This window comes from Phyllobates terribilis, unplaced genomic scaffold (genome assembly GCF_046119375.1).
Source record: "Phyllobates terribilis strain yellow unplaced genomic scaffold, ASM4611937v1 Scaffold_3__8_contigs__length_932513732, whole genome shotgun sequence".
In the NCBI taxonomy this organism is placed as follows: Eukaryota; Metazoa; Chordata; class Amphibia; order Anura; family Dendrobatidae; genus Phyllobates; species Phyllobates terribilis.
The window spans coordinates 51,571,311-51,643,399 of record NW_027362763.1 but is presented as its reverse complement, the minus strand read 5'-3'; positions in this window follow the sequence as shown (position 1 = coordinate 51,643,399).

Below are 72,089 nucleotides of genomic sequence, written 5' to 3'. Positions count from 1 at the left end.
CACCGGAGGAATGTACATCAGGTTCTGCTAAGGCTCCAGCAGAATCATCTCTACTCAAAACTTGAGAAATGTCTATTCGAGCAGTCTTCCCTTCCATTCCTGGGATATATTATTTCCGAGACTGGTCTTCGGATGAACCCCGAGAAGGTTTCTGTCGTCTTAAAATGGCCCCGACCAGAGGGGTTGAAGGCGATTCAGCGATTCCTGGGCTTCGCAAATTATTACCGCCTCTTCATCCCTCATTTCTCCTTTCGGACCGCTCCCATCTCCGCACTCACCCGTAAGGGAACAAATCCCAAGGAATGGACTTCCGAAGCGGAGGAGGTCTTCGTCTCCCTAAAACAAGCTTTCTCCTCCGCCACTGTGCTGCACCGTCCGGATTGCAACAAGCAGTTCTTCCTGGAGGTTGATGCTTCCTCCTCCGGAGCCGGAGCGGTGCTCACCCAGAAATCCCCATCTGGGAGAATGGTAACCTGTGGCATCTTCTCCAAGCTCTTCTCCTCATCCGAGCGCAACTACTCCATACAGGGTCGGACTGGGGTGCCTAGGGCCCACCAGGGGAACTGACTCTGGGGGCCCACATTACAGCTCACCATAAACGGTTTTATTACTTGTTATGCTTTTCTATAATGCACTATAATTAATTGATTGGCCGCGCTGTGGAGCACCAAGCGGCAGGACTTTGTTCGAACAGTCATTCCGTACTGCCAGAGTCCCTTTAATGGTTACTTGTCACCTTGAAAAACACTATTTATCTGCAGATATAGGGGTAATCTGCAGGTAAATAGGGTTTAAAGCCTGGTTAGATGGCTTATTGGAAAAGCATTGGCTACACGGAGAAAATTACGTTTTATTCTCCCTGCCGCCACTCGCTTCCTGTCATAGGGTCGGTGCAAGGAGGGAGACATTACAGTCACTGCGAACTACAAAGTGAGGGTGCTGCAATAACGTCTGGCACCTTGATTGTGACATCTTCCATGGAGGCCAACCTCAGGCTGATCAAATGCAAGAGAAACATTCTGGCACCACGCTGTTTTTTTCAAAGGATCAATCACCAGGGCATAATTCAGACTGTGTGCTTCAAGACTTAAACGGTGGTGCACATCCAAGAAATATTTCAATCACAAGCAAGAATAGAAGGAAAGGCAGCACTCATCCAGTCTTCTTTTAAACCTTCCTTTATTTTTGTGTGCGAAGCATTTCAGCGTGCAGCATTGGACTGAGACCACGAAGGGTATGCGGGGGAGAGGAAAAAAGGGACAACAGCCGTTTCGCTGCCTTCCGGTGCTTCAACGGGTCCAACCTCAGGCTGAGCTTCATTGAATAACTAACATGGCAGCAGCATCTGGCAACTAGTGCTGAGCGAGCGTGGTCGGATAAGGTGTGATCCCAGCATGCTCGGGTGTTATCTGAGTATCTTGTAGTGCTCTGCTACTATGCTCGAGTCCCCGGGGTAGCATGTTTTGCGGTGGTAGACAGACGCAACACATGCAGGAATTGCCATGTTAGTCATTCAATGAAGCTCAGCCTGAGGTTCGGCTCCATGGAAGTGTCACAATCAAGGTGCCGGACGCTATTGCAGCACGCTCACTTTGTAGTTCGCGGTGACTGTAATGTCTCTTATCCGACCACGCTCACTCAGCACTACTGGCAACCGAACAGCAACCTGCAACTGCGTCACAGGGGCTGAAGGGAGCAGGTGACTGCATGCACCGGCCATTGTGCTATCTAAATGCCGCTGTCAGTGATTGACAAGGGCACTTAAATACTCAAAACAGCAGCAATCAAGGCGAGCTCTGATCACTGCTGTTACAGGCAGACGCCGGCTATGTAACACAGCCGACATCTGCCCGGTATGGAGCAGGCTCAGCTCCTGAACCCGCTCCATACAAACACATCCCAATGGTGACAGTTATGACAAGGTTAGCAAATTTCACTTGTCTGTTCCTAAATGTGGAAAGACAAATGGAATTCCCTAACACATGTGAAAGAGACCTAATAGATTTAGTAAAGGTGCCTCAAGCATATGAATGTTATTACACACCACAATGCACAGTTACATACACGCATCTTACAAAAAGACATATTATTCCAGATACGCAGACGAACACAAACACATCAGTACATGAATACATCATCTGAACCACCACCATTTGTAATGTCAGGTCAGCCCCATATATCTTTGTATCGCATAAACCTACAACTCCCAGTATGTAATTAACAATAGAGATACTGGGAGTTATCAGTCATCATCAGACTGCGGACCATACAGGAACCACAGTACTGATGAGACACAGGCAGGATCACAAATGAACATTTACATCCAGGGATCTTACCTGAGACGTCTTCTCTGATTAGAGTTGTTCTCTTTCTTTTCTTCCTCTTGTCCAGTCTCCATGATGACTTTTCTCATCCACAGCTCGTCTCTGCAGACTTCCATCTTCTCCGGTCTTCTGCAGCACATCCCCACACGATGACCTTAAAGATAGCAGAGTCATTATAATGCTCCTGAATAAAAATATCTACACTGAGCCCCTGAATAAACCTAACTCTTACAATGCTCCCTGCACAAAACATGACATACACTCTACCCCTCTTATGGTACCTGCTCTCCACACTGTCCTCTCCTTACCATACTGGGCCCCCTGTTCACATTGTCCTCTCACACTGTGTCCCCCCTATACTGCCCAGTCTCTATACTGTGCCCCTTCATCACACTCCCCCTCCTCAGCATACTGTTCCCCCCTTTCTGTGCCCTCACACTGTTTCCCCCATACTGCCGCATCTCCATTCCTTCCCCCACACTACCTAGTCTCTGTGCTGTGTCACCTCACACTTTTCTCCCTCCATACTGTCTCCTCACACTATTCCCCCACTCTCCATACTGTTTCCTCACACATCCCCCTTCCCCATTCTGTTCCTGCACTCATTCCCACCCCTCCTCTGGTTCACCATACTGTTTCTTCACACATCTCCCCATTCTGTCTCCTAAAATTTCTCTCCCATCTCTCCCCAAATATAATAAATCTTCGGAAGAGCACAGAGACATGCAGAAGGGTGCTTACACACACGAAAACAATTGCACACAGACACATACTAAGGGCTCTTTCACACTTGAGTACATGCGATGACAGTTTCCACACATACCAGAGACATTGGTACACATAGACCCACTCAAATGAATGTTTTACCTGCTGCACCTCCCGCAAAATGTCCTGCACACTGATGACAGCGCTCTTCCCAAGCACCGGGTGCTGAGCGCTGCCCTCATCATAGATCCCTGCCGGCGCTGCGATCAGCAGCAGCAGGGTCAATGATGAGAGTAGTAGTCTACTCCCGCCGTGTGAAACTGTAAAAATAGGAATAAAATAAAAAAATCCTTATACTCACCTCTCCTAAGTGTCACCCGCTGTAATCCGTGCGAGTGCTCACGCCGAGGTGAATGACTCCTGCAGCGAGTGGGCCCTGGAGCTACACTCAACAAGGGGTGCCCTGTTAATCACTGAGTGCAGCTCCGGGGCCCACTCGCTGCAGGAGTCATTCTCCTCGGCGTGAGCGCTCGCACGGATTACAGCGGGTGACACTTAGCAGAGGTGAGTATAATGATTTTTTTATTTTATTCGTATTTTTATAGTTGTACACAGCGGGAGTAGACTACTACTCTCATCATTGACCCTGCTGCTGCTGATCGCAGTGCCGGCAGGGATCTATGATGAGGGCAGCGCTCAGCACCCGGCTCTTGGGAACAGCGCTAACTGTACACTGATTCCCAAGCGCCGGTACGTGTCACACGGATGACACACAGGTGGACACGGATATCTCCAGCCCCGTAAATATCAGGATATGTGAAAGAGCTCTAATATACACACGCAGATACACATACTCACAGAAATGGGGACACATGCACACGCAGGCAAGCACACACAGAAATGCACACGCAGTCATGCTCAGACACAGTCAGACAATCACACACAAAAATGCAGACACGCAGGGAAGCACGCACACAAGTGTGAAGACACATATACACACGTAGACATGCAGGCACTCAAATACATACACACAAACACATGCAGGCATATACACACACACTGTATACACATGCAGCCATTTACACACACACTGTACACACATGCAGGCATTTACACACAGACACACACACATGCAGGCATTTACACACACACACACAGGCAAGCATATACACACAGGCAGGCATATACACACAGGCAGGCATATATACACAGGCAGGCATATACACACACACACACACACAGGCATATACACACACACAGGCATATACACACACACAGGCATATACACACACACACAGGCATATACACACACACACACAGGCATATACACATACACAGGCATATACACACACACACAGGCATATACACACAGGCAGGCATATACACACAGGCAGGCATATATACACACACACACACAGGCATATACACACACACACACACAGGCATATACACACACAGGCATATACACACACACACAGGCATATACACACACACACAGGCATAGGACGCGCCCCCTGGGCCGCGCGTGTGTGGGGATACACGGAACAGGACCCGTTGTGAATGCTGTGGGTTGTAGTCCTTGCGTGGCGGGGACCCAGTTCCGTGGCTCAGGGTGGTCAACCCAAATGGCGGTCTATTTATAGGGTTTTGTGATTAAATGTCCGACTACGCCACCCGTGGATTGCGGTCAGAGTGAACCGCCGCTGCAGGGCAGACCGCTGAGGCTGGTGTTGGGAGTGCAGCAGAGAATAGTATAACTCCCCACGGGAGGAGTATAGCCTCAGGGCAGCAAGTGTGGAAGTTGGGGGTGATGGTGCGCAGGAGCAGCAGTAACGACACAGAGTCCTGTAATGCAGTCCAGAGTATTTGCTCACAGTTCTTTATCCACGTTACTACAGCTGGTCATAACGTCCTACGCCGCACTGTGCTCACCAGGTGAGGGGCTCGGCCTACTCCCAGATAACTTTGGAGCGTTTCACAGGACCCCCTTTGTGTGTCCTTTCTCTGGCCTGTCATACCCCGCCAGTGACCTCTCTTCTGTCCGGCTGCCTCGGGCCTTCTCTGGTCAACGTTGGTGCTGTTTCCCTGACCCTATGTGGTGCCTTCCTAGCGGGTGTAGAGAGGGGCTGTGCCACATAAAATGTCACTGCCTCCGGCTTCTAGCTGAGGGTAGTTCCCCGCCTCCACTAATTTCAGGGACCGGTCTCCCCCTTTGGCCTGACCCCCCTACACAGGTAGATTCGGGCGTGCGGTGGCGACTCGCCGGTCCACACCCCTGGGGTCCCTTCGTTCCTTGTTCCTGGAGCCTCCTCCAGGAGCGGATGAGCCTTCCTTCCTTCTCCTTCCTCCAGGCCCCGGCCTCTCTCTCAGGCCAGCCTGCGGAGCAGAGCCCATGCCGAGCCTCTGCTCCCACCTCCTGCTCTCTCTTCTTCTCTGTCTGAACTGAACTGAACACTAAACTAAGATGGTGCCCACCTTTTATAACTCCTTCTAAGTGCAACAATCAATAAACTGAATCACACAAAACCATCAAAATGCCCATGTGTCTGCATAAACTGCAAAAACCTATAATATAACACATGGACTGATAATATATAAAATGTAACATTTATTATTGATATATTAAAGACAATAAAAAATACATAAGTATAATAAGAAAAGGGAAGCAACACAAACAAAGGTCGCTGGGATTGACAGCTATAGTACATATAAGAATATTCGCCAGTGAATCAAATTCAATCACATGCTGCAAATGTATAAAAGATCCGCACTGCAAGTAATCATATAAGATTTACATAAAATACAAAGTGTGAGCAGATAAACTCACAGTACAGAACAATCAATGAAGCAGCAGAGTGTATGAGTATAGTAAAACAGAATATAGAGTAAGTAAAGATGACAGAACTGTACTGACCCGTAAGACCTGAATCCAACGCGCGTTTCACCTGGGCTTTAACGAGGATATATCATATGTATTTTTTATTGTTTTTAATATATCAATAATAAATGTTACATTTTATATATTATCAGTCCATGTGTTATATTATAGGTTTTTGCTCCTTCTAAGTGCACCCAGGAACTGCCCTCTCCCTCCTATGCACTACAGGGTCCCCCCTTCCTCGGTGTTCCCTCCCCCCACTCCAGCCAGGGACAGGGACTACTTGGAGCATATCGGTCGCCCTGCCCCCCGGAAATGTGGTGTAATGCATGCAGGTGTCGGGGTCCTGATCCACACTCCATCCTTACCTGGAAGTGAGATATCGCACATCTGGTTGACATGCAATACCTCTGTAGCGGCCGAACCCTCGGGGAGCTACGCATATATACACACACACACAGGCATATACAGTGCCTACAAGTGGTATTCAACCCCCTGCAGATTTAGCTGGTTGACACATGCAGAATTAACTTGGCATTGTGACATTTGTACTGTAGATCAGCCTGGAAGTGGGAAATGCACTGCAGCAAATTTTTTTTTTTTTTTAAAACGTTAAAAATTAATTCAGAGTGTCATTTATTATTCAACCCCTCAAACCACAAGAATTCTGTTTGGTCCCCCTAAAGTATTAAGAAGTAGTTCAGGCACCAAGAATAATGAGCTTCACATGTGTGGATTAAAGATCTCTTTTGCCAGCCTTTTCTGACTATTTAAGACCCTCCCCAAACTTGTGAACAGCACTCAGACATGGTCAACATGGGAAAGACAAAGGAGCATTCCAATGCCATCAGAGACAAGATCGTGGAGGGTCACAAGGCTGGCAAGGGGTACAAAACTCTTTCCAAGGAGTTGGGCCTACCTGTCTCCACTGTTGGGAGCATCATCAGTAAGTGGAAGGCTTATGGAACTACAGTTATCCTTCCACGGCCTGGACAGCCTTTGAAAGTGTCCTCCCGTGCCGAGGCCAGGCTTGTCCGAAGAGTCAAGGCTAACCCAAGGACAACAAGGAAGGAGCTCCGGGAAGATCTCATGGCAGTGGGGACATTGGTTTCAGTCAATACCATAAGTAACGTACTCCACAGCAATGGTCTCCGTTCCAGACGAGCCCGTAATTTACCTTTACTTTCAAAGCGTCATGTCAAGGCTCGTCTACAGTTTGCTCATGATCACTTGGAGGACTCTGAGACAGACTGGTTCAAGGTTCTATGGTCTGATGAGTAGTGTTGAGCCACCCCCGTAGTGTTCGGGTTCGGTTCGGTTCGTCGAACACCGGGATGTTCGAGGAACTGTTCGTCGAACTGTTCGTCGAACACCTTAGAACACCGTCGAACACCGTTAAAACCAATGGCAGGCAAACAAAAACACATAGAAACACATAGAAAACACCTTCAAAGGTGTCCAAAAGCTGACAAACTGCTCAGAAGACGCTTTCTTTAAAAAAGCCGGCCGGCAATTCAGCAGCGGCATACACCGGTACCCGACAATTTAGACAAGAAGGAATAGAGCCTCACACATAGATTAGATAGATAGAAACATGTCAGTCACATATATATGAAGTACAGTGACAGTGTTGCTTACTGTATTTGTCATTTAGTGTAAAGGATTTATTAAAAAATATAATAGTGTTTTCATGCACTGTCTCTTTAAAAAAGCCGGCCGGCAATTCAGCATCTGTACCCGACAATTTATAACAGACAGAAAAGAGCTTCACACATAGATTAGATAGATAGAAACATGTCAGTCACATATATATGAAGTACAGTGACAGTGTTGCTTACTGTACTTGTCATTTAGTGTAAAGGATTTATTAAAAAAAATAATAGTGTTTTCATGCACCGTCTCTTTAAAAAAGCCGGCCGGCAATTCAGCAGCGGTACCCGACAATTTATAACAGACAGAATAGAGCTTCACACATAGATTAGATAGATAGAAACATGTCAGTCACATATATATGAAGTACAGTGATAGTGTTGATTACTGTACTTGTCATTTAGTATTAAAATAAAGGATTTATTATTAAAAAAAATTGGCATGGGGTTCCCCTTAATTTTAGTCTCTAGCGGAAGTTAAGCAGACAGCTGGGGCAGATGTTTGAAGCCTGGGAAGGGGGTAATACCCACGGAGCTTCCCAGGCTACTAATATCAGCCCCCAGCTGAATACATAGCCTTTACTAGCTATTAAAATGGGGGACCCCCCCAAAAAAAATGACGTGGGGTCCCCCCTAATTTAATAGTTAGCAAAGGCTAGGCAGACAGCTGGGGGCTGATATTAATAGCCCAGGAAGGGAGCCATGAATATTGGCCCCCTCCCAGGCTAGAAACACCAGCCGTCAGCCGCCCCAGAAATGGCGCATTCATAGGATGCGCCAATTCTGGCACTTAGCCTCGCTCTTCCACGCTGCCCTGGTGCGGTGGCAGGGGGTAATAGGGCTGGGGTTGATGTCAGCTTATAATGCCAGCTGACATCAAGCCCAGGTTAGTAATGGAGAGGCGTCTATAAGACACCCCCATTACTAACCCCATAGTCAAAGTTAAAAGAAAACACAAACACCCAGAATAAAGTCCTTTAATTGAAATAAAGACACAATCCTTTATTGTTCTAAATTAAACCATACTTACCATCACGCCCATTCCAGCTGAAGCCAACGATCTCCTGCAATAAAAGAAAAATAATAAAGCAACATCATCCTTACCTTTCCATGGTTCCCACGACAGCTTCAGCTCTGCTACATCGAGATGACTGGCTGGACCTGCAGAACGCTGCCATCCAGCCTGTCATCCCGCAGACACTGAGAAGCGCAGGCATGCTTGCGCTCTGCAGTGTCTGGCTGTGACGGCATAAAGATGAGACGAGTTCATGTCCAATGAACTCGGCGCACCTCATGCACGTCACTGACAGCGTGGGAAAATTCTCACGCTGAAGCGCTGAGTGCAGGAGAATTCTCCCACGCTGTCAGTGACGTGCATAAGGTGAGCTCATGTCCAATGAACTCAGCTCACCTCCTGCACGTCACTGACAGCGTGGGAGAATTCTCCTGCACTCAGCGCTTCAGCGTGAGAATTCTCCCACGCTGTAAGTGACGTGCATGAGGTGAGCCGAGTTCATTGGACATGACCTCGGCTCATCTTTATGCCGTCACAGAGAGACAATGTGGAGCGCAAGCAAGCCTGCTCTTCTCAGTGTCTGCGGGATGACAGGCTGGATGGCGGCGTTCTGCTGCGGTCCAGCCTGTCATCTCGATGTAGCAGAGCTGAAGCTGTCGTGGGAACCATGGAAAGGTAAGGATGAGGTTGGTTTATTATTTTTCTTTTATTGCAGGAGATCGTTGGCTTCAGCTGGAATGGGCGTGATGGTAAGTATGGTTTAATTTAGAACAATAAAGAATTGTGTCTTTATTTCAATTAAAGGACTTTATTCTGGGTGTTTGTGTTTTTTTTAACTTTGACTATGGGGTTAGTAATGGGGGTGTCTTATAGACGCCTCTCCATTACTAACCTGGGCTTGATGTCAGCTGGCATTATAAGCTGACATCAACCCCAGCCCTATTACCCCCTGCCACCGCACCAGGGCAGCGTGGAAGAGCGAGGCTAAGTGCCAGAATTGGCGCATCCTATGAATGCGCCATTTCTGGGGCGGCTGATGGCTGGTGTTTCTAGCCTGGGAGGGGGCCAATATTCATGGCTCCCTTCCTGGGCTATTAATATCAGCCCCCAGCTGTCTGCCTAGCCTTTGCTAGCTATTAAATTAGGGGGGACCCCACGTCATTTTTTGGGGGGGGTCCCCCATTTTAATAGCTAGTAAAGGCTATGTATTCAGCTGGGGGCTGATATTAGTAGCCTGGGAAGCTCCGTGGGTATTACCCCCTTCCCAGGCTTCAAACATCTGCCCCAGCTGTCTGCTTAACCTCCGCTAGAGCCTAAAATTAAGGGGAACCCCACGCCAATTTTTTTAATAATAAATCCTTTATTTTAATACTAAATGACAAGTACAGTAACCAACACTATCACTGTACTTCATATATATGTGACTGACATGTTTCGATCTATCTAATCTATGTGTGAAGCTCTATTCTGTCTGTTATAAATTGTCGGGTACAGATGCTGAATTGCTGGCCGGCTTTCTTAAAGAGACGGTGCATGAAAACACTATTATTTTTTTTAATAAATCCTTTACACTAAATGACAAGTACAGTAAGCAACACTGTCACTGTACTTCATATATATGTGACTGACATGTTTCTATCTATCTAATCTATGTGTGATTCTCTATTCCTTCTATTCTAAATTGTCGGGTACAGATGCTGAATTGCCGGCCGGCTTTTTTAAAGAGATGGTGCATGAAAACACTATTATTTTTTTTAATAAATCCTTTACACTAAATGACAAGTACAGTAAGCAGCACTTTCACTGTACTTCGTATATATGTGGCTGACATGTTTCTATCTATCTAATCTATGTGTGAAGCTCTATTCTTTCGGTTCTAAATTGTCGGGTACCGGTGTATGCCGCTGCTGAATTGCCGGCTTTTCATGTTTCACTGTTGGCACTGTTCCCATCGATTTGGGCAATCACTGTAATGCCACAACCACCATGGCTGTGGCATTACAGTGAGTGGCAGACAATCCCTGCATGATTGGTGCTCTAAATAGCACCAGACATGCAGGACACGCTTTTTTTGCACGAACAGTTATCGAACATAACCTCGAACAGCCGAATTTTTTGCAAATCGTTCGGGTTCGTCGAACAACTCGAACACCGCCCAAAACAGCTCGAATTTGAGATTGGCGAACAGTTCTAGTCGAACACCGCTCATCTCTACTGATGAGACCAAGATCGAGATCTTTGGTGCCAACCACACACGTGATGTTTGGAGACTGGATGGCACTGCATACGACCCCAAGAATACCATCCCTACAGTCAAGCATGGTGGTGGCAGCATCATGCTGTGGGGCTGTTTCTCTGCCAAGGGGCCTGGCCATCTGGTCCGCATCCATGGGAAGATGGATAGCACGGCCTACCTGGAGATTTTGGCCAAGAACCTCTGCTCCTCCATCAAGGATCTTAAGATGGGTCGTAATTTCATCTTCCAACAAGACAACGACCCAAAGCACACAGCCAAGAAAACCAAGGCCTGGTTCAAGAGGGAAAAAGTCAAGGTGTTGGAGTGGCCTAGTCAGTCTCCTGACCTTAACCCAATTGAAAACTTGTGGAAGGAGCTCAAGAATAAAGTCCACATGAGACACCCAAAGAACCTAGATAACTTGGAGAAGATCTGCATGGAGGACTGGGCCAAGATAACTCCACAGACCTGTGCCGGCCTGATCAGGTCTTATAAAAGACGATTATTAGCTGTAATTGCAAACAAGGGTTATTCCACAAAATATTAAACATAGGGGTTGTATAATAATTGACCCACACTTTTATGTTTAAAATTTAATAAAATTCAACTGAGCAACATAACTTTTTGGTTTGTAAGATTTATGCTTCTGTTCATAAAACCTACTCTCGTTTGCAGTTTGAAGGCTCTAACTTATTTGCATCTTATCAAACCAGCTAAATCTGCAGAGGGTTGAATACTACTTGTAGGCACTGTACACACACACGCAGGCATATACATGCACACGCAGGCATATAGACGCACGTGCAGGCATATACACGCACACGTAGGCATATATGACGCGCCCCCAGAGCCGTGGGGTACTCGGTGCCGGGCCTCTAGATGCTAGGGGAAGGGATATGTCACAGCGGCGGCGGACCGGTCCGTGGCCCAGGGCGGTCAACAAAAAGGGGAAGGAAAATATTTATATGGGATTTGTAGTTTTTAGGAAGTGTTCGTGACGCCACCTGTGGTTTCTGGTAATAGGTACCAGAGCTGCTTCAGACCTCTGGGGCGGTTGGTAGGGCAGCTAGGTTGGAAGGGCTCCCCACAGGTGGATCAGGCCCCAGGGCAGTGTAGAATAGATGATGGTGATGCGGGGGCTTGTGGTGCAGGAGAGATGGCGCAGCAGAAATAACTGACAGAGGCAGTGGAGTGCAGTCGTCCGAGTTTACTCACAGTTCTGTTCAAGTTCCTCAGGTACACTGTACGGGTGTCAGCCTCCTGCGTCGTGCGGCGTCTACCAGATGAGGGGTCCAGCACTTTCTCAAGTATATCAGGAGCGCTTGACGGAACCCCGCTTTCCTTATGTTCCTTACTAGACCGACTTCCTGCACTGGGTCTTCTCCCTCCTGCCCTGCGATTCCCCACACACAGTTCCGATCGGGTGCTCTGAAGTCCCTCTGGGCAACCTGGAGTTCCCGGACCTACTTGATGCCCTTCACGGTGACTAGGGTGAGGCTGTGGCAACTGCACCAAGGAAGTGCAGAAGCCTCCGGTTTTCCAGCCGAGACCTGGAATAACACGGCTGGTCCAGGGCACGGTTCCCTTCTTGCGGTCTGATCCCTCTGACACTTGGCAGACTCGGGCATACGGGTGCCATCCTGCACTCACCGTACCCCCTGGGATCACTTATGTTAACGGAGTTTTTCTCCTCTGCTCCCCTCCTGGGCCTCTATTACTAGGCCCCTTTCTGAAGCAGAGCTCCTGAAGAGACTCTGCTCCCCTCCTCTCCTTTCACTGAATCACACTCACTCTCTCTCCTGCCACCCTAAGATGGCTTCACTTTATATACCCCCTATCATGGTGCTCCCCTCCTCTACATCCTCCACCCTTACCCACTACTGGTTCCCCATCTATTTGGTTCCACCCACTCCAGCCAGGGACAGGGCTCAGCAGAAACACAGTGCATCTTGCCCTTCCAGCCGGCCTGGAGTAGTATAGTGTTGAATGCGCGTGTTGGGGTTCCGGGCAGCACTCCCTCCTTACCTGAGAGAAGGAGACAACACACCTCTGGGTGAGGTGCAGTACCTCTGTGGCGACTGAACCCTCAGGGGCACCACATATAGACTCACCCGCAGGCATATACACACCCACACACGCAGGCATATACACACACGCAGGCATATACACACACGCGCAGGCATATACACGCACACGCAGGCATATACACACACGCGCAGGCATATACACACACACGCAGGCATATACACACACGCAGGCATATACACACACGCAGGCATATACACGCACCCGCAGTGATATACACACACACGCAGGCATATACACACTCACACACAGGCATATACACACACACGCAGGCATATACACGGTAAAGCAGCGCTAGTCATCATGCTGGGGGACACTCGCTTCACAAGGTCAACTAAAGCACACATGCAACGCCTTTCTGGTATTTCACAATCCAGCAGTTTATTATTTATCATAAACCGCTCATAACCGAGTCCATCTTAGTGGCTCGCTGACATATTACACATATAATGTCCAAGAGCCTTTCCAGTGACAGATATGTCCACTTGGCTCCAGATACAGCCTTCAGCAAGGTAACAAAATAAATGTCCACATCAAGCAGTGTTTTTACCTTTGCCGGGTTTTAGCTGCTTCAGATTTGTTCTGCCAGAGCTGTGGCTTTAAGGCTTCCCAGATGGGGGTCTCCAGCCCTCATACCTTCAAAGGCTACTGGTATGTTTTCACACATAACATCCAGCCACTGCCTTCCAGCACTCTTGCCTTCCAAGCCTCTTGCCCTCCAAGGCTACTGGCATCTCTTACACACAAGGATCCAGCCTCTGCCTTTCAGGCTTCACCAGGCTTCACACTCTCACGGTGTCCCACACATGGGGAACAGGCCTCACGCCTTTCACACCCTGTTTCAAAAGCACCAAGATTTATATATCCTCCAGTGCACACACAGGACCTGTGCTGATGTCACAGTCATGTGATCAGACCTTCTGTGTGCACAGAACCTGTGGTGATGTCACAGTCATGTGATCAGTAACCTGAGGGGGAGGTACATGGTCAGCCAAAACACACCCTGGACCATTACAGTAATGCCGCTAGCCGCTGCATTACAACACACGCAGGCATATACACACACACGCAGGCATATACACACACAGGCATATATACACACACGCAGGCATATACACTCACCCGCAGGCATATACACTCACCCGCAGGCATATACACACTCACGCAGGCATATACACACACACACGCAGGCATATACACACACACGCAGGCATGTACACACACAGGCATATACACTCACCCGCAGGCATATACACTCACCCGCAGGCATATACACACTCACGCAGGCATATACACACACACACGCAGGCATATACACACACACGCAGGCATATACACACACAGGCATATACACTCACCCGCAGGCATATACACTCACCCGCAGGCATATACACACTCACACAGGCATATACACACACACACGCAGGCATATACACACACACGCAGGCATATACACACACACGCAGGCATGTACACACACACGCAGGCATATATGTGACACCCCAGGGGTCTGGTTGCCACAGTGATAGAGATGTTATGTCTGAGAGCAGGTGGGAGGTCCTTTGGTCAGGGATCCTGTGCATGCCACACCTCCTGCCCAGTCTTGGGAGGGGAAGAACTTCCCCTATATAAACCCGGGGCTGAAGCAGGGTTAGGAGTCAAGGAGAGTAGAGACAAGAGACAGTCATAGGAAGAAACAGCTGGAGCTCAGTGGGAGCAATACTACTACGAGTCAGGGGCTGGCAGCTGCAGAGCTCGCCCTGACTGAGAAGCTTTCTTACCGGACCCGGCGTCCGAGGCTGTGGGGACTAACTCCTACCCAGCAGAAGAAGCCGACCGGCAGGGGATTTCAGGTCCTCAGGCCCAGAAACCCGAAGGCACGGTCACACGTGTGGGACCAGCACCGCCATCGTGGAGCGGAAGCCAATAGAAGGCCCCGAGTCACCGGCCATACGGGTGAGCACCACACAGTACACTCAGGGACGTGGGCTACTTATATCCGCTTCTAGCAAGGTAGCCAGAAGAGTACAGTCAGTTTGGGAGGCCTACAACTCCGCCTGGCCAGGGGAGATCCCATCTGCTCAAGGACTGACCAGGCCCCGTTCGCTAGCAAGTACTCCGGGAGGGTCTATCGTTGTTACCAGTAAAGACCCTGAATTACACCGCACCGTCTCTGAGTGGTTCCTGCTACCCCCATCTTCCACGTCGGCTGCCCTGAGGCCATACCCCTCCCGTTGGGGGTTATACTATCACGCTGCACAATTCTACACCGGCCTCAGCGGTCTGCCCTGCAGCGGCAGCTCCATAGCTGCAAATCAACGGGTGGCGTAGTCGACACTCAAATAACATCTATCAAGACTGCCACACACTGAGTCTGACTCCCTGGGCACGGACCGGGTCCCCGCCACTCGGAGACTACAACCCTCATCTGATCCGGTTCCGGGTAAGCCCCCGTGCGCGAAACGCTGCGCGACACAGCAGGCCTAGGGGCGCGTCAACTTTGGCGTAGTCGGCAGGATTTCGTGCCCGCAACCACCGGGTACTGCGTGCCTGAAAAGCAAAGATTGTTCAAACTCACCAGTGGTGAGGTTTCCCGCCATCCGGCGCCATCTTCTGCCTTCTTCCCGCCATCCGCGAAGTTTTCCCGCCATCCGGCGCCATCTTCGGCCTTCTTCCCGCCATCCGTGGAGTTTTCCCGCCATTGGACGCCATCTTGAGGACGCCGCGCGGGAAGAAGAGGGGCGTGGACTTCGAAAGCGCGCGAGAACTGAAGCCCCGCCTCACGTCCGGACGTTGCGTAAGGTCCTGGAAGGAGCCCAGCAGACGCCGACGTCACCGGAGCGCGACGGATGGTCCTCAACCCTGACGATCTACTGCGGAGCCGCGGCCTACGGAACAGGATCATCGCAAGGTAGGCCACGGTCCACTAGGGGGGAGGAAGATGTCGGATACGGAGGAGAGCTTCACTGCCTCAACCCCCGCCAGCGCCACCGCTGCTGCAGTTATGCCCTTCACCATGCCCTATATCCCGGGAGCCGCTTGGCTACCCCAGTACTCAGGGGAGTCACATACCCTGCATGACTTTAGAGAAAAGCTGGATAGCCTCTTCCAGGTGTACCCCCTCACAGAAGAGCAAAAAGTGAGCATCCTGGTGGCCCAACTAACCGGGGCAGCCAAAAGGGAAGTAAAATCCTGGCCACCTGGGAGAAAGACTGTCGCAAGGATACTAACCCGGCTGAAGGATACCTTTGATACCCGCACCTCAGCCGAGATTAAGCTTAGATTCTACGGGTGCAAGCAGCGAGCGCATGAGAGTATAAGGGACTATGCACTAAACCTACAAGAGGCCCTGAGGGCCATTAAGCAGACCGACCCTGATGGAGTGGGAAACGAGGACAGGCTGTTGACCGAACAATTTATAGAGGGACTGTATTGTAATGCCCACCGAACTCAGTTGCGGGCGATGGCCTTACAGGATCCCCATCTGGGCTTTGCACAGTTCAAGGACAGAGCCATCCGGGTGCTCCGAGAACCGGCACCGGGTGGCGTTATGACCCACAGGCGCCCAGCTATTACTTACCACCAGGAGGCGGCGCCCTTGTCGGCAGGGCCTGTGGGAGCTGATGCGCAGGCTTTGGACAATGACCCGGCTCCAGACCTACACCATCAGGTCCAAGAGCAAGCTAAGAGCGTTGCTGCGCTAACCCGAACTGTGCAGTCTTTACAGGTTTCCACCCCAGGGAAGATCCAGCTGGCATCCGGACCGGAGGACATCCCGTGGCGTCGACCAAGGAGGACCCCACCGGCCAGAGGAAAACCCAGTGACCGATACAGCGAGGACGGACGACCCATCTGCCGCCGCTGCAATCAACCCGGACATATGGCAAGGTACTGTTCTTTAAACGTGCACAACCTGGGGTAGAGGGCCAACCCCCAGGAAAAAGATCACCAGGCCCATCGAACTGGCGCGACAGATATGTGGGAGGACGTCCAGTCTTGCCTGTGGTACTGGATGGCATTCCCATGAGTGCCCTACTGGACACCGGGTCACAGGTCACCACCATCCCGTACGTGCTCTTTAAGCAGTACTGGAATGACTCGGATATTACCCGCTACCCTGACGACGACTTGAGTATCATCGCCAGCAATGGCCAGCCCGTGCCACAGATCGGATTTAAAGAGGTGACCATCAAAATCGGTAGAGTCGAACTGGCAGCACAGGGACTGATCATTGTAGATATTGACAAACATGAGAGTCACCCAAAAATAACTCTAGGAACTAATGTAATTGAAAATTGTCTTGCAGAGGTGATTTTCCTTTTACAGCAGGTTGCCAAGAACGCCAGCTCCGGCGAGCAGCGGGTGCTCCAGAAAGAGATCCGGGCACTGATGCGACGGCAACAGGTGGAACTCTCCGGCGGTGAGATTGGTAGCGTAAGAATGTGTGACCCTTTTCCTATTGCCATGCCCCCAAAAAGTGAAATGATGATTTGGTGCCGGGCAGCTATTGGTCTGAGAGGTAGGGATTACCAGGCAATGGTAGAACCAGTTTACTCGGACAGTAGGCCCACCATTTTGACAGCACGGGGGGTGGTTGATGTACGCCATGGGAGGGTGCCCGTTCGCATAATAAATATCGGGGAGAGGGAAGTGTATCTGCCCCGGTATGCCACGCTAGCTAAATTATATACCATTAACCAAAATTCTATACAATCTGTGGAACCCTTGCCTCCATCTCACCCGGAGGAAGGTAACGGCTCTAAGAAAAACATGGAGGACTGGTGTCAGCAACTACATCTGGGTACTGACTCCACTCCCGCACACCAGAAACAAGGAGTCTATCGGGTGGTTCAAGAGTACGAGAGAGTGTTCAGAAAAAACCCGTTAGACTTCGGGCGAGTCAAGGGGGTAGAACACCACATCCCCACGGGAGACCATCCTCCTATAAAAGAGAGGTATCGACCCGTACCCCCTGCCCACTACCAACACGCCAAGGGGATGCTTAGAGACATGAAGGAGGCTGGGGTGATCAGGGATAGCTGTAGCCCCTGGGCAGCTCCACTAGTCTTAGTCAGAAAAAAAGACAACACCATGAGGATGTGTGTAGATTACCGGAAAATCAACCGTATCACACACAAGGATGCGTACCCCTTACCAAGGATAGAGGAGTCATTGGCTGCTTTAAGATCTGCTAACTTCTTCTCTACCTTGGATCTCACTAGCGGGTACTGGCAGGTTCCTGTAGCAGAGGCGGACCGGGAGAAGACCGCATTCACCACCCCGATGGGACTTAGCGAGTTCACCTGCATGCCGTTCGGACTCTGCAACGCACCAGGAACCTTCCAACGACTAATGGAGTGTTGTCTGGGCCACAGAAACTTCGAGACGGTCTTGTTGTACCTGGACGATGTCATCGTATATTCCAAGACGTATGAGGACCACCTGAAACACCTGGCGGAAGTGTTCGAAGCTCTGGCGAGTTACGGCCTAAAGGTGAAACCCTCCAAGTGTCACCTCCTGAAACCAAAGGTGCAGTACCTGGGACACGTGGTGAGCGCTGACGGAGTGGCTCCCGACCCTGATAAGATCACCGCAATTAAGGAATGGCCAAGCCCCTCCAGCGTAAAAGAAGTGCGGCAGTTCCTCGGGTTGGTAGGCTACTACCGAAGGTTTATTCCCGGTTTCACCAAAAAGGCAGCACCTATGCAGGACCTCCTGATAGGCCAGTCCCGGAAGGCCAAGAACCAGAAGCCGCCCTTCAAATGGGAGGAGCTGGAAGAAGAGTCCTTCCGCCAGCTGAAGATGGCCCTCACGGGGGACGAAATCCGTGCGTACCCGGATTATAGCCAGCCCTTTATCCTCTACACCGACGCCAGTAACATCGGGCTAGGAGCCGTACTGTCCCAGATCCAGCAGGGGAAGGAACGAGTAATCGCCTACGCCAGCCGAAAACTGCGACCCACCGAAAGGAACCCCGAGAATTACAGCTCATTTAAGCTAGAGTTCCTGGCCGTAGTATGGGCAGTCACCGAGCGCTTTAAGCATTACCTCGCTTCTTCCCGGTTCACCGTGTACACGGATAACAACCCGTTGACACACCTGGACACGGCAAGACTCGGTGCCCTGGAGCAGAGGTGGATGGCCCGTCTGTCCAACTACGAGTTCACAATCAAATACCGGGCCGGACGCTCCAATACCAACGCGGATGCCCTGTCCAGGATGCCCAACCTGCCGGACGAAGGAGAAGATCCGGAGGGACTGGAAGAAGTTGAACTCCCTGCGTTCCACCGTCATGGGACTATTCAGTATTCCCACCGGGTAAGGAGTAAGCAGGCTGCTACGTTGAACCCCTTACCTCACTACAACTGGGCGGAAACGCAAGACAGCGACCCTGCCGTCCGACTGGTGAAGGAGATGCTGACTCGCCCGGAGGCTTGCCTTGAACCAGACGCTCCGGAGGAAGCCAAACAACTATGGGCAGAGAAGAGTCGACTGTTCCTTTACAAGGGGAAGTTGTGCCGCAGAATGGTTAACTCCCGGACGCATGAACTACTCTGGCAAGTAGTGGTGCCACGAAGAGACGCAGCCATGGTGATGGAGACATACCACGACGGAGCTGGACATTTCGGGTGGAAGAAGCTGGAGTTCCTGCTGCGCGAGCGATTCCACTGGGTAGGCATGAGGGGAACCATTGAGAAGTGGTGCAGAGACTGTGGCCCGTGCAACCTGAGAAGGAAGGACCGTGCCAGCCAGAAGACTCCCCTGCAGTCCATCGTCACCCGGCAACCGTTGGAACTGGTAGCCTTGGATCATGTAAAACTGACCCCAAGCAGAAGTGGCTACGTCTACGCGTTAACCATCGTGGATCATTACTCCCGGTTCTTGGTTGTCGTCCCCGTCAAGGACTTAACGGCTCAAACAGCAGCTAGAGCCTTCCAGCAGCACTTTTGCCGTCCACACGGGTACCCGGACCAAGTGCTGACGGACCAGGGACCTGCCTTTGAAGCGGAGGTCTTCCAGGAATTCTGCAATCTGTATGGCTGTCGGAAGATAAGGATGACACCCTACCATCCGCAAACTAATGGACTTTGTGAGAAAATGAACCAGGTGGTAATGGATCTTTTAAAAACGTTGCCCCTGGAAGAACGCAGTCTGTGGCCTGAGAAGTTGCCCGATCTGGTGGACCTATACAACCACATCCCGGTAGGTTCCACCAACTGTACCCCGGCTTACCTAATGAGGGCAAGACCTGGTAAGTTACCTGTTGACCTGGAAATGGGAGTCCTGACACCCGAGGACACTTCACCAGAAACAGACTGGGACACGGAGAGGCAGCAGCAGTACCGGAGAGTACAGGAGAGCGTGGAGCGAAGTCTCTGTCAGGCTAGGGAAAGACAAGAGAAAACTTACAACCAGTATGCTCCCGCTGTTCCCCTGGTACCCAGAGAGCAGGTCTTGAAGAGGAAGAGACGGCTCCACAAGTTGGACGACCAGTGGGAAAAGGACCCGTACACCGTACTGCCCTCAAGCCACGAGAACCCGAAGGTTTGTACCATCAGTAAAGACGGAGGGGAAACCACAGCTATTGTATCCCGGGACCACCTGAAGAAGTGTCCCGAACAACTGAGGAACCCTGAAGAGGAACAAGAAGACAATCGACCCGTAGAGGAAAGGGAAGATATGGTTAGTACTGTGCTCGGGGACTTCCCTCGGTCTTGGACTCAAGTCAATGGTGCAGTTGTGGTACCCGTACTCACCTTCCTCCAACCAGCATCCCAAGCACCTACGGAGCAACAGGTAGAGCTGGAAGAACAGCCGGTCCAGGAGGCAGAAGACCCCACACCCGGAGACCAGGAGGATCAACCCTCTGCTTGCAGTGAGCCTGCCATATCCCTAGTGAGCCAAAGAGCCGGTAGACAGCTGCCCAGTTTACCCTTGACAGCTCCTACACCCTGTAGTTCAGGGCTAGGCAGTCAGCTCCGTAGGTCCACTAGGGCCACTAGAGGCCAGTTACCCGCACGGTGGAGGATTTGAAGTGTATAAATTGTTTTATTTATGTTTACCTGTGTATTGTTGCTTGTGTATAATTTTGTGTTTCTAGTTATTTGTAGGAGTCCTTGGTGGATTTACCGGGAATCCTTGTACATAGTTGGAGCGTAACCCAGGACGGACTAAAGACTGTTAAGGACTTGGGGTAGGACAAACCCCTACCTGGTTACGTCTCCCTGTTTTGGTGAAATGGACACCTTGCTTTTCTTCGAAGACTGCACTCGGTTACGGACATGCCGTAACCATCTTTATATGTTTTTCTTATTGTATTATTATTGTTTTTATCTTGTTATGTTTTTCTAAAATATGTTTAGTCCCGGAGTACTAAATTTCACTAGGGGGGAATGTGACACCCCAGGGGTCTGGTTGCCACAGTGATAGAGATGTTATGTCTGAGAGCAGGTGGGAGGTCCTTTGGTCAGGGATCCTGTGCATGCCACACCTCCTGCCCAGTCTTGGGAGGGGAAGAACTTCCCCTATATAAACCCGGGGCTGAAGCAGGGTTAGGAGTCAAGGAGAGTAGAGACAAGAGACAGTCATAGGAAGAAACAGCTGGAGCTCAGTGGGAGCAATACTACTACGAGTCAGGGGCTGGCAGCTGCAGAGCTCGCCCTGACTGAGAAGCTTTCTTACCGGACCCGGCGTCCGAGGCTGTGGGGACTAACTCCTACCCAGCAGAAGAAGCCGACCGGCAGGGGATTTCAGGTCCTCAGGCCCAGAAACCCGAAGGCACGGTCACACGTGTGGGACCAGCACCGCCATCGTGGAGCGGAAGCCAATAGAAGGCCCCGAGTCACCGGCCATACGGGTGAGCACCACACAGTACACTCAGGGACGTGGGCTACTTATATCCGCTTCTAGCAAGGTAGCCAGAAGAGTACAGTCAGTTTGGGAGGCCTACAACTCTGCCTGGCCAGGGGAGATCCCATCTGCTCAAGGACTGACCAGGCCCCGTTCGCTAGCAAGTACTCCGGGAGGGTCTATCGTTGTTACCAGTAAAGACCCTGAATTACACCGCACCGTCTCTGAGTGGTTCCTGCTACCCCCATCTTCCACGTCGGCTGCCCTGAGGCCATACCCCTCCCGTTGGGGGTTATACTATCACGCTGCACAATTCTACACCGGCCTCAGCGGTCTGCCCTGCAGCGGCAGCTCCATAGCTGCAAATCAACGGGTGGCGTAGTCGACACTCAAATAACATCTATCAAGACTGCCACACACTGAGTCTGACTCCCTGGGCACGGACCGGGTCCCCGCCACTCGGAGACTACAACCCTCATCTGATCCGGTTCCGGGTAAGCCCCCGTGCGCGAGACGCTGCGCGACACAGCAGGCCCAGGGGCGCGTCATATACACACAGGTATATACACACACACGCAGGCATATACACACACACGCAGGCATATACACACACGCAGGCATATACACACACACGCAGGCATATACACACACACACGCAGAGATATACACACACGCAGGCATATACACACACACACAGGCATATACACACACATATGCAGGCATATGACTGCAGCCTTGTTTCCAATTCCAGGCCAGGTTGGAGAGTTGAACTGTAGAGGACGGTCACCGTCCACATATCCAGCCCCGGAGCCGGTATAAAAAAGCCCAGAGTCAGAGCAGGAGAGAAGCGGGGCTGCGCCGGTGCCGGTGCCACCACCCGGTCGGGAGCCGGTATTACTACAGGGGAGCAGGCCAGGGCAGATATGGAGCCGGCATGGGACCGTATCAGAAGCCCGGGAGCAGGGAGAGCAGAGCGAGACGACGGGTTCGGTGGCGCCGGCGTATCATAGGACGGCCCCGGAGCAGAGAGAAAGCACTGCAGAGCTCGGCCGCGGCCTATCAGAGGCCAGAAGAGAGCGGCGTCAATGTCACCTGACACCACACCACAGTCTGCCAGCCAGCGGGAAAGCAGAGCGCAGTGCGTGTCACCGCCCAGAAAGAATCCATCCTCTTAGTGTCAGGGACTCACGTGGTAAGTATGCTGCATGCACGTTACTACAGGCCCGCTGTCACCAATGAATGTGCCGTGCGCGTGACGCGCCCCCTGGGCCGTGGGGTACCCGGTGCCGGGCCGGTGGACGCTGGGGGAATTGTCACAGTGGCAGTGACCCGGTCCGTGACCCAGGGCGGTCAATAAAAAGGGGTTATGTATAGGGGATTTAAAGAGTTCGTGATGCCACTTGTGGAAAGCGGCTAAGGGAGCCGCCACTGAGGAGCAGTCCTCTGAAGCTGATGTTACTGCAGCAGGGATGGTGTGGCTCTCCACAGGAAGAGCTAGCTCCAGGGCAGTGTAGTTGATGTTGGTTGTGCTGGGTGTTGTAGTGCAAGGTTTGATGGCGCAGCAAGAAGCACAGAGGCAAGGAAGTGCAGTCCTCAGGGTCTTTACTCTCGGTTATTGCAGTCCAAGTTACAGACGTCAAAGTAACTTCCCGTGCCGTGCTGCATTTACTCAGTGAGGGGCTCAGTCCACCCCCAGTTAACTCCGGAGTAAATAACAGGACCCCCTTCTGTGTCTTCTCTCTGGCATTCTCCCTGAACCTCATACCAAGTGTCCCATTTCAGTACCTGCGGGCCTTGGCGGGCAACGTCTGTTCCATCCCCTGGGTCCTCTATAGCTACCTTCCTGGTGAGACTGGTATGGATTGTTGGCTACAGGACATGAAATACTGCAGCCTCTGGATTCTAGTTAAGACGTACAGTCTTCCGCTAGCTGAGGGACCGGTCCCCTTTATGCAGCCTGACCCCTCCACCTCCCGGTAGATGCAGACGCACGGGTGGCATTCTGCATGGCCTGTACCCCTAGGGTCCTTTCCTCTGGTTCCTGGAGCCTTCCTGCTCCCTCTCCTCTCTTCTCTCCTTCCTCTCCAACTTGGGCCTCACTGTCTAGGCCCGCCTCTGGAGCAGAGCTCCAACAGAGACTGTTCCTGTCACTTTCCTCCTCTGACTAGTTTCTCTTTCTAAGATGGCTTCTCTACTTATATCTTCCTTCTATGTGCTCCCCTTAACTACTTCCTCCACCCACACCCACTATGTGGTTCCCCCTCTCTGGGTTCCCCCCACTCCAGCCAGGAAAGGGGCTCAGCAAGAAGCAGAGGCATCTTGCCCCTCCTGCTTGCCTGGAGTGGTGTGTGTTGGATGCAGGTGTTAGGGTCCTGAGCTGTACTCCTTCCTTACCTGAGAGTGAGATGCCACATCTATGGCTGAGATGCAACACCTCTGTGGTGACCGAACCCTCAGGGGCGCCACACGCGCGACGCTACATTTGATTCAGCCGCGCTTTTAAAGGGCCCACACTTTTAAAGGGCCCCCGCCACCAATTTTCTCACTCTCATATCTGGGCCCACGGGAAATTTCACGATTTCCCGCCAGGCCAGACCGATCCTGACTCCATAGGAGATCATGAGCTGCTTGCCATCAAATTTGTGCTGGAGGAGTGGCGCTACCTGCTGGAAGGGGCTTTGCACCCGGTGATCATCTACACAGATCACAAAAACCTGGCCTATTTACAAAACACCCAGAGACTAAATCCGCGTCAGGCCCAGTGGTCTCTGTTCTTTGCCAGTAAGTGTAGGGATAGTCCAGGTGGAAAGGAAAATAAAGCGGGAAATGTACTGTATTACTGAAGCTAGAAACGGAGGGTGCTGTGCCTGATACTGCGTGTGCCAATCGGATGTCCTTGAACTGTGAAGGAAAGTTTTGTTGGTTAAAATGAATTGGATGTGCACTGAGTTGTGTACGGCTGTTCCTAAATATGGATTTAATGCCCCAAAGTTGTAGTCTACCTGATGATGTTTGCACAATGTTAATATTTTACTTTGCAGATAACGTACATTAGAATTCAGAACATACATGACGCGCCCCCTGGGCCATATTCGTTAGTGGGAATATCCGGAGCCGGATCAGATGGGGGTTGTAGTCTTCCGAGTGGCTATGACCCGGTCCGTGCCCAGGGTGTCAATCTCAGTTGTATGTGGCAGTCCTACAGATGTTATAAGTTCTTAATGTCGACTACGCCACCCGTTGTGTTGCTGTCACTATGGCCGCCGCTGCAGCAGGGTCCGCTGAGGCTGATGGTGTAGATGCAGCGTTTGATGGTATAACCCCCAACGGGTGGGGTATAGCCTCAGGGGATCAGGTGCAGAGGATGGGAGTTGTGGTGATGCAGTGTAGACGGCAATCAGAGACAGAGTCGGGTTATGCAGTTTAGGATGTTTTACTCACTGCTGATGTTCTGGTCACTCCAGCTTCGAGTGACCTCCCGAGCCGTGCTGCGTCCACCAGGTTCTGGATCCAGCCAACTCCCAAATAAGTCCGGAGCGTGACCCTGAGCTCTCCTTCAGTCCTTTCTCTGGCCGTCCCCACTATTGATCCACCCAGGTCCAGCTCCCTCGGGCCTTCTGTTGGGACACCCTTGGCCTTGGGTTCCCTGACCCTCCTCGTGGTATGCCTTCGTGGTGGATGTGGTGGGTGACCGTGGCAAACGCTGCCCACGGTCTCCGGTCTCTGGCTGGGGAATGTTTTTACCCCCACCAGCTTGGGTTCCGGTACCCTGATGCCGACTCTTCACCCGGGGATTTAGTTTGGGGTCTTAGAGTCCTTTTCTTCTGTGCCTCTGAGTCTCTCTCTCTCTCCTCTCTCACTCTGGGTCTCTCTTCTCCTCTGCTCCTGACTTTCTCTCTGCAACTGACTTTCTCTCTGCAACTGACCCTGTTCTTAGTTGGTGCCCACCTTATATACACCCTCTATGTGTGAGCTCAGGCGACCAGCACCCAATGAGCTCCTATCTTTACTCAGGCTGCTCCCCCTATCTGCCCCTACACTACTTGGGATGTACCACCCCCCTCCCACTCCAGCCAGGAACAGACTCGGTCGTACCTGCACATTTCTAAGTGGGAGTACCGTCGGTCTGTTCCTCGGAAATGGGATGTGTGTAGTGCATGCAGCCTACCGAGCTCAGATCCACACTCCATCCTTACCCGGGAGTGGAATATCACACCTCTGGATTGAGGTGCAATACCCCTGTAGCAGCCGAATCCTCAGGGTGCTACATTCCCCCCTGGTAAATCACAGCACCTCCTCGGGCTGTAAGACATAAACACCAAAACATACAAATTTTTATAAACATATAAAACATATAAAACATTATATAAATAACATATCTTAGCAGATAAAACTTTCTCGTCGTCTCAGGCTCCTCCTCCGGTCACTGTGCAACGTGTGACCGGGTAAAGTGCGACAGTCTCTCTAGAAAAACTGGTTTTCCTATAAAACCGGTAGGGGGCGCTTTAGGACGCGCAACTATATACAAGGGATATGGCCGCTCTCAGTCCTCGGCCAGGTAAGGAGGGAAAGGGAATGGCTGCTCACAGTCCTCAGCCTGTGGGATTAAGGGTAAACGGGTAAACAGTTCACTCAGCTGGTCCCAACGGGGACTATATTTGCAGCAGCAACAGTTTCAGTTTATGGTGCCCCGACGGGCAACTATATACAGCACCTGCTTCGCTGTACTTAGCGACGGCGTCCTCCTGCTCTTGCTTTATTGTTACCTTCGACTCTAGTTTCAGACCCGTCCGGGTCCTCTTGTTCCTCCTCCTCACACCGCAGCTCTTCCTCCGTCAGACGATGCACATGGAGGGCGTAGGGTCCTTTGGCACTCTTGTGCCGGGTAAAGGTGACCTCGTCCCCGATATAAAGGTCACGACCTCTGTGCCCCTCCGGCAGATGGGACTCCACATCTCTGCGCGTGACAAAGACGTCGCCGGGGGTGTTGTGGTCTCTGATGAAGCCCCACCCATGCTGCATGTTGAACTTAATTACAGTCCCGGTGGTGCGGGGACTGTGCGCTGCACGGGGGTCCCTCCTGGTTCGGCTCTTCTGCTCGGCGCTCCTTATTTGGGCCTGTTGTTCCCGGACCCGCCTCTCTCTCCGCTCCCTCGCAAACTCCTCGAGCTGCTGTCGGCAGCACTCTGCACGCTCCGCTGCAGCTGCCCTGGTTTCTTGAGTGAACCCCATTAGGTCTTCTCCGGTGGGGTCCCACTCAAATTGGGTCTCTTCAAGCGGGGGCGAGATCCTTATCACGGGCTTCGGAGCCGTAATCAGGGGTGCACACATGGCCCCAACTCTCCTCTGGTGCTCCAGTTCGTAATATTCCTGGGGCCAGATGAAAGGCTGCCCATCCGGCCACGTGTGCTGGGCAAACAAGTCCTCTCCCAGACGCGGCACCCTTGGTTTTACGGGTGCGGGCGCGGTGGTGGTGGCGCCCGGGTTGCCCAGGCCTTGCGGCCAGGCCTGGGGCACCTGGAAGGTGAAGGGCACCGTTAGGACGGCGGCACCCTGGGCTACCTGGCCTTGCGGCCAGGCCGGAGGCTCCGCGGAGGTAGGGGGCGCTGTTGGTATTGCGGCGCCCGGGGGTACTAGGCCTTGCGACCAGGCTGGAGGTACTTCCTGCTTGGTCACGCTCGGGGTCGAGGCGTGTGACGTCACAGGGGTCGCGGCGGCGGCTTCCGGTTGGGGCCTAGTCTGCATCAGTGACATGGCGTTTTCGGGCACAGCAGGGGGACTTTCGGGCTCTGCGACGGGGAGCTGGGGCAGGTAAGCGGTGTCCCGGCTTGGGGTATAGACGTCCCCTTTACCTGCCTCCATGCGTTCGGCTCCCTTCTCGGCGCCGTCTCCGGCCTTGGGTCCTCCCGCGCCATCCTCAGAGGCGGTCTGCTTCCTCATCTTGGCTGGCGTGCTCCGGGTCTTGGTTTGCTGGGCCATCTCTCGGCTCCACTCCGCCAATGTCTCTCGCTGTACCCGGGCCATCCTCCGTGCGAGGCCCTCCAGGGCAGTTTGTGCACACTCCCGGTCTCGGGGGAGCTGTGCAAGGACCTCCACTAGGCCTAGTGGGGTCGCGGTTTCCAGCAGGCTCCTGACCAACGGGTCGGTGCTGCTCTGCTCTTCTTCCAGCAGGCTCCTGGCCAGCGGGCCGGTGCTGCTCTGCTCTCTCGCCATCTCCGGGTGAGATTCTCTGCTACTCCTCTCCAGGCTTCCTGCCTCCGGGTGCGCTCGCTCTAGACTGCTCCAGACGGCACCCATCTTCGTTCTTTTCTTTCGTCTCCTCCCCCTTCGAGGGCGGTCCCGGGACCACTGGGTGATTGTCAGCTCCAGGGGCTGTTCTTTCACGCTGACAGACACCTCTAGCATCACAGTCTCTGTTGGTGGGGGCGGTTTCCACTTTTGGCGCCATTTTCGGTCCTGGCCCACGATGGGAGGTGGCCTCTCGCCACCCTCTGGCACGCCCATAATGGCGTCCGCTCTTCCAAGGCGGGAAACCTTTGGAAATGGCGGGAATCGCTTCCCAGTGGCGGGAAACTCTGCAGATGGCGGGAAAACGCTGTTAATGGCGGACAACCGGCTGGAATCAACTGGTGATGGGGTCCGATGGCGGGGACCCTCCGGAACCGGCAGGAGACTTCTTTTTGAGGTAAACTCGCACTTTTCTTCAGGCACGCAGTACCCGGTTGTTGCGGGCACGTGATCCTGCCGACTACGCCAAAGTTGACGCGCCCCCTGGGCCATATTCGTTAGTGGGAATATCTGGAGCCGGATCAGATGGGGGTTGTAGTCTTCCGAGTGGCTATGACCCGGTCCGTGCCCAGGGTGTCAAACTCAGTTGTATGTGGCAGTCCTACAGATGTTATAAGTTCTTAATGTCGACTACGCCACCCGTTGTGTTGCGGTCACTATGGCCGCCGCTGCAGCAGGGTCCGCTGAGGCTGATGGTGTAGGTGCAGCGTTTGATGGTATAACCCCCAACGGGTGGGGTATAGCCTCAGGGGATCAGGTGCAGAGGATGGGAGTTGTGGTGATGCAGTGTAGACGGCAATCAGAGACAGAGTCGGGTTATGCAGTTTAGGATGTTTTACTCACTGCTGATGTTCTGGTCACTCCAGCTTCGAGTGACCTCCCGAGCCGTGCTGCGTCCACCAGGTTCTGGATCCAGCCAACTCCCAAATAAGTCCGGAGCGTGACCCTGAGCTCTCCTTCAGTCCTTTCTCTGGCCGTCCCCACTATTGATCCACCCAGGTCCAGCTCCCTCGGGCCTTCTGTTGGGACACCCTTGGCCTTGGGTTCCCTGACCCTCCTCGTGGTATGCCTTCGTGGTGGATGTGGTGGGTGACCGTGGCAAACGCTGCCCACGGTCTCCGGTCTCTGGCTGGGGAATGTTTTTACCCCCACCAGCTTGGGTTCCGGTACCCTGATGCCGACTCTTCACCCGGGGATTTAGTTTGGGGTCTTAGAGTCCTTTTCTTCTGTGCCTCTGAGTCTCTCTCTCTCTCCTCTCTCACTCTGGGTCTCTCTTCTCCTCTGCTCCTGACTTTCTCTCTGCAACTGACTTTCTCTCTGCAACTGACCCTGTTCTTAGTTGGTGCCCACCTTATATACACCCTCTATGTGTGAGCTCAGGCGACCAGCACCCAATGAGCTCCTATCTTTACTCAGGCTGCTCCCCCTATCTGCCCCTACACTACTTGGGATGTACCACCCCCCTCCCACTCCAGCCAGGAACAGACTCGGTCGTACCTGCACATTTCTAAGTGGGAGTACCGTCGGTCTGTTCCTCGGAAATGGGATGTGTGTAGTGCATGCAGCCTACCGAGCTCAGATCCACACTCCATCCTTACCCGGGAGTGGAATATCACACCTCTGGATTGAGGTGCAATACCCCTGTAGCAGCCGAATCCTCAGGGTGCTACATACACACGTGGTCAAAATTGTTTAATGAAAGAAAAACCCACAATGGTCACAGAAATAACTTGAATCTGACAAAAATAATAATAAATTAAAAATCTATGAAATTGAACAAAATGAAAGTCAGACATTGCTTTTCTGCTTCCACAGAATTTAAAAAAATGAAACTCATGAAATAGACCTGGACAGAAATGATGGTACCCCTGAAAATAATGTGACAAAAGGGACATGCTAAATCAAATTGTGTCCACTAATTACTATCACAGGTGTCTACAATCTTGTAATCAGTCAGTGGGCCTGTATATAGGGCTACAGATACTCACTGTGCTGTTTGGTGACATGGTGTGTACCACACTCAACATGGACCAGAGGAAGCAAAGGAAAGAGTTGTCTCAGGAGACAATCATGTTAAGGGTAAAGGTTATAAGACCATCTCCAAGCAGCTTGATGTTCTCGTAACTACAGTTGCACATATTATTCAGAAATGTAAGATCCATGGGACTGTAGCCAACCTCCCTGAACTTAGCCGCAGGAGGAAAATTGATGAAAAATCAAAGAGACGGATAATACGAATGGTAACAAAAGAGCCCAGGATAACTTCTAAAGAGTGGACTTCATGGGAGATGACCATCATAAAAAAGCCAGACTGGAATTTGCCAAACTACATGTTGACAAGCCACAAATCTTCTAGGAGAATGTCCTATGGACAGATGAGACAAAAATGGAAATTTTTGGCAAGGCACATCAGAGACGGAAAAATTAAGCATATCAAGAAAAGAACACTGTCCCTACTGTGAAACATGGAGGAGGCTCTGTTATGTTCTGGGGATGGTTTGCTGCATCTGACACAGGGTGTCTTGAATCTGTGCAGGGTACAATGAGATCTCAAGACTATCAAGGGATTCTGGAGAGAAATGTGCTGCCCAGTGTCTTGGTCTCAGTCGCAGGTCATGGGTCTTACAACAGGATAATGACCCAAAACACACAGCTAAAAACACCCAAGAATGGCTAAGAGAAAAACATTGGACTATTCTGAAGTGGCTTCTATGAGCCCTGACCTGATCCTATTGAGCATCTTTGGAAACAGCTGAAACAGTCTGGAAAAGGCAACCTTCAACCACGAGACAGCTGGAGCAGTTTGCTCATGAGGAGTCGGCCAAAATACCTGTCGAGAGGTGCAGAAGTCTCATTGACAGTTACAGGAATCGTTTGATTGCAGTGATTGCCTCAAAAGGTTGTTCAACAAAATATTAAGTTAAGAAGAACCATCATTTCTGTCCAGGCCGATTTTATGAGTTTAATTTTTTTTTAAATTCTGTGGAAGCAGAAAAGCAATGTCTGACTGTCATTTGTTCATTTCAAAGATTTTAATTTATTATTACTAATAACTATTTTCAATCTGTCTTAGAGTTTCCTATAGCTTGTAACATGTCATAGATATAATTACATATATCTTTTCCCCCATGCACTTGCACTTTAGTCTATTTACATGTACGCACGTTCCATATACTTATTGTGTATTACAGTATTTGACATTATATGGATCTACTATGTATACTGTATATCCATTTGATGTATCATCACTAATTTTATTATTCCTGCACTTTCTTTACTTTTCTATCATTAATAAATAAGTTTTCCTATAATTCAGTCTCACTCCTGTGCACTTATTTTTTATTATTATTTATTTTTTATTTATTATTTTTTCACTTTTAATATGGGACTTCTAGCACTTATATATCAATATGGTGATATAATATTTTTATTTGTGTATTCTTCTGAGTGTACATCCTCCTTTTTCCCCTCATTGATGGCATATGTCCACTTTATCACTGGGGTTCTGTTTATATAATATCACTTCTATCTTTTATCCCCATTTGGTTATTAATTAATTAATGATTTGCACTGTTTTCATTCTCATACACCTTTCTATGATTATATTGACTCGCCCAGGGGGGATATAGGAGAGACTCGGTACCCGGGCCTTAACCTTCTGTGGGATGTCACAGCAGTCGACTCCCGGGCCCGTACCCTGGGGTCACTCTTTAAAAGGGGTTTTGTTAACAGTTTTGTCTCGTGATGCCACCTGTCAGGGGGAATGACGGACACGCACACAGGGGGTTCGCTTCAGTACCTTTACTGGTGTTGACGGCAGGTACAGTCCAGGGTACTTGATAGGAAGGGTGCACTTCTGGACTCTCCCCAGTGAGCAGGTATAAGGCCTCCTGATCCGTTTCTTCCTTCCTTTAAAGCTTCTGGCCAACCTGGAACTAGGCCTAGCTTTTATGCTGTTTCACTCTCTCACCTGTCTGCTTATAGTAGAACTTTTCTTTGGCTACCACTATCCCTGGACGCTGGGGCCTTCGTGGTTCCTAGTTCTGTAAAATGATGGTAGCTTCAGGTGAACCAGGGGTCTGGAATCCCCCTGGTATGCCTCTTGTCTCTACTGAGTATAGAGGACCCTATAGGCGCGGACCCGGTGTCTGGCTTGTGTTCTGGGGTGAGCTTCAGATGCTCCTCTGCCCCCTTAACTCCTCTCTTCTTGCCTCGGCCACACTCGGGGCCCTCAACACAGCAGCAGACGTGCTGCTTCTTCACTGCTCTAAAGTGTCAGCACACTCTCTCTACCTAACTTCACCCTCCAGTATATATATCCCTAACAGGGCTCCCTCTGGTGGTATGAGGTGGAAGGGTGGAGGTGTCTGTGTGTAGTAAGGGCCTCTTGTGGAGAAGTCCGTCCTTGCATCCTTTTGGAACACGTCTTCGGCCACGTCAAACGGGTTTTTGTTCAGTGGTCTTTGACATAAAACCAATAGGGGGCACTTTAATAAGTGCAACTATTTACAAGGGACAGTTCTTTGGTTATTCACCGTCCATAACCTACAGTCTTTATACCCTCACGGGTAACTAAATGCACACATGTATTTTTCAGTTCACACACAAAAACAAATTTTACATTTTCCTTCTGTACCCTTACGGGTAACTATTTACACTGTAGGCATTTTGTACCTTATTCCCTATACCTGGTAGGGATTTGGCCTTGTGTGCTGTGTGTGGATCTACGTAGCACTGGGGTGATACTGGTGTCTGTGCATGCACTATCCGCTAACCTATCAGGTGTACATGCGGGTAAGTTATAGAACTGCCTCAATCTCTCTATGGGACTGGCAAGTGCACTGTTTACTGAACCCTCAGGTTCTGCTTCAACTGGTGATCCTCCTCTTACTGGGGACTCTTCCTGTTCCTGAGCAGGTTCTTCTAGGGTGCTCACAGGCTCTTCTTGTGGTGGAGGTTCTTCTGGTGGCTGACAGAAGTGTATCACTGGTATGATTACTGCTCCATCGAGTTGAGGCCAGTCTGCAGGGATGTCTCCTAGAACTGTATGAACTACATCTTCCTTGGGTTTTTCCGGTATTATAAGAGGTACTTCTTCCTCCTGTGTCTTCAGTAGACCTGGGCACAATTTAAAGTGGTCTCTTGAGACTGTTGTGGTTGTCCTACCTCCATCCTTGCTGATCAGGCAGGTTTTGGTGTTGTCAAATCTGGAATTTAACACGGTGTAGGGCTCTCTTTCCCACTGGTCATCGAGCTTGTGACCCCTTCTTTTCCGCTTTAGCACTATTTCTCCTGGTGCCAAGGGTTCTGCTGGTGAATGCTTGTTATACTGGCCTTCTTGTCTTTCCCTGACTTTGTTTAGGCTGTCTGCAACACAGGCCTGTACTCTCCTGTACTGCTCTTGCCGATTTGTGTCCCAGTCTTCAGTGGACATATCCGCAGCAGGTTCTACCACACCGAGATCCAGGTCCATGGGCAATTTTCCAGGTCTTGCTCTCATGAGGTACACTGGGGTATAATTAGTATAACTCACAGGTATGTGGTTATACAGGTCCACTAGGTCAGGTAGCTTTTCTGGCCACTGGTTCCTCTCCTCCAAAGGTAGGGCTTTTAACAGGTCAATGACGATGTTATTCATTTTCTCACACATACCATTGGTTTGAGGATGATACGGTGTAGTCCAGATCTTCTTGCATCCGTACAGAGACAGAATTCTTTAAACAGCTTCAAAGGCAGGGCCTTGATCTGTTAGCACCTTGTCCGGGTATCCATGGGGCCTGCAGAAGAAGGCTTGGAACGTTCTTGCTGCAGTTTCTGCTGTCAGATCCTTGACAGGGGCCACAACCAGGAACCGGGAATAGTGATCCACCATGGTCAGTGCATAGGAATAGCCTGATCTGCTGGGTGACAGTTTGACGTGATCCAGAGCGACAATCTCCAGGGGTTGGGTTCTTTTGATGGACTGCAAGGGTGCTTTCTGACTTCCTTAGTCCTTCCTTCTGAGGCTACAGGGCCCACAATTCCAGCACCACCTTTCTATGGAACTCCGCATTCCAACCCAATAGAACCGGTCCTTCAGCAGGGTTTCCAGCTTCTTCCAGCCAAAGTGACCTGCTTGGTCATGGTAGGCTTCTAGCACCATCTGGATATCCGTCCTGGGTACTACAATCTGCCACACCATTTCATGGGTTCTGGGGTTGACGTACCTTCTGCACAGCTTTTCTCTGTAGATGAACAGCCGGCTTCTCTCATTCCACAGGTGTTTGGCTTGTGAAGGAGCATCCTTCTCCAGGTGAGAACCTTCTTGGGTTATCAGTCCTTTGATGAGGATGACAACCGGGTCGCTGTCCTGGGTCTCCTTCCAGCTGTGATGAGGTAGAGGGTTTGGCGTCCTACCATGACATCTTCTGGAGGCGTGTTGCTCGTGGACCATTCCATTTCTGTGGAAAGCAGGTAATTCAATTTCTTCTAGGTCATCCACTTCATCCTCAGTGTCCGACTGGTGGGGCATTCTTGACAGGGCATCAGCATTAGTGTTCTTGTGACCTGCCCGGTACTTGATTGTGAACTGGTAATGCGACAATTTGGCCACCCAACGCTGTTCCATGGCTCCCAACCTGGCTGTCTCCAGGTGTGTCAAGGGGTTATTATCGGTAAAGGCTGTAAATTTAGTTGAGGCTAGGTAATGTTTGAATCTTTTAGTGATAGCCCAGACCAAAGCCAGGAACTCCAGCTTAAAGGAACTGTAATTCTCTGGGTTCCTCTCAGTAGGGCGAAGCTTCCTACTGGCATAGGCAATTACCTTTTCTCTGCTGTTTTGCTTCTGGGACAACACAGCTCCCAGTCCCTTGTTGCTGGCATCTGTGTATAACAGAAAGGGTTGACTGTAGTCGGGGTAAGCTTGGATCTCCTCCCCGGTTAGAGTCTCCTTCATCAATGCAAAGGACTCAGTCTGTTCTTTGCCCCACTGGAATGGGGGACTTTTACCTCTTTTGGACTGTTCTACTAGGAGATCTTGTAAAGGTGCTGCCTTTTTGGTGTAGTCCTTAATGAACCTCCTGTAGTACCCGACCGGTCCCAGAAATTGACATACTTCTTTGATGTTCCTTGGTTCAGGCCACTTCTGGATGGCAGTGACCTTCTCTGGGTCTGGTGCTTCCCCCTCTGAGCAGACTACGAGTCCCAGGTACTGAACCTTCCGTTTGAGCAGGTGGCACTTGGAAGGTTTTAGTTTCATCCCATACCGGGACAATGCCTCAAATACCTCCGCCAGGTGCTTTAGATGGTCTTCATACGTCCTCGAGTACACGATAACGTCATCCAGGTATAGCAGCACTGTCTCGAAGTTCCGGTGTCCCAAGCAACACTCCATCAACCTCTGGAACGTTCCGAGTGCGTTGCAGAGTCCAAACGGCATGCTCTTGAATTTGCATAATCCCATCGGGGTGGTGAAGGCTGTCTTCTCCCGGTCTTCCTCAGCGACAGAAACTTGCGAGTACCCGCTAGTGAGATCCAATGTAGAGAAATAATTGGCAGATTTCAGTGCAGCCAGGGATTCCTCTATACGGGGAAAAGGGTATGCATCTTTATGTGTTATTTGATTAATTTGTCTATAATTTACACACATCCTCATGCTACCGTCCTTCTTTCTGACCAGGACTAGGGGAGCTGCCCAGGGGCTACAGATATCCCTTACTACCCCTGCCTTTTTCATGTCATGCAACATTTCTTTTGCTTTTTGGTAGTGTGCTGGTGGTATGGGTCTGTAACGCTCCTTAGTGGGTGGATGGTTACCTATGGGTATGTGGAGTTGTACCCCTTTGACCCTTCCAAAATCAAGTGGGTGTTTACTAAACACCTGTTCGTATTCCTGAACCACTCTGTAAACACCGTGTTTTTGATGGACAGGAGTGGCGTCAGTTCCAACATGGAGCTGTTGACACCATTCCTCCAGCTGAGTTTCGGAGTCATTGTCTTCCACCGTATCTGGTGGGGTAAAGGATTCCATGGTGTGTATGGCATTATTATTCACAGTATACAGTCTGGCAACAGTGGCGTATCTTGGAAATTTGACTTCCTCCTCCCCACAATTTAGGAGGCGTACAGGTACCCTCCCATTGCACACATCAACTACCCCTCTAGCAGTTAGGAGTCTAGGTCTGTCTGTGCTCTGAGTTTACAGGCTCTACTACCGCCTGGCAGTTTTGTCCCTTGAGACCTATTGCTGCCTTACACCAAATCAGCATTTCACTCATTGGGGGAATCACAATGGGTATCAGGTCTGGTAATGTACAGGTGACATTACCAATCTCACCACCTGTTAGCTTTACCTTTTGCTGGTACAGGAGGGCTCGAATCTCTCTCTGGAGCACCTTCCTCTGCCCCGGTTTGGCAGTGTCAGCAATCTGTTTGAGTAAAAACAACACTTCTCCCAAACAGTTACCAACAACATTTGTGCCAAGTATCATATATGGGTTTGTATCACCAGGGTTAGACTCTATTACAATCAGTCCTTGGTCCTTTAGTTCCACCCTTCCCACCTTCACTGTCACATCCTTAACCCCGACTAGGTTCAGAGGAAGGCCATTGGAGGCATACACAGAGAGGTTTGGGGCTGGCGGGCGGAGTTCATCTATGGACCAGTACCTTTTGTAAAGAACGTCAGGTATGATGGTTACCTGTGACCCGGTGTCTAGTAGTGCAGGTGTTGCGATGCCGTCCAGCACAATGGACAGGAAAGGCCTTCCTCCTACAAACCGGTAGTACCAGCTCAATGGGCCTGGTTGATCTACTCCTCGGTGTCGGCCCTTGGCCCCAGGGTTTGCCCATTTAAAGGACAGATCCGTGTGATGTGGCCTGCCTTGTGGCAACGGTAGAAGATGAGTTCTCCTGGAGGGCGACGTCGGTCGGTTGGCCTCCCACGGGGTGGCATTGTCCTCCTTCTTCTCCTCATCCAGGGGACATCCTCAGGGCTGTCGGCGAGTAGGATCCTTCCTTCTGGATCGGGCTCCGTCTGTAGCTGCAGGGCGCTTAGGACAGTGGCCAGGGTTTTACTTAGCTGACACACTTCAGAGCGCAGGATGTCCAGCTCGCTAGAGGAAGCTGCTTGCTCTTTTGCCTCAGCCGCTAATGAAGGGGCAGTGAGTGCTGTGGGCATTGGGGTGGCCCCTCCCTGGTAACGCTGTATAGCAGTATCTGATGTTTCCCGGGGCTGAAGGCATTTAATAGCCATGTCCTTCAGGGCATCAAAGGTGGCATTTGGATGATCTAAGGCCCACCACCATACAGTTCTGCTCTCCTCCTGGGACCTTAACCCCCGGATGAATTGTTCTATCAGCATTTTGACTTCATCAAGTATGCTGACTGGGCTAATCTGTTTCAGGGCCCGCAGGGCCTCTTGTAAACACCAGGCATAGTCCCGGTTGCTGTCCTCAGGTTTCTGGGTACAGTGGTAGAACCTCATCCGAAGATCTGTCTCAGTGCGGTTTTCAAAGACAGTTTGCAGCCTCTTAAATATAATAGATACTGATTCCTGGTCTGCGGACGGCCAGGTTTCAACTTCCCGCTCTGAGGCACCAGCCAATTGTCCCAGCACAACAGCGGTTCTCTGTTTACCAGTCATTGAGTACATGTCCAATACACTACATATTTTCCTTTTGAACCCAGACAGGGTGTCTGGTTTGCCGTCATACTGGGGAAGGCATTTCGCTCCGGGGACTTATGGCAGGGCCATGGGTATCACTGGAGTCACGACCCCTGCTGGTGGGGTGGCCGCTCCGGCCTGAGCAGCGCCGGGCACCAGTTGAGCATCGAGAGCGTTAACTGGTGCTCCGGCGTCTTGCTGGTCGTCGGCCATGGTTGCGCTCCCCTAGTAAACCGTAGCCTACCTTCTTTACTTTTATCAGGTAGGCCGCAGCTCCGCAGATCATAGTCTCCTTCCAGGACCTGACGCTTTCTGTTGCTGCGTCAGAGCGCGAGGCGGGGCTTGAGCTTCGCGCGCGACCAATGGTCACGCGTCTCTGGTTCCCGCAGTTACAACCCTCTTCTTCCCGCGCGGCGACGCAGTAATGGTGGCGATGTTCACCACAGTTAAAACACAGTTCAAATACGGCACACAGTACCCGGTGGCAACGGACATGAAATCCTGTCCGTGACGCCAGAAAGAGTGTGACTCGCCCAGGGGGCATGTAGGGGAGACTCGGTACCCGGGCCTTGACTGGGATAGCAGTATCTGATATTTCCAGGGGCTGAAGGCCTTTAATAGCCATGTCCTTCAGGGCGTCAAAGGTGGCATTTGGATGATCTAAGGCCCTCCCCCGTACAGTTCTGCTCTCCTCCTGGGACCTTAACCCCCGGATGAATTGTTCTATCAGCACTTTGTCTTCATCATGTATGCTGACTGGGCTAATCTGTTTCAGGGCCTGCAGGGCCTCTTGTAAACGCCATGCATAGTCCCGGATGCTGTCCTCAGATTTCTGGGTACAGTGGTAGAATCTCATCCGAAGATCTGTCTCAGTGCGGTTTTCAAAGACAGTTTGCAGCCTCTTAAATATAATAGATACTGATTACTGGTCTGCGGACGGCCAGATTTCAACTTCCCGCTCTGCGGCACCAGTCAATTGTCCCAGCACAACAGCGGCTCTCTGTTTACCAGTCATTGAGTACATGTCCAATACACCACATATTTTCCTTTTGAACCCAGACAGGGTGTCTGGTTTGCCGTCATGCTGGAGAAGCCATTTCGCTCCGGGGACGTACGGCAGGGCCATGGGTATCACTGGAGTCACGACCCCTGCTGGTGGGGCGGCCGCTCCGGCCTGAGCAGCGCCGGGCGCGAGTTGAGCATCGATAGCGTTAACTGGTGCTCCGGCGTCTTGCTGGTCGTCGGCCATGGTTGTGCCCCCCTAGTAAACCGTAGCCTACTTTCTTTACTTTTATCAGGTAGGCCGCAGCTCCGCAGATCACGGTCTCCTTCCAGGACCTGACGCTTCCTGTTGCTGCATCAGAGCGCGAGGCGGGGCTTGAGCTTCGCGCGCTACCAACAGTCACACCTCTCTGGTTCCCGTGGTTACGCCATTCTTCTTCCCGCGCGGCGACGCGGTAATGGCTGCGATGTTCACCACAGTTAAAACACAGTTCAAATACGGCATACAGTACCCGGTGGCAACGGGCACGAAATCCTGTTCGTGACACCAGGAAGAATGTGACTCGCCCAGGGGACATGTAGGGGAGACTCGGTACCCGGGCCTTGACCTTCTGTGGGATGTCACGGCAGTCGGCTCCCGGGCCCGTACCCTGGGGTCACTCTTTAAAAGGGGTTTTGTTAACAGTTTTGTCTCTTGACGCCACCTGTGGTTCCCGGTAATGGATACCGGCACTGCTGCAGACCTCCGGGGGTGATGGGATGGCAGCTGGGATGTTTCTGCTCCCCACAGGCGGAGCGGGCCCCCGGGGCAGGCTTGATGGAAGGGATGCAGATGAGAGGTGGCCCGGTCGGGTCAGGGGGAATGACGGATACGCACACAGGGGGTTCGCTTCAGTACCTTTACTGGTGTTGACGGCAGGTACAGTCCAGGGTACTTGATAGGAAGGGTGCACTTCTGGATTCTCCCCATTGAGTGGGTATAAGGCCTCCTGATCCGTTTCTTCCTTCCTCTAAAGCTTCTGGCCAGCCAGGAACTAGGCCTAGCTTTTATGCTCTTTCACTCTCTCACCTGTCTGCTTGTAGTAGAACTTTTCTTTGGCTACCACTATCCCTGGACGCTGGGGCCTTCGTGGTTCCTAGTTCTGTAAAATGATGGTAGCTTCAGGTGAACCAGGGGTCTGGAATCCTCCTGGTATGCCGGTTGTCCCTACTGGGTATAGAGGACCCTGTAAGTTCGGACCCGGTGTCCGACTTGTGTCCTGGGGTGAGCTTCAGATGCTCCCCTGCCCCCTTAACTCTTCTCTCCTCTCTCTTTGCCTTGGCCACACTCGGGGCCCTCAACACAGCAGCAGACGTGCTGCTTCTTCACTGCTCTAAAGTGTCAGCACACTCTCTCTACCTAACTCCACCCTCCAGTATATATATCCCTAACAGGGCACCCTTTGGTGGTATGAGGTGGAAGGGTGGAGGTGTCTGTGTGTAGTAAGGGCCTCTTGTGGAGAAGTCCGTCCATGCATCCTTTTGGGTCCTGTGGTACCTGTAGTAGCAGGGTGCCACAATATCAAGGGACAACCATCATGACACTTCCTTGCTTCCTTTATGACTGAAGTATTGATTAATGGCTCTATGCTGGGGAGATCTTATGATGTGCTTATCCTTACTTGGATTTGGTGCATCTCTTTCCATACTGCGGTTAGCTTTCCCGTGGTGTGCGCTTTCAGTTGCGGGCCGAATTAGGTTGCCGTGGTGACGCATCCTCCAACGTCACTTCTCCCCTCCTCACGGGCTAATGCGTCGGCCGGTGGGCGGGGCCTGGTGACGTGGCACGCTGCTGCCGCTGCTTTCGTTCTGTTGCGGTTTCCAGAAGCGCCGATGCAGCCACACGTGAGAACACTGAGCACGGCTCAATATAAGTGAGCTTCCCTACCCCCTATGTATCCTTCCCCCCAAAGAAGCGGAACGTGAAACGCGCGTTGGGGTTGTCCTTTTTCTCACAGTCACCAGGTTGCATTGCCTGTTCCCTCCACTCCTTATATACCTGCCGTGTTATGATGTATTATGTCTGCTTTATGTTGAATGGATCTCTCTTGACACAAGTCTATATTGCATTTTAACCAGCACTCAGCTATATGTCTTCTCGCCATAACTTCTGGTCTTCCTAGGGTTTTTGTGGTAGTGTTACCATATTGAGTTTTATTCTTTTTTCCTTAAAGGTTATATACAACACTATCTATGGACTTTTTTCCTCATATATATTGCATGCAACACTTTATAGCCTCTAATGATAAAGTATTCACTTGACAGGTTTTCATACCGTTGAGTTTATTTGTGTGACTCTATATCTTGGGTCCTCACTATCACTAATTGCTGTATTATTATTATTTTTTCTATTGCCTGCGACACTTTACAGGCCTTCTATGTGACTCGCCCCCTGGGCCGCTGTGTGGGGGAATACCCAGAGCCGGGTCTCTGTGTAATGCTAGGAGTTATAGTCTCCGTGGCCGCGACCCAGTCCCGTGGCTCAGGGTGGTCAAACCAGTGGCGGATCTGTTTACTTGGTTTTTAATGTTGAAATGTCCGACTACGCCACCCGTGGATTGCAGTCACTGAGAACCGTCGCTGCAGGGCAGACCGCTGAGGCTGATGTTGTGTGCGCAGCAGAGGGTAGTATAACTCCCCACGGGAGGAGAATAGCCTCAGGGCAGCATGTGTAGATGGTGAAGGTCACGGTGCATGGGCGCAGCAGAAATGACTCAGAGTCCGTGCAGTGCAGTTCAGGGTCTTTACTGTTGGTAATGAAGAAGGCCCTGCGGGGAGTACTGGCTAACATTAGAGGCCTGGTCAGTCTGTGAGCGAACAAGAGTCCCCCTGGCCAGGTGGAGGTGTAGGCCTTCCCATCTGACTGCACTCTTCCTGGCTACCCTGCTGTAGTCGTGTGGTAGCCCACGTCCCTGAGTGTACCGTGTGGTGCTCACCTGTATGGCTGGTGACTTGGGGCCTTTGGTACCTTCCGCTCCTCGATGGCGGTGCCGGTCCCTTGCTTGTGACTGAGCCTCCGGGCTTTCTATGGCCAGAGGACCTGGAATCCCCTGCCAGGTGGTTTCTGCTGCTGGATGTGAATATCCTCACAGCCTCGGACTCCGGTGTCCGGTTCTCTGCGTCTTCAGCCAGGACGAGCTCAGCTTGCTCCTGTCCCTGGTCTTCAGCTCTTGGCTCCTACAGAGCTCCTTGCTGCTCTGTCCCTGTCTCTGGAACTACTCACTAACCCCGCCCCAGATCCAGTTTATAAAGGGCAGGTTCCTCCCCTCTCTGGACTGAGGCAGGAGGCGTTGCATGCAAATGTGCTCCTGACCAGGAAAACCCATGCTCGCTCTCAGACATGGTATTTCTACCACTGTGGCAACCAGACCCCCTAGGGTGCCACATATGCCTCTATATTATCCTTGTATGTGCTGATACCTATTACCTCGCTCACACTCTTGGTCATACTCCCAACCTACTGACTGTGGGATCCTTCTATTTACTTCTCCTTTTTTAGTACTGTGTTTTTTACTGACTGTTTTAATGAATTTAACCGCTTCCCGACCGCCCACTGTACATAAACGTCGGCGCTGCCTGGGCTCTGTGCAGCACTGACGTTTATGAACGGTCGGCGGTCCCGCAGCCCTCAGGACCCCCAGGGTCCTGCAAGTGCTACGGTTGCGGTTCAGAGCGACAGCTCTGACAGGGGACATCATCGGGACCTGATTGGATCAGGTCCCAATGATGTTAACCCTTTCCTATCTTCTATATGCCGCAATCTATAGTGATCGCAGCTAATAGAAGATAGTGAGAGGAGAGGGGGTCGTCCACTTACCTCTCCGACGACCCCCTGATGCCTTCCAGGACCTGCCGTTCTTCTGGCAGCTGGAGGTCAGTCTGCAGCTGAAGCCTAGCAGGAGAGAGACAGTGTGAAACTGTCAGCAAACTTCTCATGCAATGTAATACATGTCTTGGAAACGGCGCGCGAATTTGTTTAATTTGTTTATCCTAGGGTATCACAAGAAAGAAGACAGACATCAAGTCAGCAGGGACAAGGAGCAGCATGGCAGATGTGACAACCTACATGGTGAGCTGCAACATGTGCTACATGTTCACAGATCGACCAGAAGCTGAAACCAACTTCACCTGCCAGAAGTGTAGACTACTGGCTCTTTTAGAAGAAAAGGTGCGGGGGCTGGAAGAAAGAATTGCGACATTAAAACTCATCAAGGAAAATGAAGACTTCCTGGACAGAACAGAAGCGTCACTACTGGTCACAGAAAGTGAAGGAAGCGTCAGAGAACCTCCAGAGGCAGACAAGTGGAGGCAAGTGACCAAAAGAAGCAAGAAGACCATGGAGACACCACCAACCACACAACTGAGAAACAGATTCCAAGGACTTGTGGAGGATGAAGATGACACACCTAAGGATGAGGAACTACCAGCAAGCAAAAAAGAAAAGAGCACCCAGAAACACCCAGAAGCGACAAGAAAAAGGACAGCCAAGAAGGGAAGAAGAGTGGTGGTGGTGGGAGACTCACTACTGAGAGGAACAGAAGCAGCTATCTGCAGACCGGACATAACCGCAAGAGAAGTATGCTGCCTCCCAGGGGCTAAGATCAAGGATGTTACCAATAGGATACCGAAGCTCATCAGTTCCAAGGATGTCCACCCATTTCTTCTGATACATGTTGGCACCAATGACACGGCAAAGAAGGACCTACCGACAATCTGCAAGGACTTTGAAGCATTGGGGAAGAAAATAAAAGAACTGGATGCGCAGGTAGTTTTTTCTTCTATCCTTCCAGTAGACGGGCATGGCGTCAGGAGATGGAACAGGATCCTTGATGTGAACAACTGGCTGAGACGATGGTGCAGACAACAAGGGTTTGGATTCCTGGACCACGGTGTGAATTACCTCTATGACGTACTCCTTGCCCGAGACGGACTACACCTCAACAAACCCGGGAAACACACATTCGCCAGGAGACTCGCAACACTCATCAGGAGGGCGCTAAACTAGAAGAAGAGGGGGTGGGAAGAAAAACGCCGGACATGAACATGCAGCCAGAGAACATACTAATGAAAGATATGAAGTGCGACAAAGAAGGTCCAAGACAAGATACGTGGAAAGGAGGTAAGAAAATTTCTAATACAATCCACAGGGAGAAGATTGGAACAAAACAAAATCGTGTAAACTGCGTGCTAGCAAATGCCAGGAGCCTGACAAAGAAGATGGATGAACTGGAAGCCGAAATATCTACAGGTAACTATGACATAGTGGGAATAACCGAGACATGGTTAGATGAAAGCTATGACTGGGCAGTTAACTTACAGGGATACAGTCTGTTTAGAAGGGATCGAAGAAGTCGGAAAGGGGCTGGAGTCTGTCTATATGTAAAGACGTGCCTAAAGCCTACAATACGGGAGGATGTATGGGAGGGAAATGAGGAGGTCGAGTCCTTATGGGTGGAGATACATGGGGCAAAAACAATAATAAAATTATCATAGGAGTCTGTTATAAACCACCAAATATAGCAGAAGCCACGGAAAGTCTATTAATGAGACAAATAGACGAAGTAGCAAAAAATAACGAGGTGATTATTATGGGGGACTTCAACTACCCCGATATAGACTGGGAAACCGAAAGCTGTAGATCTCAGAAAGGAAACAGGTTTCTGTCAATTATCAAAGACAATTATTTGTCACAACTTGTGCAGGAACCAAGTAGAGGGACGTCCCTTTTAGACTTAATATTAACTAACAGGCCAGACAGAATAACTGAGGTGCAGGTCGGGGGGCACCTGGGAAATAGTGACCACAACATTATACAATTCCACATGTGCTTCAGTAGGTGCCCAGCAAGGGAGTCACAAAAACACTGAACTTCAGGAGGGCAAAGTTTGATCAGCTAAGAGATGCCCTTCACCTTATAGACTGGGATAGTATCTTTAGTAATAGGAGCACGGATAGAAAATGGGAAATTTTCAAAACAGTCCTACATAGTCACTGTAGAAGGTACATACCTTATGGGAATAAAAGGGCGAGGAATAGGAGGAAGCCAATGTGGCTAAATAAGGACGTCAAGAGGGCAATGAAAAACAAAAAAAGGGCTTTCTGTAAACTTAAACAAGAAGGCAGCGAGGAAGCGCTAATATCTTATAGGGAAAAAAACAAAATCTGTAAGAAACAAATAAGAATAGCAAAAGAGGAGACAGAGGGACTAATTGCCAAGGAAAGTAAAACGAATCCCAAACTGTTCTTTAACTATATAAACAGTAAAAGGATTAAAACTGATGGCGTTGGCATATTGAAAAATAACCTGGGTAAAATCATAGAGGGCGATGAGGGTAAAGCGAAACTACTCAATAGCTTCTTCTCCACTGTTTTCACAAAAGAAAACAATTTATCGGAGGAAATGCAGAGTGATAAAGTAAACCCTCCGCTAAATATCACCCACCTAACCCAGGAGGAAGTTCAGAAACGCCTAAATAATATCAAAATAGACAAGTCACCAGGCCCAGATGGCATACACCCCCGGGTACTAAAAGAATTAAGTAATGTGATAGACAGACCGCTGTATCTTATATTCAAGCACTCTTTATGGACGGGACTGTCCCACTAGACTGGCGCCAAGCAAATGTGGTACCAATATTCAAAAAGGGGTCTAAAAGTGACCCTGGGAACTATAGAGCAGTCAGCTTAACGTCTGTTGTGGGTAAATTGTTTGAAGGATTTCTTAGAGATGCTATTGTAGAATATCTTAATGATAATAACTGTCTAACTCCATATCAACATGGATTCATGAGGGATCGCTCCTGCCAAACAAACCTGATGGCCTTCTACGAGGAGGTGAGCTCACAGCTGGACCGGGGAGAGTCAGTGGATGTTGTATACCTTGACTTCTCCAAAGCGTTTGATACCGTGCCACACAAAAGGTTGGTATATAAAATGAGAATGCTTGGTCTGGGGGATAATGTGTGCAAGTGGGTAAATAGCTGGCTGAGTGATAGAAAGCAGAGGGTGGTTATCAATGGAGTAAGCTCAGGGTGTGTCAGGGTTACTAGCGGGGTGCCTCAAGGGTCTGTCTTGGGCCCTATATTATTTAATATATTTATTAATGATCTAGTGGAAGGGTTGCATAGTAAAATAGCAATATTTGCAGATGATATTAAACTTTGTAAAGTAGTTAATACAGATGAGGATAGGGCACAGCTACAGGAGCATTTAGATAAATTGGGGAGTTGGGCCAAAAAATGGCAAATGGGGTTCAATGCCGATAAATGTAAGGTCATGCACATGGGAAAGAAAAACAGCAGTCACCCATACATATTAAATGGGAAACCGTTGGGGAAATCTGACATGGAGAAGGACCTGGGCATCTTGGTTAATAGCTAATTAAATTGGAGTGCCCAGTGTCAGGCAGCAGCTGCGAAGGCAAATAGAGTCATGGCATGCATCAGAAGAGGAATAGGGGCATATGATGAGAACATTGTTCTTCCTCTGTATAAAGCGCTGGTAAGGCCGCACTTAGAATATTGTGCACAGTTCTGGGCTCCGGTGCTCTGGAAAGACATATTGGAGCTAGAGAGGGTACAAAGGAGGACGACTAAGGTAATAAAGGGAATGGAGGGACTAGAATACCCAGAGAGGTTGTCAAAATTTGGCCTATTTACGTTGGAAAAGAGAAGGCTTAGGGGAGACCTCATAAACATGTATAAATACATCAGGGGGCAGTACAGAGATCTCTCTCATGACCTGTTTATACCAAGGATGGTGACAAAGACGAGGGGGCACACTATGCGTCTGGAGGAAAGGAGGTTCCTGCACCAGCATAGAAGGGGATTCTTTACGGTCAGAGCCGTGAGACTCTGGAACTCTCTGGGAGAGGAAGTGGTGATGTCCAACTCACTGAATGAGTTCAAGCGAGGCCTGGACGCCTTTCTTCAGAACAATAAAATTACATCTTATGCTTAGTTAATTAATCCAGGGATTTAATCTGCCTGCCAGATTGGTGTCGGGAAGTGAATTTTTCCTCAATGATGTAAATTGGCCTATACCGCATGGTTTTTTGTTTTTTTTGCCTTCCCCTGGATCAACACTGCGGAATAGCTGCAGTGCACAAGAAATAGGCTGAACTGGATGGACGCTTGTCTTTTTTCGGCCTTATAAACTATGTAACTATGTAACTATGTATTACATTGCATGAGAACAGTAATTTGAAAAATAAAAATTAATGTCCCATACAGGACTAAGTAAAAATGTAAAAAAAAGTCTAAAACATGTTTTCAAACTGTTAAAAAAAATCACAAATAAATAAAAATAAATAAATAAAATATTAAACCAATAAATCCGTATATTTATGCAAAAACAAAAAGAGTACACATATCTGGTATCGTCGCATCCGAAACAACCCAATCTATAAAACTGTCACACTAATTAACTCCTTCTGTGCACACCGTAATAAAAATAAATAAAAAACGGAGCAAAAAACTATGCTTTTTCATCATATTGGCAAACAAAAAGTGGAAAAAAATGTGATCAAATATCAAAATGGAAATAAAAATGGTACCGCTGAAAACATCATCTTGTTCCACAAAGAAAAAGCCGCCATACAGCTTCATAAGCCAAAACATAAAAAAGTTATAGCTCTCAGAATAAAGCGATGCAGAAAAAATATTTTTTCTATAAAATTGTTTTATTGTGTAAAAGCACCAAAGCATAAAAAAAATACAGTAAGTGTAGTATCGCTGTAAATGTACTGACCCGAAGAATAAGGCTGCCTTATCACTTTTACCACACGCAGAACGGCATAAAAAAAACTCAAAAAACAATTCCTGAAATCCTGGAATCAAAAAATTTCACGTACCCAAAAATGGTACCAATAAAAATGGCAACTCGTCCCGCAAAAAACAAGCCATCACATGACTCTGTCGGCCAAAATATGAAAAAATTATAGCTCTCAAAATATGGCGATGCAAAAACTAGATTTTGCAAAAAAAAGCGTCTTTTAGTGTGTGACAGCTGTCAGTCATAAAAACCCGATATAAATCTGGTATCTCTGTAATTGCAACGACCCGAAAAATAAACTTATCACTTATACCGCACGAGGAACGGCGTAAAAAAATAAATAAAATAAATAAAACCAATTCTTCACCTGCTACTGATTTGTTTATTATGTCTCCCAAAGATCGCAGTAAGGCTCTGCTCACATTTATCTTGCGCTCTACGCTGAGCACTTACATCAGAGTTTCCGTGTAAATCTCTGAAATACGTGATTCAGCCGGAACCCATGACGGAAGTTTCCCTGTAATGAGGCAGATATAGGCCACTCTGGATGCCATCTGGCCTGGGATCCCACGGTGTCATTTGTTTTAGGCGTGCATAAAAGTGCGGTTGACCACAGTTTTGTGCACTTCTGAAAAAAAGGACACCGCTAAACAGAGGCCAGACGGAGTCCAGAGTAACTCTGCTGCCTCATTACAGTGAATGGATCCTGCAGGGGTTTCATCTGAATTACATCACTTGGAAATTTAGATGGAAACCCCGATGTAAGTGCTCAGCCTAGAGCGCCGGATAAATGTTATGTAAAATGTTCCCAATAAAAGCTTCAACTCAGTCCTCAAAAAAAGCTAGTCCCCCACTCAGGACCGTCATCTGTTAAAAATATAAGGGACTTCCAAGTTACTGGTAGCAGAAAGGCTCTGGAAAAGCGAAATGGCCCTTGCCCCCCAAAAGAAATTCAGAAAATTTTGTGCTCCCAAATCCAAATGCCTATTCTACAATAATTTGTTCTCCAATTGTCAAATAGCGCTTCTTCCCCCCCAGATCTCGCTGTATGGCTGAGCGGTACAATACAGCCACATATGGGGTATTGCCACTTTTGGAAGAAATTGTGTGACGCATTTCGGCACCATTTTTACCCATTGCCCTGTGTGAAAATGTAAAATCTGAGAGTAAAATATTTTTTTGTGGTAAAAATACAATTATGTTTTCTTCACTGTCCAATGGTATAAATGTAAAAATTAAAAAATACTCACTACTTCCCTAGATGAATTCCTTGAGAGGTGTAGTTTCCAAAATGGTGTCACTTGTGGGGGTTTCTGCTGTTTAGGCACATCAGGGGCTCTCCAAACGCAACATGGCGTCCGCTAATTATTCAAACAAATTTTACTTTAAAAAAGTCTAATGGCGCTCCTTCCCTTCCGAACCCTGCAGTGTGCCCAAACAGTGGTTTTCCCTCACATATGGGGTATCAGCGCGCTAATGAGAAATTGCACTACAAATTGTATATTCCATTTTTTCCTGTTACCCCTGTGAAAATAAAAAAATTAGGTCTAAACTAACATTTTTGTGAAAAAAAGTTAAATGTTCATTGTTTTCTTCCACATTCCAAAAATTCCCATGAAACACCTGAAGGGTTAATAAACTTCTTGAATGTGGTTTTGAGCACCTTGAGGGGTGCAGTTTTTAGAATGGTGTCACTTTTGGGTATTTTCTGTCATAAAGACCCCTCAAAGTCACTTCAAATAAGATGTGGTCCCTAAAAAAATATTTTTGTAAATTTTGTTGGAAAAATGAGAAATCGCTGGTCAACTTTTAACCCTTATAGCTTCCTAACAGAAAAAAATTTTGGTTCTAAAATTGTGCTGATGTAAAGTAGACATGTGGGAAATGTTATTTATTAACTCTTTTGTGTGACATATCTCTCTGATTTAAGGGCATGAAAATTCAAAGTTTGAAAATTGCGAAATTTTCACAATTTTCACCAAATTTCTGATTTTTTTCACAAATAAACGCAAGTGATATCGAAGAAATTTTACCACTATCATGAAGTACAATAAGTCACGAAAAAACACTCTCAGAATCAGGGGGATCCGTTGAAGCGTTCCAGAGTAATTACCTCATAAAGTGACAGTGGTCAGAATTGAAAAAATTGGCCCGGTCACGAATGCAAAAACAGGCTCTGGCGCGAAGTGGTTAAATAAATATTGATTTTATTGGCATCTATGCTTCATTTATCTTGATTGGATTGCTTTAAGACTGAAGTATTGCATTGAATAGACCCCTTTACGCCTTTGGATTAAAATGTCATATGTTGCAGTTGTGCAAAGTACTTATGCAAAAGACATGTAAATTATACTTGTGACGAATGCAAACAGTAAATTTAGCACCGTGAACCTTATTTACCATTTTATATAGAAAAAACTGAACTTTTTTTCTTTTTTTTAAATATATTTACATACAGTTTGATGCGATTAGTGATAGTTTACAGTTATATAAAGATTATTTTTTTATGTGCAAATGTGCAATATGCATGAATATTGCAATAAGGCCATGTAACACACTAACCCATAATAGTTAAAGATACACTAGACTGTCAGCCAATAGTGTCTGGGTCGAATCAGTATGGGCCTCCGTCAACCCGCTCTATTTTCCAATGGCAGTCGCCACCCCAGACCCTAACAGGTGCCCACACTACACTTTCCTGCAAGGATGAAAGTCTCACACTGTGGGCCACAGTCAATTTCTTCTACCACAGACCTTCTGTCCTTGCCTCCAATTTCCAGAGAGACAACTCATGCTCCCTTCTGCTCACATAACCAAATTTCTGTCCTTCCAATTGGGTCTACGCTCACACGACCGAATTTCAATTTCTGCAATAGGGTCTGCGCTATCTGCTATCTTTAGCCTCGACAATCAGGATCTCCTAGCCTCTGTAAGGACTCTGCACCCCTTGCTTAATCCACTTCTAATACTGATCTTGTGTTTCTGGACACACTCATCACCTACGTCAGGCCTATCTCCCACAGGTGACTTGTTACAAGTCTGGGCGAAGACTGACTTCCTGGCTTTTGTATTTTTCTGCTGCAGATCACATGTCCCCTGTACACCTAGCTCAGCTTTCCTCTCATTCAGCCTGCCTTCTGTGCCTTGGTTGCAATACCCTTTTAGGTTCCTACACCTATAGTCTCTGATCACTACATGGCAGCATCTGCCCACAAATACCTTACAGCTCATTTCTATTATATGAGTCACTCACTCTCCTTACATTCCTCCAGTCTTTAAACTTACCATTACTTGGATGAGAAAGGTTACTTATGCTCTAGACGCTCCTTGACGGTGGTCTCAGAGTCGCCAATATCCAAACACACTCCTGTGTCTGCTGTATTACATACTGCCATATGAAATCATCTTCCGCATACCTCCTGGGTGAAACACGAGCGTTGGTACATTCAGATCTGTGAAGTCCCTCCTGACCTGTCTCTTCTGGGACACTTAGGTCTTGAGACACTCTTCCTGTGATTTTGACCTCTAGCCTACCCTCTAAGCTAGCCCCGGTCATTCTCTCTTCATCAGACACATGTGGCGGTAGCATGTAAGGGTGCCGTACTCTCTCCGGTGCAACGTCTTCTCCTTTCGGGGTGTACTCTCCTTGTCACTCGATGAGGAACAGCCTCCCATGTGTAGTCCAATTTTCCCCAAGGGTGCTTCACTTGAACCAAAACTCAATTCCCCAGCTGTAATGGTGCCTCCTGCACAGGAGTTACTACAGGATGCCTTTTCCCCTGGGGCTTCTGTACAATCTTAAGTCTCAGTGTCTCTAACCGATGTTGGTGTTTCCACACCAAAGTTGTGGTGTTTATCTTCGTACAATCTTCCACTGGATCAAGCTCTAGCTCAGTAACCTTATGGCTGTTATGTCCAAACAGCAACGTGTAAGGCGTGTACCCTGTCGTGGCATGAACCTGGTTACTGTACAACTAGACCACTTCTGGTACAAATTCAGGTCATTTCATCTTCCTGTGTCACGGTGTAGGGGAATGCTGGTGAGGAGATAGCAGATACGGGCTGGGTGAGCAGGGAAAACTAATCTGTCCCTAGACTGGGAACCCTGAATAGCCCTGACCCCGAAGGTATCTCTGATGGTGAGAAGGTTCGGGTCTCCACCCAAAGCCCTAACTCCTTCACAAGCCCTGCACTAATTCCCCTAATCTCCCTCCTCAGAACAAAGGTACGTACAGCAATCTCAAAGGAAAGGACTTCAGTGGCACAAACAAACAGGACTGCACAGCACAGCTTCCACGTATAGATTGAAACTCTATCAGATGCACCACCTGGTGGAAGGAGAGGCTACTTAAAGGCTAAGGGGAGTAGACTCACACAGAAACTCACATCCACCAGGACATGGCAATAGAATTGGCATTAACCCATGCAGTACAAGAGGGAATTTCACAGTTTAAGTTACAGCGGCATCTAGAATAGACCGCAGATACACAGCGCTAGACAGCGTGTGACATCCTGTCATCTTCCTGTTGTCCTCCACAATTCTCAGAATGTAGATAAAGTTATGTTGAAACGTTCACAGTCCCCATTTCCCTATGGGTGCTAGGGTGTAGTTCTGGAATTCTCAATGTTGTACAGTTGGTGCAATTCATCCATGACTTTTCCATGAAAACAGGCTCCTAGCTCAGAGTGAATTCTTTTTGGACACCCGTATACCCACATGAAGTCATGACAGATGGCACAGGCCGCTGACTCGGCTGTTTGATTCCCAGTGGGAGTCATGACTGCAAACTTTTTAAAATGATCCATCATCACCAGACAGTACAAACAACCATTATCGGAGCGGTTGATCATAAGATAGTCCACCATCAGCACTTCCAATGGGAAAGAAATCCTCTTCACCTATATAGATGTTCTGTGTTTAGGGGGTTTAGTCATCTCACCCTGATGGCATTTCCGGTAATCTTCTTTCACCACTCGATTTACTTGTGGCCAATACAGAAACCGTTGTAGCCATTGGAAAGTTTTCTCTGTTCTGAAGTGGGTATCACTCTCATGGGCTTCCTTCTTCACTCTGGGCTTCATTCCTTGTGAAATCATTAGCAGATTACAATGATACAATCTGGGCTACTGCCCAGGGCCAAAGGCTCCAGGGTCCTTTGGCCATATTGTTCTCATTATAATGCTTTTTTTCACCACTGTCGACGGTGCACATCTCCGGACAGGTAGCTTTCCTAAAGCTCAGCTGCCAGCAATTCACGATGGTTTACTGGCATCTACAAGGCTATGTGTGTATGTACTCTTAGGAATAGCAGAATCTTTGGTCCTCTTCTCCACTTTTGGCTGAGGTTCAGAGGATTAATTGGAGACATAGAACCGCTGTTCTCCACTTTGGAATCCAACCCTTCAGATATATGGTATATGATGTATAGTATTGATATACCAAAAATATCAGTAGTAATCAATTAAATTCTAAAAGACATTAATCAATTTAAAATTTGTATTTATTTAGTTTAATTAAATCTTGCATGGAAGGATGAAGACGTGTTCTTGGAGAAGCCTTCAACTTTAGCAGGTGTTTCTTGCTGGTCAGGAGGCCACGGGTAGATGGTTCAAATCCTTCCATACAGGTACAGCATTGATGTTGAACATGCTGTAGTTTCTTCAGGGTGCTAGATGTGGGGGTTTTCTGTCCTCGAGATGTCTAAGGTGCCCTGGTGACAGCAGGCAAAAAAGCATCTTCCTCTGACAGCGCGAGCAGCCCTGGATAATCCACGCCGGCAGGATGATATCATCCGGCAGAAGATGGAACCTATGAGAAAAGATGTAAAACTAATGTAAGTAATGGGACTCCATATTAGAGGGTACTACTGTGGTGTCACTGTGGGAGAACGTTAGAGGAATCTCATCACACAGAGGGCAGGGATCTTTGCCAGTCATCATACATGTGACAATCCCACCACTGACAGATAACATCTGCTCCACATGACTTCTTCTCACTGACATCATACAACATGGAGATTATTGTCACACTTACCTCGCCTACTTTCCCCCTCTTCTACTTTCTCAGTTTTTTCTTGTCTTCTCAGTTTTAGAAAATATTTTCTTTTCTTCTGAACTGGAGATTCTAATCAAAAAGTCCGAAAAAAATATTAATTATAAACTTCTAAAATATTTTCTTTATATCTATATAGAGTTATGCAACTGATTAATATGCACGTGTAGCATTTCTGTGTGCTGCCATGTGGTGTCTCCAAGGAACTATGTCCCCTTATTATCATGACATTACTTGCAGCAAGCCACTGTGTTATTATATAATCAGTTAGATAATAATTCAATGCAACTTTAAAGAGGACCTGTCACTAGATCAAAAGTGTCTGAGATTCACTATTATCTTATGTCTGCTGCTTCCCCGAGTATTCTGATATTTGTTTTGCTAAAATCCACCCTATGGTTGTAGAGATATGGGCATTTATATTTAGTGCTAATTTTTATGGTCTTTTCCAAGGGGGCATGGCTCACAATTTTATATTGCAGAGCAACCTAAAGACACGGCCCAGAGGATCCTGTGAGCACCGCCCTCTTGGAAAAGACGATAAAAATTAGCACTAAATAAGACCCGTAACTCAAAAAACGGAATACTTAGGGGAGCAACGGGAATAAAGTAAATGATTTTTGGAGCCTTCATGTGCTGATTCACATTATAATTTTGGATTATAGGCTATAATTGGATGGCCTATAAACCTGTACATACCTGACAATGAGGACGAGGATGACTCGTTGTTTTTAGCAGTGAAACACTGATTGTCTCCTTTAGTATTAGAAGAGGAAGACTCTTTCTGCCTGTTTGGTAGAAGAAAGACCAGTAAATTAAAAGTAAAAACAATAGAAAAAATGAAGAACACCTGTTTGTGAGGCCAATTAGGACAACCTAGAGGGGATACCCTGCCCAGGACCTCAACTAGTAATATTGGCCTGAAATGAGCAGGAAATGAATGGCTGGTCACAATAATCAACTGTTATTGCAGTGTTATCACAAGTCAGATGCACAGAGGGGTGGTGGATGCTGGATTTAGATTTGTGTTACTCGTGTCTTGTATTTGGTTCTGAACACATATCAGAACTAAATCTCATAATAATAATAATCTACTCACATGTCTGAGTGTTTTTCACTGTTCTCTTGGGAACACTGTGGAGGTGACATAGGCTCTACATTGGTCATCATCCCGGTATTGGTGATATTTAGCTAAAACACACGGAGAAAAATAAATTGATTTATTTTAAGCATTTTTGTAATTATAGGTTTTAGACATATTAGTAGCCACATACTTACTTTAGAAAACCTTTGATAAGATGATACAAAGTTTTTTATTTCTGGCCAGTCATTGTCCTCTCTTGTGTCCGCCTCATCTGAATTCATGTGTCTGCTACAACGAGCTACAAAGTACAAGTGTTATCAGAGATAATTAGTATAAGACCCGGTCAGACAGTCACCCTGTTATCACTAATAATGTTGAGAACTTATTTTCACATAAAATGAAAGACAAGACACAAAGCAGTTTTCTGCAGATGACGTCTCATTTTACTTACTGATAAAGTAGCGGGTGTCCTCATCTGACTTTAGCTCAGGAACGAACAGGGGCTTCTGACTTAGAAGGTTGTCAAAGTCTAAGTGATGCAGAAATGGATGCATTTTGATCTCATTTGCTCCTCCTGGAAAAGGAAGACAAGAAAGAAAGTGATACAGTCATTTTTAGAGAAACTGCTCCATATCGGTACAGTTTATGTTAACCTGAACTGAAGATGTAACAGCAGACATGAAGGAAATGTACTGAAAGTCACAGCATGAAAAATGGGGAATGGATAAGTAGGTAGATTACTGAACCTCATGGACACAACCAATTGTCTGGTCAAAGAGGTGTAATAAGTCATAATACTATTATAATATTACCTGTCCCAAGTCTATCTGCTGGATCTTTTCTGAGCAGCTGAGTGATGATGTCCTGAGCATCGTGTGGAGTAGAGTATTTATGATATGTCCAAATTAATTTATCTGTTATATAAAAAGCAAATATTACAGGAAATTAAACATTTTCATTAATTTTCATAAAAAATGTTCTTAATAAGGCTAGAAATTAAACCAGAAAACCAATGAAACCAAATAACAGTGACATCACAAGCATTCAGATTATTTTACTTACCCTCAAGGACACTGCGTAAAATATCTCTTTTTAAAGTCCCTCTAAATGGTGTACGTCCCAAAAGAAATTTATGTAGGGTGATCCCTACTGACCACCAATCAACGGGCCTTCCATAGCCTTTCCTTTGGATAATTTCTGGGGCCATGTAACTAAGGGTGCCAAAAGTCTGGAAACCAACAGAAGAATGAGATGATGATCAATAAATATAATTGCGTCAAATAACATTAGTGCAAATGTTTTATAGAGAAATTGTCAGAGAAGGGTAAAGAGATGAAATCTGTAAAGTGCAAGATCTTGTAAGTAAAGCCTACCTCTTCATCAAGGAACTCGCTGGTGATGTCCTCAGTTGAAGCCTTGTAGATATCTGAGCTTGGTCTCATGAGGCCGAGTTTTGAAACCCCAAAATCGGTGACCTTAATATGTCCTGTTGATGATATCAGGAGGCTGTGAAAGAAAGAAATGGTGTCAGACCCAAGTAATTACCCATAGACTGTACAAAAACTATAATTTTTTTCCCCTTTACTATACTACTGGGGTCACTTACTTGCCCGGCTTCAGGTCTCTGTGCACCACACCATAACTGTGCAGGTATTCCACAGCAAGAACCGTTTCCGCAATGTACATACGGGCCAGGGGGACTGGTAAAGGACCCCTGCGCTTTATAAGACTGGCACAGTCTCCTCCTATAGAAGAAAGCAAATATGAGAGGTGAGGGTTTGTTTCAATGTAAATTACACATGATGAGGGTGAATATGAAATAAGTGGAAATATTTGGACAAGATGGCCTATATAGAGATATACTGTGTAATGTAGAGAATATACTGTATACTACATGTAGCCATCCATGTGGGCACATTATGGTCATATATAGGTGCTAGGATTAAACAGACGTGGGCTGGATATGGATACAATGGATGTGTCCTACCTGGTACATACTCCATGACCATACACAGATGAAGTTTAGTAGGAAAAGAGCAGAACATGGAGGTCACAAAGGGACAATCGGCGAATGCTGAGATGTCCCTCTCCAGAAAGGCCAATTCAAGTCTCTTTGGCTTTTTCAGGTTCTCCTTGTCCATTGTCTTCATAGCACAAATCTGGTTTGTGTCTTTATGGCGCACTAAGTGGACGGCCCTAGAGAGGAAGAAAATCCATGATTTATTACAAATTCTTATTAACAGTCCATCTATCGACCTCATCAAACGATCTCCTGTACTAATGGTTAATACTAGATGTGAGGCCATCACTATAAATCCATGTCTAGAAATGCATAAAATAATACTCCATAAATGATTATCAATGGAGGGTCCATATCCACGTCACATCCTAACTGACCTGACAGATAGATGTGGACAGTGATGTGGACTCCTAATTTCTCTATGGGAATATTACATGGGCAGGACACCGAGGCATCATCATAAGGAGCCCTGGGAAATAAATATTATACCAAAGTAAAGCTCACCCAAAGGCTCCACTGCTGATCAGTTTGATCGGTTTATAGTCGCTCTTACAAGGATTTCTCACTGGGTTCAATGATCCGATCAAGGTCTAAAAAGGAATAAGAAATGACATTAAGACAGAAAATGCAGGAGAATAAAAGCTCAAGATGCAGGAACGTCTCTCTTCTATATTATGTCCCCGCTGATTACACTGTAGAGAACGTGATACCAGCCGGACCCTCCACAGACCCCATTATATTATAAAGGGAAATCCCCCATACACATAAATCAATACTGCAGGGAAGGATAAGGGACATCACACCGAGGGGGCAGGAAGAATAACGCCATTATCACACATAATATGTCTGATCTACATGACGACCAGTGATATCCTATTGTCATATGGGATATAATATGGGATGTATAATTCACACCCGTCATCTGACGATATACAGACGTCCCTCTGATACTTACACTGGCAGATTCCTGGATGATCTCTGGTGTTTCACATAGTCCACCATCAGTATTTGCCGGCACAGTTATTCCTAAAATAATGAAGAAACGTCATTTATTAAATGTCTGTATCAGCACTTAATAACCAAAAGAAAAGGAAGCAAAAAAGTCAAATATCAAAAAACATAACAAATTTTATTGATTAATCAGAACAATTCATGATAAAAAATAATAAGAGAATGTCAGACACAGAGAACGCTCTCTCTTTCAAACCAAGAACAACTGATCAAAATCACTTCAAAACCTATTCAGAATCGTATTCATACAAGTTTGTGTCTGTTTAGAATGTAGAAGATATAGGAACAATCTGTAGTCCTCAAAATAAATAAGACAAATAAAAAAGAGAAACCTGCACAGTCTGGGAGGGTGGGGAGCAAGACCCCGACGTGTGTTTCGCATAGGCTTCTTCCAAGGGGTATTGAAGAAGTTTTGCGTAGGCTTCTTCCAGGGGGTATGGATGAAGTCTACATGAAACGCGCATCAGGGGCTCACTCCCCACCCTCCCAGACCATGCAGGTTTCTCCTATTTATTTGCTTATTTATTTATCCAGAGGATGAAGAATAAATCCACATATTCTTTGCCGTTCTCAATAACGTAATATTTGAATGTAAAATATTAGATGATCGTCTTACCTTCTATCAGATCGGATTTTGGCCCTGGCTGACTGTTATCAGGGTCAGCAACATTTAGGTTTTGCCCCTCTGCGGAGTCGCCTTTTGATGTTTCCTGATGGATATAAGATATACAATTAATATAACGTTTCTCAAACACTAGATTACCATATATATAAAGCGGGAAGGATTAAACCTGGATTTACCTGACAAGTTCAGTATTGGGCGGACAATTCACGGCCGCTCTATCAAGCAAATTTACATTAATATTTAAGGGACTTGTATCTACAACTTTTCTCTAATAACTTCTATCAGAACTGCAGCATTTACAAGGAGGAAGATTGTGATGATGGAGTGAGACAGAGGTAGAAATACAAGCTCCGCACCGCTGAGTACAGACTATCACCACAGAGGATGGAGCCGCAGAGACAGGCCGCCATAGAATATCCTGTGTCTGCCTGGAGAGGAGAGGGGAAGGCCTCTACCATCATAAATCTGACCTTCTGCTATATGACTGGTAATCTGGAGAAGATCAGACAACAAGGACATGAGATGTAGAAGATGATGGATCCTTACCAGGCGCTCCAGTGAGTAGGCCGGATACTCCAGTACATACAGGACATTTTGGGCCAGTTGATTAAAAAAGGCCAATTCTCCACTTTGGGATTTTTCTTCAGCCTATAAAGATGAAAATTAACAAGAAATGAAAATAATCAATAAACTTCATGAACATATATGGTATTGCCACATTTGTTAAAGTCTGATCTGATAGGTGTTTGGTATCAATAAAAATCTGAGTTCACTTCGCAAAAAAAGGCTTTACTTAGTCCTATCAACAGAAAAATTACAATGTTATGGGTCTCTGAATATAGTGACACAAAGAACCATTTCATCTCAATTGGAATTTTTTTCCCCTTGTTTCAATACAATGTATGGTAAATAGGATGGAGCCATTGAAAGCTGCAACTCATCCAAAAAAAACAAGCCCTCACATGTCTATGCCAATGGAGAAATAACAAAGTTATGGCTCTTGAAAGAAAGTGAGGAAAAAATGAGAGCGGAAAAAATTTTGTGGTCCATAAAGGGTTAACCAATCCTATTCCCTCCTCCCCCCGCATCCAGGACCTTCCCATCCCTAATTCAACTAACCCTTTAGATCCCACCCTCTCCTTTGTCATGTAGCCTGATTGCCCTGTTTTGACTCCAGGCTATTCTTATCTGGGTATTTGGCACAGGTTAAACTTAAACTTGTATTCCATTATTATTTTCCATTATTATTATATATAATTTGTGCAGATTGTCTGCTACTTACCTGCTGTACTAATGTCCAGATGTTCTGCTGTAAATGCTCAAGATATTCTGAGCTTATACAACCTTGGTGGTATTTGGTCAGGCAATCTCTCACAAGCTCCATAACCAGCCGGTAAGTGAAGCTGAGGACGCCATCGGGTAGTGGTAGCACAAAGTCAGGGTCATAGGTGGTAAGAATCCCCTGGAGTAGTGCTAACACCTGAAGTCTGTCTGGAGGAATTCCAGACATTTCCAGTAATCCAAGCGCGGTCAGTATATGACTAGCTATATGGCTTATCACACCAACAGCAATGACACCGGAATGTCAAAGTGACAACAGGAGTGTAAACACTTGTAGAAGTAGTGATGGTTAATTGTGATGTCATAATGGAATCTTGTGTTCTAATCTTAAAGGGGCATCTTACCTTATAAGGAAGTTGCCTTGCAACCCTTAAGTAGGCAACAATATAGGCTCAGCATCAGTACCAGATGCAGGCAAGGAGGAAAGCGCTATGGGTGCTTTACTCTTCTGATCAGTTAGAGTCTTTTTATGTAAGATAAATTATTTTTATCTGTTATACACAATAAAAATTATAGCGTTTTGTATCAATAAGAAATTCAGATTCCAGTGCTAACAGAAATATCTTTCTGTGGGAACAGGGCATGTGGGGCTGGGGCTGCATCCAACCCTGGCATATGAAGCACGCTGGCCCATGCTGCTCTGCCACAACCACTTCCAAAAATGGGGGTCTTTATTACAAATATGACCCTGCCTAACAGCTCATTTACATATTAAGAAAAAAGTGGATTTCTCTGATTAAGACATTCATCAAATCGTGGCTATCAAGGCATCACTCTATTCAACTTTCTATGACCTGCATCTTTATGTAGACGGCTTATGAGGGTTGATCTTACTGACAGTTTCACTTTAATAGTGTGGCTCGAACCTCCTTAAAATAATAGTGCCCCTTATGGGCCTCCTTATAATAATGATAATAATAGTGACTACCTGTTCTTTTTTATTAAAAATAATAATGCTCCCTCGAGCCGCTTTATAATAGTAATAATAATATTAATGATAAAAATATTAGATGACCCCACAAGGTTTAGGGAAAGTGTCACTGAATGCAGAAGCCGGGTCTAAGCTCCTAATAAACACTACCCACCTCCTGCCCTGCTGTGTTATTACAGGCTTTATTCCCCTTCAAGAGCGTCTATTAAATCTCCCTTCGTTATATCTATAGAAATCACATGAAGTAGTCATATAAGTTAATTTAGATACTTTATTAAACACAGCACACAGAAAGCTTTTATAAAATATCATCTCCGCCCATAAAAACACCAATAGAAAATTCCCGGGCAGTGTGGTTTAGATATATTCTTAAGGCATATGGGTAGTAGTAAATGCCAATGCAAAAGTAAAAAATATACTAGTATATCCCTTTTAAAAGTATAGAGAATAAATGCAGTTTTCTCCAGTCCGTTATGAAAAGATATTTTGCATGTTTAGTACCCCAATTATAACATTGTGTGCAAGATGGATAACAGCATATTGTTTCAAATATATGAGAGGTAGATACAGATCTCTCAGTTAAGAGTATTTCACATTATATATATAATTAATTATCTTTCAAAAAAGAGGTTTGTATAGAAGATTAATATAAGTTACACTTAATCAGTATTGAGATATTCTGAATATTCCAGGGTAAATGACAACAAATTCTCACAGGAGTACAGAGAAAATAAATATATATAGGTATTCATCTCTTTAGATCAAATATTAGTAAAACATTATACTGATGTATACCAGAATCAAATATCCACTATTAATCCTGTCTATAGAAAGGGATTACTGTAATCAAATATACAGATACAGACCATTGGCCATAATAGAAGATTCCACACTGCCCAGCACCCGTACGCGCGTTTCGCGTCTTTGCTTCCTCGGGCCAGTATGCCATGCATTTCCGCACTCTCGCATCTGAGCTTGCCTGGAACAACGAGGCCCTTTTGTTCACCTTCTGGGAGGGTCTTTCTGGACGAATCAAGGACGAGCTAGCCCGTCGGGACATTCCTTCCACCCTGGTGTCACTAGCTACCTGGATTGACATCCGTTTCTTGGAACGAGTTAAGGAGACAACCCGGGAGAGAAGATTTCCTTGTCTTGCTCCTGTATTCCAGAAACCTGCCTCCCAACCAGCAATTCCCCAGGCACGATCGCCCAAACCCATGCAGATTCACCAGATCAAGATGGTCAAGTGTCGCAAAGAGATGCGCCGAGCCAAGGGGAGCTGCTTCTACAGTGGCAGTAAGGAGCATCTGATCCGTTCCTGTCCGGTGAAGCCGGGAAACTCCAGTGTCTAAGACCGCTCTGAGAGCTCATCCTAGGCAAGAGTAAATCCTCTCCGTCCTTGACTCTATCCATTTCTATTTCCAGTGGTGAGATCCGCTTCTTTGAGACCGCCCACCTGGATTCCGGAGCCGCTGGGAATCTCATTTCTCAGGCTCTTGTGGAGCAGTATCAAATTCCCACTAAACGTCTGGCCGAACCATTGGCAGTCGCTTCCGTGGATGGGAGACTCCTTCTGCAGACCATCTTGCTCGCCACAGAGCCTGTAACCCTTCAGGTGGGAATGCTGCACTCGGAGAGGATCTCCTTTCACGTGCTATCTGGACTCTCTCACTCCCTTTTGCTAGGTCTACCCTGGCTACAGAGACATGAACCCGTCCTGAATTGGCAATCTGGTGAGGTGCTCCGTTGGGGGCAGGATTGCCATGAGACTTACCTGGTTCCGGTTCGTCCGGCTCAACCTCCGTCTACTCCAGCTAATCTACCTGGTCTGCTGGCACCCTACTGGTCCTATGCAGACGTCTTCGACAAGAAGGAAGCTGAGGCACTACTACCTCATAGGCCGTATGATTGCCCTATCGACCTGGTACTCGGTGCTTCTCCTTCCCGCGGGCGTATCTACCCCTTGTCGCTGGCTGAGACCCTAGCCATGTCTGAGTACATTGAGGAGAATCTTGCTAGGGGATTCATCCAGAAATCTACTTCCCCGGCTGGAGCAGGATTCTTCTTCGTTAAAAAGAAAGACGGCTCGCTTCGGCCGTGTATTGACTACATGGGTCTTAACCAGATTAACATCAAGAATAAGTACCCCCTGCCTCAAATCTCGGAGCTGTTTGACCGCCTTAAAGGCGCAAGGGTCTTCACCAAGCTCAATCTTCGTGGGGTGTACAATTTGGTCTGGATCCGCCAGGGAGACGAGTGGAAGACGGCATTCAACACCTGGGACGGTCACTATGAATATCGCGTGATGCCCTTTGGTCTCTGTAATGCCCCAGCCGTCTTCCAGGAGCTGGTTAACAACATCTTCCGTGATCTCTTGTATTCTTGCGTAGTGGTGTACCTGGACGATATCTTCGTCTTCTCTCCGGATCTGCCCACACACCGGAGGAATGTACATCAGGTTCTGCTAAGGCTCCAGCAGAATCATCTCTACTCAAAACTTGAGAAATGTCTATTCGAGCAGACTTCCCTTCCATTCCTGGGATATATTATTTCCGAGACTGGTCTTCGGATGAACCCCGAGAAGGTTTCTGTCGTCTTAAAATGGCCCCGACCGGAGGGGTTGAAGGCGATTCAGCGATTCCTGGGCTTCGCAAATTATTACCGCCTCTTCATCCCTCATTTCTCCTTTCGGACCGCTCCCATCTCCGCACTCACCCGTAAGGGAACAAATCCCAAGGAATGGACTTCCGAAGCGGAGGAGGTCTTCGTCTCCCTAAAACAAGCTTTCTCCTCCGCCACTGTGCTGCACCGTCCGGACTGCAACAAGCAGTTCTTCCTGGAGGTTGATGCTTCCTCCTCCGGAGCCGGAGCGGTGCTCACCCAGAAATCCCCATCTGGGAGAATGGTAACCTGTGGCATCTTCTCCAAGCTCTTCTCCTCATCCGAGCGCAACTACTCCATACAGGGTCGGACTGGGGTGCCTAGGGCCCACCAGGGGAACTGACTCTGGGGGCCCACATTACAGTCCACCATAAACGGTTTTATTACTTGTTATGCTTTTCTATAATGCACTATAATTAATTGATTGGCCGCGCTGTGGAGCACCAAGCGGCAGGACTTTGTTCGAACAGTCATTCCGTACTGCCAGAGTCCCTTTAATGGTTATTTGTCACCTTGAAAAACACTATTTATCTGCAGATATAGGGGTAATCTGCAGGTAAATAGGGTTTAAAGCCTGGTTAGACGGCTTATTGGAAAAGCATTGGCTACACGGAGAAAATTACATTTTATTCTCCCTGGCGCCACTCGCTTCCTGTCATAGGGTCGGTGCAAGGAGGGAGACATTACAGTCACCGCGAACTACAAAGTGAGGGTGCTGCAATAACGTCTGGCACCTTGATTGTGACATCTTCCATGGAGGCCAACCTCAGGCTGATCAAATGCAAGAGAAACATTCTGGCACCACGCTGTTTTTTTCAAAGGATCAATCACCAGGGCATAATTCAGACTGTGTGCTTCAAGACTTAAACGGTGGTGCACATCCAAGAAATATTTCAATCACAAGCAAGAATAGAAGGAAAGGCAGCACTCATCCAGTCTTCTTTTAAAACGTTCCTTTATTTTTGTGTGCGAAGCATTTCAGCGTGCAGCATTGGACTCAGACCACGAACGGTATGCGGGGGAGAGGAAAAAAGGGACAACGGCCGTTTCGCTGCCTTTCGGTGCTTCAACGGGTCCAACCTCAGGCTGAGCTTCATTGAATGACTAACATGGCAGCAGCACCTGGCAACTAGTGCTGAGCGAGCGTGGTCGGATAAGGTGTGATCCCAGCATGCTCGGGTGTTATCTGAGTATCTTGTAGTGCTCTGCTACTATGCTCGAGTCCCCGGGGTAGCATGTTTTGCGGCGGTAGACAGACGCAACACATGCAGGAATTGCCATGTTAGTCATTCAATGAAGCTCAGCCTGAGGTTCGGCTCCATGGAAGTGTCACAATCAAGGTGCCGGACGTTATTGCAGCACGCTCACTTTGTAGTTCGTGGTGACTGTAATGTCTCTTATCCGACCACGCTCACTCAGCACTACTGGCAACCGAACAGCAACCTGCAACTGCATCACAGGGGCTGAAGGGAGCAGGTGACTGCATGCACCGGCCATTGTGCTATCTAAATGCCGCTGTCAGTGATTGACAAGGGCACTTAAATACTCAAAACAGCAGCAATCAAGGCGAGCTCTGATCACTGCTGTTACAGGCAGCCGCCGGCTATGTAACACAGCCGACATCTGCCCGGTATGGAGCAGGCTCAGCTCCTGAACCCGCTCCATACAAGCACATCCCAATGGTGACAGTTATGACAAGGTTAGCAAATTTCACTTGTCTGTTCCTAAATGTGGAAAGACAAATGGAATTCCCTAACACATGTGAAAGAGACCTAATAGATTTAGTAAAGGTGCCTCAAGCATATGAATGTTATTACACACCACAATGCACAGTTACATACACGCATCTTACAAAAATACATATTATTCCAGATACGCAGACGAGCACAAGCACATCAGTACATGAATACATCATCGGAACCACCATCATTTGTAATGTCAGGTCAGCCCCATATATCTTTGTATCGCATAAACCTACAACTCCCAGTATGTAATTAACAATAGAGATACTGGGAGTTATCAGTCATCATCAGACTGGGGACCATACAGGAACCACAGTACTGATGAGACACAGGCAGGATCACAAATGAACATTTACATCCAGGTATCTTACCTGAGACGTCTTCTCTGATTAGAGTCTTTCTTTCTTTTCTTCCTCTTGTCCAGTCTCCATGATGAATTTTCTCATCCACAGCTCGTCTCTGCAGACTTCCATCTTCTCCGTTCTTCTGCAGCACATCCCGACACGATGCCCTTAAAGATAAGCAGAGTCATTATAATGCTCCTGAATAAAAATATCTACACTGAGCCCCTGAATAAACCTAACTCTTACAGTGCTCCCTGCACAAAACATGACATACACTCTACCCCTCTTATGGTACCTGATCTCCACACTGTCCTCTCCTTACCATACTGGGCCCCCTCTTCACATTGTCCTCTCACACTGTGTCCCCCCTATACTGCCCAGTCTCTATACTGTGCCCCTTCATCACACTCCCCCTCCTCAGCATACTGTTCCCCCCTTTCTGTGCCCTCACACTGTTTCCCCCATACTGCCGCATCTCCATTCCTTCCCCCACACTACCTAGTCTCTGTGCTGTGTCAACTCACACTTTTCTCCCTCCATACTGTCTCCTCACACTATTCCCCCACTCTCCATACTGTTTCCTCACACATTCCCCTTCCCCATTCTGTTCCTGCACTCATTCCCACCCCTCCTCTGGTTCACCATACTGTTTCTTCACACATCTCCCCATTCTGTCTCCTAAAATTTCTCTCCCATCTCTCCCCAAATATAATAAATCTTCGGAAGAGCACAGAGGCATGCAGAAGGGTGCTTACACACACGAAAACAATTGCACACAGACACATACTAAGGGCTCTTTCACACTTGAGTACATGCGATGACAGTTTCCACACATACCAGAGACATTGGTACACATAGACCCACTCAAATGAATGTTTTACCTGCTGCACCTCCCGCAAAATGTCCCGCACACTGATGACAGCGCTCTTCCCAAGCACCGGGTGCTGAGCGCTGCCCTCATCATAGATCCCTGCCGGCGCTGCGATCAGCAGCAGCAGGGTCAATGATGAGAGTAGTAGTCTACTCCCGCCGTGAAACTGTAAAAATAGGAATAAAATAAAAAAATCCTTATACTCACCTCTCCTAAGTGTCGCCCGCTGTAATCCGTGCGAGTGCTCACGCCGAGGAGAACGACTCCTGCAGCGAGTGGGCCCTGGAGCTACACTCAACAAGGGGTGCCCTGTTAATCACTGAGTGCAGCTCCGGGGCCCGCTCGCTGCAGGAGTCATTCTCCTCGGCGTGAGCGCTCGCACGGATTACAGCGGGTGACACTTAGCAGAGGTGAGTATAAGGATTTTTTTATTTTATTCGTATTTTTATAGTTGGACACGGCAGGAGTAGACTACTACTCTCATCATTGACCCTGCTGCTGCTGATCACATCGCCGGCAGGGATCTATGATGAGGGCAGCGCTCAGCACCCGGCTCTTGGGAAGAACGTTAACTGTACACTGATTCCCAAGCGCCGGTACGTGTCACACGGATGACACACAGGTGGACACGGATATCTCCAGCCCCGTAAATATCAGGATATGTGAAAGAGCCCTAATATACACACGCAGATACACATACTCACAGAAATGGGGACACGTGCACACGCAGGCAAGCACACACAGAAATGCACACGCAGTCATGCTCAGACACAGTCAGACAATCACACACAAAAATGCAGATACGCAGGGAAGCACGCACACAAGTGTGAAGACACATATACACACGTAGACATGCAGGCACTCAAATACATACACACAAACACATGCAGGCATATACACACACACTGTATACACATGCAGCCATTTACACACACACTGTACACACATGCAGGCATTTACACACAGACACACACACATGCAGGCATTTACACACACACACACACAGGCAAGCATATACACACAGGCAGGCATATACACACAGGCAGGCATATATACACAGGCAGGCATATACACACACACACACACAGGCATATACACACACACAGGCATATACACACACACAGGCATATACACACACACACAGGCATATACACATACACAGGCATATACACACACACACAGGCATATACACACACACACAGGCATAGGACGCGCCCCCTGGGCCGCGCGTGTGTGGGGATACACGGAACAGGACCCGTTGTGGATGCTGTGGGTTGTAGTCCTTGCGTGGCGGGGACCCAGTTCCGTGGCTCAGGGGGGTCAACCCAAATGGCGGTCTATTTATAGGGTTTTGTGATTAAATGTCTGACTACGCCACCCGTGGATTGCGGTCAGAGTGAACCGCCGCTACAGGGCAGACCGCTGAGGCTGGTGTTGGGAGTGCAGCAGAGGGTAGTATAACTCCCCACGGGAGGAGTATAGCCTAAGGGCAGCAAGTGTGGAAGTTGGGGGTGATGGTGCGTGGGAGCAGCAGTAACGACACAGAGTCCTGTAATGCAGTCCAGAGTATTTGCTCACAGTTCTTTATCCACGTTACTACAGCTGGTCATAAAGTCCTACGCCGCACTGTGCTCACCAGGTGAGGGGCTCGGCCTACTCCCAGATAACTTTGGAGCGTTTCACAGGACCCCCTTTGTGTGTCCTTTCTCTGGCCTGTCATATTCCTCCAGTGACCTCTCTTCTGTCCGGCTGCCTCGGGCCTTCTCTGGTCAACGTTGGTGCTGTTTCACTGACCCTATGTGGTGCCTTCCTAGCGGGTGTAGAGAGGGGCTGTGCCACATAAAATGTCACTGCCTCCGGCTTCTAGCTGAGGGTAGTTCCCCGCCTCCACTAATTTCAGGGACCGGTCTCCCCCTTTGGCCTGACCCCCCTACACAGGTAGATTCGGGCGTGCGGTGGCGACTCGCCGGTCCACACCCCTGGGGTCCCTTCGTTCCTTGTTCCTGGAGCCTCCTCCAGGAGCGGATGAGCCTTCCTTCCTTCTCCTTCCTCCAGGCCCCGGCCTCTCTCTCAGGCCAGCCTGCGGAGCAGAGCCCATGCCAAGCCTCTGCTCCCACCTCCTGCTCTCTCTTCTTCTCTGTCTGAACTGAACTGAACACTAAACTAAGATGGTGCCCACCTTTTATAACTCCTTATAAGTGCAACAATCAATAAACTGAATCACACAAAACCATCAAAATGCCCATGTGTCTGCATAAGCTGCAAAAACCTATAATATAACACATGGACTGATAATATATAAAATGTAACATTTATTATTGATATATTAAAGACAATAAAAAATACATAAGTATAATAAGAAAAGGGAAGCAACACAAACAAAGGTCGCTGGGATTGACAGCTATAGTACATATAAGAATATTCGCCAGTGAATCAAATTCAATCACATGCTGCAAATGTATAAAAGATCCGCACTGCAAGTAATCATATAAGATTTACATAAAATACAAAGTGTGAGTAGATAAACTCACAGTACAGAACAATCAATGAAGCAGCAGAGTGTATGAGTATAGTAAAACAGAATATAGAGTAAGTAAAGATGACAGAACTGTACTGACCCGTAAGACCTGAATCCAACGCGCGTTTCACCTGGGCTTTAACGATGATATATCATATGTATTTTTTATTGTTTTTAATATATCAATAATAAATGTTACATTTTATATATTATCAGTCCATGTGTTATATTATAGGTTTTTGCTCCTTCTAAGTGCACCCAGGAACTGCCCTCTCCCTCCTATGCACTACAGGGTACCCCCTTCCTCGGTGTTCCCTCCCCCCACTCCAGCCAGGGACAGGGACTGTCGTGCTCTACTTGGAGCATATCGGTCGCCCTGCCCCCCGGAAATGTGGTGTAATGCATGCAGGTGTCGGGGTCCTGATCCACACTCCATCCTTACCTGGAAGTGAGATATCGCACATCTGGCTGAGATGCAATACCTCTGTAGCGGCCGAACCCTCGGGGAGCTACGCATATATACACACACACACAGGCATATACAGTGCCTACAAGTGGTATTCAACCCCCTGCAGATTTAGCTGGTTGACACATGCGGAATTAATTTGGCATTGTGACATTTGTACTGTAGATCAGCCTGGAAGTGGGAAATGCACTGCAGCAAATTTTTTTTTTTTTTTAAAACGTTAAAAATTAATTCAGAGTGTCATTTATTATTCAACCCCTCAAACCACAAGAATTCTGTTTGGTCCCCCTAAAGTATTAAGAAGTAGTTCAGGCACCAAGAATAATGAGCTTCACATGTGTGGTTTAAAGATCTCTTTTGCCAGCCTTTTCTGACTATTTAAGACCCTCCCCAAACTTGTGAACAGCACTCAAACATGGTCAACATGGGAAAGACAAAGGAGCATTCCAATGCCATCAGAGACAAGATCGTGGAGGGTCACAAGGCTGGCAAGGGGTACAAAACTCTTTCCAAGGAGTTGGGCCTACCTGTCTCCACTGTTGGGAGCATCATCAGTAAGTGGAAGGCTTATGGAACTACAGTTATCCTTCCACGGCCTGGACAGCCTTTGAAAGTGTCCTCCCGTGCCGAGGCCAGGCTTGTCCGAAGAGTCAAGGCTAACCCAAGGACAACAAGGAAGGAGCTCCGGGAAGATCTCATGGCAGTGGGGACATTGGTTTCAGTCAATACCATAAGTAACGTACTCCACAGCAATGGTCTCCGTTCCAGACGAGCCCGTAATTTACCTTTACTTTCAAAGCGTCATGTCAAGGCTCGTCTACAGTTTGCTCATGATCACTTGGAGGACTCTGAGACAGACTGGTTCAAGGTTCTATGGTCTGATGAGTAGTGTTGAGCCACCCCCGTAGTGTTCGGGTTCGGTTCGGTTCGTCGAACACCGGGATGTTCGAGGAACTGTTCGTCGAACTGTTCGTCGAACACCTTAGAACACCGTCGAACACCGTTAAAACCAATGGCAGGCAAACAAAAACACATAGAAACACATAGAAAACACCTTCAAAGGTGTCCAAAAGCTGACAAACTGCTCAGAAGACGCTTTCTTTAAAAAAGCCGGCCGGCAATTCAGCAGCGGCATACACCGGTACCCGACAATTTAGACAAGAAGGAATAGAGCCTCACACATAGATTAGATAGATAGAAACATGTCAGTCACATATATATGAAGTACAGTGACAGTGTTGCTTACTGTATTTGTCATTTAGTGTAAAGGATTTATTAAAAAATATAATAGTGTTTTCATTCACTGTCTCTTTAAAAAAGCCGGCCGGCAATTCAGCATCTGTACCCGACAATTTATAACAGACAGAAAAGAGCTTCACACATAGATTAGATAGATAGAAACATGTCAGTCACATATATATGAAGTACAGTGACAGTGTTGCTTACTGTACTTGTCATTTAGTGTAAAGGATTTATTAAAAAAAATAATAGTGTTTTCATGCACCGTCTCTTTAAAAAAGCCGGCCGGCAATTCAGCAGCGGTACCCGACAATTTATAACAGACAGAATAGAGCTTCACACATAGATTAGATAGATAGAAACATGTCAGTCACATATATATGAAGTACAGTGATAGTGTTGATTACTGTACTTGTCATTTAGTATTAAAATAAAGGATTTATTATTAAAAAAAATTGGCATGGGGTTCCCCTTAATTTTAGTCTCTAGCGGAGGTTAAGCAGACAGCTGGGGCAGATGTTTGAAGCCTGGGAAGGGGGTAATACCCACGGAGCTTCCCAGGCTACTAATATCAGCCCCCAGCTGAATACATAGCCTTTACTAGCTATTAAAATGGGGGACCCCCCCAAAAAAAATGACGTGGGGTCCCCCCTAATTTAATAGTTAGCAAAGGCTAGGCAGACAGCTGGGGGCTGATATTAATAGCCCAGGAAGGGAGCCATGAATATTGGCCCCCTCCCAGGCTAGAAACACCAGCCGTCAGCCGCCCCAGAAATGGCGCATTCATAGGATGCGCCAATTCTGGCACTTAGCCTCGCTCTTCCACGCTGCCCTGGTGCGGTGGCAGGGGGTAATAGGGCTGGGGTTGATGTCAGCTTATAATGCCAGCTGACATCAAGCCCAGGTTAGTAATGGAGAGGCGTCTATAAGACACCCCCATTACTAACCCCATAGTCAAAGTTAAAAGAAAACACAAACACCCAGAATAAAGTCCTTTAATTGAAATAAAGACACAATCCTTTATTGTTCTAAATTAAACCATACTTACCATCACGCCCATTCCAGCTGAAGCCAACGATCTCCTGCAATAAAAGAAAAATAATAAAGCAACATCATCCTTACCTTTCCATGGTTCCCACGACAGCTTCAGCTCTGCTACATCGAGATGACTGGCTGGACCTGCAGAACGCTGCCATCCAGCCTGTCATCCCGCAGACACTGAGAAGCGCAGGCATGCTTGCGCTCTGCAGTGTCTGGCTGTGACGGCATAAAGATGAGACGAGTTCATGTCCAATGAACTCGGCGCACCTCATGCACGTCACTGACAGCGTGGGAAAATTCTCACGCTGAAGCGCTGAGTGCAGGAGAATTCTCCCACGCTGTCAGTGACGTGCATAAGGTGAGCTCATGTCCAATGAACTCAGCTCACCTCCTGCACGTCACTGACAGCGTGGGAGAATTCTCCTGCACTCAGCGCTTCAGCGTGAGAATTCTCCCACGCTGTAAGTGACGTGCATGAGGTGAGCCGAGTTCATTGGACATGACCTCGGCTCATCTTTATGCCGTCACAGAGAGACAATGTGGAGCGCAAGCAAGCCTGCTCTTCTCAGTGTCTGCGGGATGACAGGCTGGATGGCGGCGTTCTGCTGCGGTCCAGCCTGTCATCTCGATGTAGCAGAGCTGAAGCTGTCGTGGGAA